The sequence below is a fragment of the Protopterus annectens genome, chromosome 7.part0 (genome assembly GCF_019279795.1).
Source record: "Protopterus annectens isolate FY-2018-M chromosome 7.part0, PAN1.0, whole genome shotgun sequence".
In the NCBI taxonomy this organism is placed as follows: domain Eukaryota; kingdom Metazoa; phylum Chordata; order Ceratodontiformes; family Protopteridae; genus Protopterus; species Protopterus annectens.
This window is the reverse complement of record NC_056739.1, coordinates 1,924,190,124-1,924,262,212: the sequence shown is the minus strand read 5'-3', so window position 1 is coordinate 1,924,262,212 and position 72,089 is coordinate 1,924,190,124.

Sequence of the window (72,089 nt, the reverse complement as noted above, 5' to 3'; positions counted from 1 at the left end):
TACTCTCTTCTTCACCTCTCTTCCACACTCACCATTACTCTGAACTGTTGATCCCAAGTACTTAAACTCATTCACCTTCGCCAACTCTACTCCCTGCATCCTCACCATTCCTCTGTCCTCCCTCTCATTCACACACATATATTCTGTCTTAGTCCTGCTGACCTTCATTCCTCTTCTCTCTAGAGCATATCTCCACCTCTCCAGAGTCTCCTCCACCTGTTCCCTACTCTCATTACAGATCACAATGTCATCTACAACCATCATAGTCCACGGGGACTCCTGTCTGATCTCGTCTGTGAACCTGTACATCATCATTGCAAATAAGAAAGGGCTCAGAGCTGATGCTTGATGTAATCCCATCTCCACCTTAAACACATCCATCACTCCCACCTCAGACCTCACTGCTGTCACACTAGCCTCGTACATATCCTGTACCACTCTTACATACTTCTCTGACACTCCCAACTTCCTCATACAATACCACAACTCCTCTCTAGGCACCCTGTCATATGCTTTCTCTAAATCCACAAAGACACAATGCAACTCCATCTGACCTTGTCTGCACTTCTCCATCAACACTCTCAGAGCAAACATTGCATCTGTAGTGCTATATATAAAGCTAGTCAGTCAATCACCAAATACCAGGCATTTGAATGTAAGGAATATAATCCAACGACCAAATAAAACAACAAATTTATTAAAATTTGAGTGCTTTCGCGGATGTAACACTCCGCTTCTTCAGACAGTGTAAAATGCATTGAATTCAGTCACCTTAAATACACTTAATTGGAATCATTATTCAGTTAATGTTCAAATCAATTAATCCATTAAAACATTCCTTGTCAACTACAATTAAAGGTCTGAGTAGTCTAAATAAATACAGAGTATATTCTTACTATAAAAAACATGATGCCACAATATAGAGACAAGATGATCAGCTTTAACAATTGGCTTAATGTCTGGTGTCATTCAAAGGGGATCCAGTGTCTGTCTGCCTGGGATGACATGCTTGACAAGCCACGCTGCTTCGCAAGGGACGGCTTGCGCCTGTCACCCCTGGGATTCCGGATATTGGCTAAGGCTCTTGCCACCCCCATAGTGCCTTTTTTAGGCAAGGCTCAAATTCTAAACCTACCACCCTAGAAAACAAAAATGGGAAGAAACTGAGGGTAATGCTGCTCAATGCCAGAAGTCTAAATCTCAAAATGCACGCACTCGAGGCCCTTCTCAGTATGGAGAACATTGATGTCTGTGCTGTAACTGAAACCTGGTTCAAGGCTCCTGAGAGCACCCCGGCACTATTAGGTTTTACCTCATATCATGCGTTCCGCCCCCAAAACCCGGACCACACCACAAAGGGGGGGGGTGTATCCATATTCATAAAGGATACCCACACCTCCAGTTTGGTGGCAACGCACGAAGCTTCGGAAACCATCCAGGTGCAACTAACCATAGGCAAAACTGCTCTACAAATTGTAGCATGCTACAGGCCACCCTCTCAAACTCAGGAACCCCACACAGCCTTCCTGAAGACACTGGAGGGTATAAATGTATCTCCAAACACCATCATATTGGGTGACTTCAACTACCCGAATATAGACTGAGAACATTACTCAAGCCCTAACTTTCTAGCCCAACGGTTCCTGGAGTTCATAAATTCAAATGCCATGGAACAGCTAGTCACTGTTCCCATGAGAGGAGAAAATATACTAGATCTCATTATCACAAACATGGGGACAAAATGCTCCACACTGGAAGTATATCCCTCATTGGTGAGATCTGATCATAAACTAATCTCACTGGAAATCCACATCTCGCCCCCACCCCAAGCAAAAAAGACCACAGTGAAGAACTTCTCTAAAGCAAACTTCACACTACTCAAGACTGGTGTGGTATCCTTCAAGGCCCCTGAGCCAGTGGAAACCACAACCCAAGCTGGAAGCCCTTACAAATGCCTTCTATGAACACCTCCAGGACTGCATGGATCAGGCAATCCCAAATAAAACAAAGACTCTTTCCACAAAGGGCAAACGTCCAGTCTGGTGGACCCCAGCCATTAATAAACTTTACAATAAGAGGAGAAAGCTATTACATGATAGAACAAAATCCATAAAAGGGAAGTCACCCCTGATCATTATTAGTAAAAAAATACGAGCACTCATAAAATCAACTAAGGCCAATTTTGAGAGAAATATTGCCATGGATTCAAAGGACAATCATAAGGCCTTTTTCAGCTATGTTAGGAACCTGGGTGGAAACTCCCAGATATGCTCAGAATTAGTCCAAAATGATACAAAAATCACTGAACCCACAGACATTGCCAACATTCTGGCAGACAGGTTCAGTGCAAACTTCACCCCCCTCTCCCCCCCAAAGGAGAGATAACTATCCCAGCGGAGTGTAGCCTCCCAGACATCTCAAATGCGCAGGTGAAAGCTGCTCTCTCTAAAGCTAAAAACACAGCATCAATGGGACCAGATGGTGTCCCTGGCTGTGTGCTACACAAGCTAAATGAGGAATTAAACCCGCACATAAGGCAGCTGTTTAATCTCAGCCTTACCACAGGATACGTGCCCAAGGAGTGGCGTATGGCAACTGTGGTCCCACTCCACAAAGGCGGTGCCTCTATGGACCCTGGTAATTACCGCCCCATAAGCTTAACAAGTCTAGTCTGCAAAGCTATGGAGAGGATCATAATGGAGCTCATAAACAAAGATATAGGGGACGTGCAGACATTGGACCCGACCCAGTTTGGCTTCGTCAAGGGAAGATCATGCCTTTTGAACTTGGTTGACTTCTTCAAAACAGTCACCAAGGCCATTGATGAGGGAAAGGCAGTCCATACAGCCTACCTTGACCTTGCAAAGGCTTTCGACACAATACCCCAATCGGGTATTGTAGAAAAACTTACCAGTTTATTTGTAAACCCATATGTCACAGGATGGGTTGCAAACTGGCTTAAGGACAGAACCCACAGGCTTAGAGTTGCTGGCGCTATGTCAGACTCCAAGCCGGATACAAGTGGTGTCCCACAGGGCTCGGTCCTTGGCCCCCTATTGTTCGGCATCTACTTCTCAGAAGTACAGGCCAACATGGGAGGACTTTGGCTGACAAAGTTTGCAGACGACTGCAAACTGGGTGCCATAGTGGAAAGTGCATCGGACATGGATATCCTTCAGAAGGGACTCACGGAAACAGATAGCTGGTGCCAGAGCCATGGCCTGAAGTTAAACGCCAAAAAATGTATAGTCATACCCTTCGTGAAAAACAAGGTAACCCCAAGCTACCATATAGGTGGCAATCCACTAAGCACAGAAGAGGTTATCAGGGACCTGGGGACCCAGGTTGACAGTGACCTTTCTTTTGACACTCACATTGCTAAAGTGGTTAGAAAGACCTTCTACATTGCCCACCTGATCATGAAGGGATTCACATCCAGATCTAGTGAGGTCATTGTTCCCCTGTACTCTTCACTTATCAGCCCAATGATCAAGTACAATGCCCCATTTGGGATGTATCTCACCTAACATCTGCAGCAATTGGAGAGACCCCAAAAGTTCCTCACCAAAAGGATAAAGGGACTCCAAAATCTGTCATATGCTGCCAGATTGAAGAAACTCCAGCTCTATTCAGTCGCATACCATCTGCTCAGAGATGACATGTGCCTGACATACAAGGCCATGTCCAACCCGGAATTAATGGACATGCTCCACCTCAAAAAATCCAAATCCACCAAAACCACTAGAGCAAGTGACTTAAACCTTAGCACGGATATAAAAATGACGTGCTGGAGGGATAGATTTATCACTCAGAGACTCCCTATGCTGTGGAATAAAATCCCAGTCCATGTGAGGCAGAGCACCTCGCTGGCTCTGTTCAAGAGAAATCTTGACCTGTGGATGGGAGATCGTAGGTTTACCCCGGGAATCATCTCTGTGTCACTGCTGGACAGAGGCACAACAAACTAATGGGCACAGTATTTTTTCATATAAGGGGTGGCGTAAGCCACAAAAATTTGGGCTAGGCTTATAAATGCCTTAGGGCAGATAGCCTAGTATAAACCTATGAACCTATGAACCTATGAACCTATGTACATAAAGATGTAAAGATAGATAAATGATCAATGTTTAAGTTTTCTATTCTTTAGCACAGGCTTGAAAGAAACAGTTTCATTTAAGCCTCTACCCCTATGGGCGCCTAACCTAAGGATCCACTGTTGCTCTGACTTCTCTGTTTCAGTAGTGATGTCCCCTACTCTAATGTTCTACTGTTGAAGATGTAAAATTTGAAACAAAAATATGTGTTTCTCCCCCATATTTAAAGTATGCTTAGAAAGGGCACTATATTCATGACCCTTGTTGGTACAGTAAATGTGGTCTCTAATCCTCTCTCGCAACGACCTATTAGTCTTGCCCACATAGTAATTAAAACAAACTTGACAGTGGGCAACATAGACCACATTCCTAGTGTGGCAATCACCCATTGCTCTTAATGACCAAAGGTAACCAGTATCAGGATGCCTAAAAAAGCGGGATTCATCAATATAAGGACATTGGGCACAAGTGCCACATTTTTTCGTTCCCAAGCCTGTGACATCAATTGTACTATTCATAGCCCCAGGTGTACGATGACATAACTTTTGTTTCAACGTTTGTTTATTACTATATATAAATCTGGGGACTTCTCCCAAAAGATCTCTTGTATGCTCATCAACTAATAGTATATGCCAATTACTTAAAACAGCCTCTTCTACCCTATTGACATTCATCGAATAAGGAAGAACAGTGTTCAAATTATTGTGGCTTTGTTTTTTTTTTTCATCACACGTACAGGATTGTAATCTGCAGTAAAAAAGGGTTTGGCCCTGGTCGTTCGTAAAGCCATAGCTTGGGAACATGCTCTTTGTGTTTCATCCTTAGAATAGCCTCTTAAATTGAAGCCTTGTTGCAGGATATCTATTCTCCAAATAACGTCTGCTCTTCACAACACAGCCTAGATACACGCATAGCTTGTCCCTTAATAATGTTTTTAAAGATCTTATTGTTATGCATACTTTCCCTATGAAAGAAGGATTGCCTGTAGAATGGTTTCCTATAAATGTGCGTTTTCACTGTGTGTTAGTCAGAGTTATAGTAACATCCAAAAAATCTATTAATGTAAGTGACGGACTATGTGTAAATTTTAGGAAAGTACTGGAAGAATTAAGATATGTTAAGAATTGCACAAAATCACTTTCACTACGTTTCCATATAAGAAGGAGGTCATCCACAAACCTCCTGTAGAAAAGTACTTCCAGCTTACAGCATAGATGTTCCTGCTCCCAAACTACCATTACCAAATTGGCATACGTATTAGCACAACTAGTGCCCATTGCCACCCCCCTCTTTTGTTTAAATATCTTATCCATAAACATAAATGCATTATTTTCTAGTACTAATTCTAATAACAGACATAAGAGGTCCGCGTTAGTATGGCTTATTCCATTCTCAATTAAGAGTCGTTTCACCATAGATATCCCCTTATCATTGGGAATGCAGGTGAACAGGGATTGGGCGTCCAAGGTTATCAGTATTATGTTTTGTGTACTACCAAGATGTGATGTAAATGTATTTAAATCTCTCAAAAGTTGATCTGTATCCTTCAATACATAATTATAATTAGATTCTATCTAATTATAATTATGTATCCTTCAATACATAATTATAATTAGATAGAATCTTTTTCAGCTCAAAATCCAAGTATATGGAAATGGGTTCTGTTGCCCACCCTGCACCAGCCACAATGGGTCTAAATTTAGGCCGTAGAGGGTCTTTGTGTATTTTGGGTACGCCTTGTATTCTCGGTATCAGGGGAAACATCACTCTGAAGTACATTAATAAATCCTTGGTTATAATGCCCATGTGAAAACATTCTTCTAAGCTCAAATTAATATGTTTATGCATATCTGAAATCACATTTAAATCAATCATTTCATATTCATCAGTACGTAACATATCTAACATTGTAGACACATAATAATCAGTGTCTAATACGACTACAGGTCCCCCTTTATCTGAGGGTCATATTACTATCATTTCATTATTCTGGAAGCTTAGCATTGCTGTTCTTTCACCCATGGTTAAATTTGAATTTAAAATCCTTTCATTAGTCAACTGATTTTTGTAAAGAGTATTTTCAAATGCTCTCAAAAACACCTCCAAATGTGGAGGTAACTGTGGAGTAAAAACACTATTACTTTTAAACAATTCTTTACAGTCCAAGTCCAGGTCACCAAACAATAATTTCAAATTTAGATTCCATAGAAACAGTCTGATAGCTAAATTGGCCTCACCACAGTCCATATTTGCCAACAGAATAAAGGATAAGCCTTTATTCAACAAGTTATGTTCATCCATAGATAACATATGTCTGGATAAATTCCAGACTAAGTCCCCTGGTTCCACATCCTTTTGATTGTACGTACCTGCATTTGCTCGGGGCCATCTTTCCTTTTCTGACCCTTCGGCCCCTCTCGATCCAGGGATCTCTTTCTCCCCGGTCGTATCGGAAGCGGTACGACCGGAAAAGCCTGTGGTCGCAGCTTCTCTAGCTGTATTTTTCGCCGTACATCATTGTTACCACGTGTCGACTGCTGTCCACTGTTCACCTGTGGAATTACCAAAGGTAAATCCATAGGTGTCAAATATACAGATCCTGCTCCTCTTGGTGAAACAGCCACGTCATCAATAGATGCCCCTTGATCAATCTCATTATCAATGATGATTTCATCTCCTGTTCCAGTTTCTTTTCCGCTCGCAGCCTGACTTCTGGTTCACAATTCTGTGATGATTCTCGATGTGGCTGTCTACGTATGCCATCACATGTTTCCGATAACTCTTTATTCAACTTGGTATTAGCAGCATTATATTTAGGCCATATAAAAACATTTTGTTGCTCAAAATCAAAACCAAAAAAGAAAGCTAGTGCTTAGTCAAATCCCAGTTCAGCAAGAAGATAAATCAGCAAAGCAAAAAACGTCACTGGGAACTGCTGCTGTACGAATAGTATAAAATGTTTATTAAAACACACAAAATAAACCAAAGTGAGCGCTTTCGGGCTAAGCCCTTCCTCAGACAAAATGCTCTTACAAACATTACATTTTTAAAATAGGCATACACCAATCACTCTTCAGTGAATAATCCTGCCCTTCTCTGTGATTTTGCTTGAAGTTAACAAACCATAATTAAAAACACACTGTTACTACTCTATGCTCAATAAAAAGCACGCCTACTTTTAAGTGTTGGCTTCAAGGGTACCATGTCATTCAGCCCAGGTTTAATGTGGGCTGTTAGGTCTAAAATCCATTTCGATTCTATAGCTTCTGTCTTCAACCTAACATCACCCCTTCTCTTATTAACAAACACATTAGCAATCACCCTAAATTTAAATCTGTGTGTGGGATAATCCTTTACATGATTGTACAGTGCATTATGCTCATCACAGTTCCTGATTGACGAAATATGCTGTAATATCCTAATTTTAAGCATATTGTTGGTCTTACCAACATAATATCCTGAGCATGATGTACAATCAGCCAGATACACCACATTTGTAGTCCTGCAAGTGGCTCTCCCCCTGAAGTGAAAACTCTTCCCTGTGGAAGGATGTATAAACACTGTTTCCCTATTGATATATTTACAAGCCTTGCAGCTCCCACAAGGGACAGTACCCAGCGACCTAGGTAGGCACGTGGCATCATTATTACCCCTGTCATGACAGAGTATATCCTTTAAGTTCTTGTTTCTCTTATAGCTAAAGTGTGGGGAATCCCCCACTATATCATTCAAATTTCTGTCACTAGTAATGATGTTCCAATTCCTCCTAATGGCCTATACTTACCGTAGAACTTACACCTGAAGGTTTTAGTTCTAGACTATATCGAAAAGAGAGTTGGAAGAACTCGTTGCTCTCTTTTGACAGCATGCACCCTAGGTTCACTTTTTCCAATATAGTGGAAGGGCAGGTTGGTAGGATCTCTAGGGTGAGTCGAATGGATGACCAGTTTGAGAGAGAGATAGACAATTTGAAAGAATGTTTCCAAGAAAGAGGATATAGATGTGATTTAGTGGAAACAGCAGTAGCAAGAGGCAGTGGGAATAGACAGGGAAAGTATAGGCCATGGCTTGATATCACAACGAGGCCAGAGAATAACCACAGCAATCATAATAGTCACCAGAAAAAAGTCAGGAAGAAGGACACTAAACCCAGGGTGACGTTAACCTATGGTAGTAACATCAAAGGGGTATGTGACATCATTAGGAGGAATTGGACTACAAATGTGGTGTATCTGGCTGACTGTACATCATGCTCAGGATATTATGTTGGTAAGACCAACAATATGCTTAAAATTAGGATATTACAGCATACTTTGCCAATCAGGAACTGTGATGAGCATAATGCACTGTACAATCATGTAAAGGATTATCCCACACACAGATTTAAATTTAGGGTGATTGCTAATGTGTTTGTTAATAAGAGAGGGGGTGATGTTAGGTTGAAGACAGAAGCTATAGAATCGAAATGGATTTTAGACCTAACAGCCCACATTAAACCTGGGCTGAATGACATGGTACCCTTGAAGCCGACACTTAAAAGTAGGCGTGCTTTTTATTGAGCATAGAGTAGTAACAGTGTGTTTTTAATTATGGTTTGTTAGCTTCAAGCAAAATCACAGAGAAGGGCAGGATTATTCACTGAAGAGTGATTGGTGGATGCCTATTTTAAAAATGTAATGTTTGTAAGAGCACTTTGTCTGAGGAAGGGCTTAGCCCGAAAGCGCTCACTTTGGTTTATTTTGTGTGTTTTAATAAACATTTTATACTATTCGTACAGCAGCAGTTCCCAGTGACGTTTTTTGCTTTGTTGCTCAAAATCAGCTATGTCTCTCCATAATTTATTTTTCTTATAGTCCATCAATTTTGTTTCATACCTTAACACCCGATCAATAACCTCTTGAATAAATATTTCCGAAGAATTATCACCATAGGCACCCAAAAGTGCACTCTGTTGTTCAGTTAGTTTATTTTTCAAATCATATTCCAGAGGTTTAAAATAGTTAAGCAAAAGCTCTATATATGCTCGACTAGCCTTAAGGTTGATCTCTTGCCATTTTACAAGTAAATCAGGATACAAGTTCCCGTAGGTTGGCATATTAAGGATGTGTAAACCCCGTGGAACTACATTATGAGTTAGGCAAGCCTCAAGATGATGTCTCTGACATTGTAGCCTTTTAAATCTATAGGCATTATTCTCTAGATCTCTTTTCAAGTTTTTGACATGAAGTTCATCTGTTTTACTCACTGGTTCAGCTTCCACACCATCCAAGGAGCTTAAATCAATTAAAGGATTCTGAACATCACTTAAAAACTTCCTCATTTTCATATTTAAGTTCATTTCATTTGTTATATCCATCGAGCCAGATGCTGCTCCTTCCATTACCAAACAATCCCAAATGGTATGACAAAAAAGAAAAAGTTGAGAGACAATTATTCCTGATATCAAATAAAGTGTTAAAGTATGAAACAAAATTGATGGACTATAAGAAAAAGAAATTACGGAGAGACATAACTGATTTTGAGCAACAAAATGTTTTTATATGGCCTAAATATAATGCTTCTAATACCAAGTTGAATAAAGAGTTATCGGAAACATGTGATGGCATACATAGACAGCCACATCGAGAATCATCACAGAATTGTGAACCGGAAGTCAGGCTGCGAGCGGAAGAGAAACTGGGAACAGGAGATGAAATCATCATTGATAATGAGATTGATCAAGGGGCATCTATTGATGACGTGGCTGTTTCACCAAGAGGAGCAGGATCTGTATATTCGACACCTATGGATTTACCTTTGGTAATTCCACAGGTGAACAGTGAACAGCAGTCGACACGTGGTAACAATGATGTGCGGCACAAAATACAGCTAGAGAAGCTGCGACCACAGGCTTTTCCGGTCGTACCGCTTCCGATACGACCAGGGAGAAAGAGATCCCTGGATCGAGAGGGGCCGAAGGGTCAGAAAAGAAAAGATGGCCCCGAGCAAATTCAGGTACGTAAATCAAAAGGATGTGGAACCAGGGGACTTAGTCTGAAATTTATCCAGACATATGTTATCTATGGATGAACATAACTTGTTGAATAAAGGCTTATCCTTTATTCCGTCGGCAAATATGGACTGTGGTGAGGCCAATTTAGCTATCAGACTGTTCCTACACAATCTAGCTTTGAAATTATTGTTTGGTGACCGGGACTTGGACTGTAAAGAATTGTTTAAAAGTAATAGTGTTTTTACTCCACAGTTACCTCCACATTTGGAGGTGTTTTTGAGACCGTTTGAAAATACTCTTTACAAAAATCAGTTGACTAATGACAGGATTTTAAATTCAAATTTAACCATGGGTGAAAGAACAGCAAAGCTAAGCTTGCAGACTAATGAAATGATAGTAATACGACCCTCGGATAAAGGGGGACCTGTAGTCATATTAGACACTGATTATTATGTGTCTACAATGTTAGATATGTTACGTACTGATGAATATGAAATGATTGATTTAAATGTGATTTCAGATATGCATAAAGATATTAATTTGAGCTTAGAAGAATGTTTTCACATGGGCATTATAACCAAGGATTTATTAATGTACTTCAGAGTGATGTTTCCTCTGATACCGAGAATACAAGGCTTACCCAAAATACACAAAGACCCTCTACGGCCTAAATTTAGACCCATTGTGGCTAGTGCAGGGTGGGCAACAGAACCCATTTCCATATACTTGGATTTTGAGCTGAAAAAGATTCTATCTAATTATAATTATGTATTGAAGGATACAGAGCAACTTTTGAGAGATTTATATACATTTGCACCACATCTTGGTAGTACACAAAACATAATACTGATAATCATGGACGCCTAATCCCTGTTCATCTGCATTCCCAATGATAAGGGGATATCTCTGGTGAAACGACTGTTAATTGAGAATGGAATAAGCCATACTAACGCAGACCTCTTATGTCTGTTATTAGAATTAGTACTAGAAAATAATACATTTATGTTTATGGATAAGATATTTAAACAAAAGAAGGGGGTGGCGATGGGCACTAGTTGTGCTAATACGTATGCCAATTTGGTAATGGTAGCTTGGGAAAAGGAACATCTATGCTGTAAGCTGGAAGTACTTTTCTACAGGAGGTTTGTGGATGACCTCCTTCTTATATGGAAAGGTAGTGAAAGTGATTTTGTGCAATTCTTAACATATCTTAATTCTTCCAGTACTTTCCTAAAATTTACACATAGTCTATCACTTACATCAATAGATTTTTTGGATGTTACTATAACTCTGACTAACACACAGTGGAAAACGCACATTTATAGGAAACCATGCTACAGGCCATCCTTCCTTCATAGGGAAAGTATGCATAACAATAAGATCTTTAAAAACATTATTAAGGGACAAGCTATGCATGTATCTAGGCTGTGTTGTGAAGAGCAGACATTATTTGGAGAAATAGACATCCTGCAACAAGGCTTCAATTTAAGAGGCTATTCTAAGGATGAAACACAAAGGACATGTTCCCAAGCTATGGCCTTACGAATGACCAGGGCCAAACCCTTTTTTACTGCAGATTACAATCCTGCACGTGTGATGAAAAAGAAACAAAGCCACAATAATTTGAACATTGTTCTTCCTTATTCGATGAATGTTAATAGGGTAGAAGAGGCTGCTTTAAGTAATTGGCATATACTATTAGTTGATGAGCATACAAGAGATCTTTTGGGAGAAGTCCCCAGATTTATATATAGTAATAAACGAACGTTGAAACAAAAGTTATGTCATCGTACACCTGGGGCTATGAATAGTACAATTGATGTCACAGGCTGGGGAACGAAAAAATGTGGCACTTGTGCCCAGTGTCCTTATATTGATGAATCTCACTTTTTTAGGCATCCTAATACCGGTTACCTTTGGTCATTAAGAGCAATGGGTGATTGCCACACTAGGAATGTGGTCTATGTTGCCCACTGTCAAGTTTCTTACAATTACTATGTGGGCAAGACTAATAGGTCGTTGCGAGAGAGGATTAGAGACCACATTTACTATACCAATAAGGGTCATGAATATAGTGCCCTTGCTAAGCATACGTTAAATATGGGGGAGAAACACGCATTTTTGTTTCAAATTTTACATGTTCAGCAGGAGAACATTAGACTAGGGGACATCACTACCGAAACAGAGAAGTCAGAGCAACAGTGGATCCTTAGGTTAGGCGCTCCACGTGGGTTTACAGAGTGGTCCTAGCAGCAAGGAACTCGAAAAAGCGACTACCTTCTGGATTTAAGTATCTTTGCTTTTTTTTCACTGGAAATAGCTTCTGTTGCTTACTTTGAACTAGCCTGAACTGTTTTTTTACTGATTACTGCATTTCTTTTAAAATCTGCACTTAAAGTTACATTTAGTCGAATTTAATTGAAAGTTTGCTTGTTTGTTTGTTTAATTTAACTGTGGAGGCTGCCCAGTAAAGTGTGCTAGCCTGTGTAACTAATTTATCATGTTATCTGCATTTTCTGTGTGTTTCTACAAAAAAAACAAAAAAACAAAAAAATAATCCTTGTTTTCCCACCTTTCTCAACTAGTTTAGACCAGTATACAGGCATTGCTGTATTCTGGGCTGTGGTGTAGTTCCTGTGTTGTCCATTACCTTACTTGGATAGAAGGAAGTTTCTTTGCTCACCAGTGGGAGTGGGGAGCCTTGAGCAGCCTACCTGTCCTTGGGGGAAGTGACCTCAGCACAAGAAGCTGTAGTAATTGGTTGTTTGGGACCATTCCTAGCTCCTTTGTAGTTCACTGCTTAAAATCCGCCTCTGGGCATTTTTTTCTGGCTATACTGCTCAGACAAGCTCCACGTGGGTTTACAGAGTAGTCCTAGCAGCAAGGAACTCGAAAAAGCGACTACCTTCTGGATTTAAGTATCTTTGCTTTTTTTCACTGGAAATAGCTTCTGTTGCTTACTTTGAACTAGCCTGAACTGTTTTTTTACTGATTACTGCATTTATTTTAAAATCTGCACTTAAAGTTACATTTAGTCAAATTTAATTGAAAGTTTGCTTGTTTGTTTGTTTGTTTAATTTAACTGTGGAGGCTGCCCACTAAAGTGTGCTAGCCTGTGTAACTAATTTATCACTGTCTCTGCATTTTCTGTGTGTTTCTACAAAAAAACAAAAAAACAAAAAATAATCCTTGTTTTCCCGCCTTTCTCGACTAGTTTAGACCAGTATACAGGCATTGCTGTATTCTGGGCTGTGGTGTAGTTCCTGTGTTGTCCATTACCTTACTTGGATAGAAGGAAGTTTCTTTGCTCACCAGTGGGAGTGGGGAGCCTTGAGCAGCCTACCTGTCCTTGGGGGAAGTGACCTCAGCACAAGAAGCTGTAGTAATTGGTTGTTTGGGACCATTCCTAGCTCTTTTGTAGTTCACTGCTTAAAATCCACCTCTGGGCATTTTTTTCTGGCTATACTGCTCAGACAAGCTCCACGTGGGTTTACAGAGTGGTCCTAGCAGCAAGGAACTCGAAAAAGCGACTACCTTCTATATTTAAGTATTTTTTCTTTTTTCCACTGGAAATAGCTTCTGTTGCGTAATTTGAACTAGCCTGAACTGTTTTTTTTACTGATTATTGCATTTATTTTAAAATATGCACTTGAAGTTGCATTTAGTCGAATTTAATCGAAAGTTTGCTTGTTTGTTTGTTTAATTTAACTGTGGAGGCTGCCCACTAAAGTGTGCTAGCCCGTGTAACAAATTTATCACTGTCTCTGCATTTTCTGTGTGTTTCTACAAAAAAACAAAAAAATAATCCTTGTTTTCCCACCTTTCTCGACTAGTTTAGACCAGTATACAGGCATTGCTGTATTCTGGGCTGTGGTGTAGTTCCTGTGTTGTCAATTACCTTACTTGGATAGAAGGAAGTTTCTTTGCTCACCAGTGGGAGTGGGGAGCCTTGAGCAGCCTACCTGTCCTTGGGGGAAGTGACCTCAGCACAAGAAATTGTAGTAATTGGTTGTTTGGGACCATTCCTAGCTCTTTTGTAGTTCACTGCTTAAAATCCACGTTTGCACGGCTTTGTGCGGTCGTGCGCATAGCGCGACGCCGGTTAAACAAGGTTAAACTTGGTTAAACAAGGTTAAACTTTTTCTGGCTCCGCCAAGTCTGCTGTTCAATTTTTCCCTTAGAACTGTTCTACTTGCAATCTAAACAGCCTATGCTCTATCTGAAAAGCTCAGCAGTTGCTCCTAAAGCATTTTTATACAGGTAAAGCACTCTTAAACAAAAGAAAGTACTTCATTCACCTGAATTCTGTTCAGTACCCATTTCCCTATAGCTCCTTTCTGACTCAGTTACACAGCAATCTTTTTCACTATTTCTAGCATGTCGAAGGGTCAGTTGCTGGCGTCCTCTCCTGTTCAGCTGGTGAATCTGGGAATCTTGAGGCAATGTTACAATTGCCTAATGTACACAGACAACCCTCTCCTCCTCCCAACAAATACAAATATATGCGAGAGATGCAACTATATAGCCAAACTGGAGGCTGAGCTCTCTCAGTTCAGTACTGGCAAGACCAGTCAGGAGGAAAAGGTAACCACGCACACCACAAACCCAGTCTCACATAAAACTATCACAACTGCAAACCAAACACATAAACACACAAAAACATACTCGGAGGCACTGATTAAAAATCTCCCAAAACAACTGAGGCCTCCAAAGCAGACACCCAAGCAACCACCACCTCAAGACATAGCACATGCAACACATAGTTCACAAAGTCAGTGTGCTAAACAGTCTCAGCCCTTAAGGCCAAACAACATGCCAGACACACTTGTAATAGGTGACTCCATAGTCAGACACACTGACGTCCTGCTCACCAGATTGAACAAGGAAAAGGTCACAGTAAGCTGCCTATCAGGAGCTAGAATCCTCCACATAACACAAGCACTCAGGTCACTCCACAGCAAGTACAAATATGACTCAGTCATTGTACATGCCAGTGTGAACGACCTGAGACGTACCTCCCTGGACTACATGAAAAGAGACATAGAGGAGCTCTCTGATTATGTAGCCCAGGCCGGTATGACCCTGACCCTGAGCAGCATCTTACCCTCACCAAGAATGATGCCACAGTACAAAGACAGAATGATCAGTTTTAACAATTGGCTTAATTACTGGTGTCATTCTAAGGGGATCCAATGTCTGTCTCCTTGGGATGACATGCTTGACAAGCCACGCTGCTTCGCAAGGGATGGCTTGCACCTGTCACCCCTAGGCTTCCAGATATTGGCCAAGGCTCTTGCCACCCCCATAGTGCCTTTTTTAGGCAAGGCTCAAATGACAAACCTACCGCCCTAGAAAACACAAGTGGAAAAAAACTAAGGGTAATGCTGCTCAATGCCAGAAGTCTAAACCTCAAGATGCACGCCCTCAAAGCCCTCCTCAGTATGGAGAACATGAATGTCTGTGCAGTGACTGAAACCTGGTTCAAGGCTCCTGAGAGCACCCCAGCACTATCAGGTTTTACCTCATATCATGCTTTCCGGCCCCAAAACTTGGACTGAACCACAAAAGGAGGGGGAGTATCCATTTTCATCAAAGATACCCACACCTCCAGGTTAGTGGCAATGCACGAAGCATCGGAGACTATCCAGGTGCAACTAACCATAGGCAAAATTGCCTTACAGTTTGTAGCATGCTACAGACCACCCTCTCAAACTCAGGAACCCCACACAGCCTTCCTGAAGACACTGGAGAGTATGAATGTCTCTCCAAATACAATCATTTTGGGAGACTTCAACTGGGAACATTACTCAAGCCCCAACACCCTAGTCCAAAAGTTCCTAGAATTCATAAACTCAAATGCAATGGAACAACTAGTCACCATTCCCACAAGAGGAGACAATATACTAGACCTGATCATCACAAACATGGAGACAAAATGCTCCACACCGGAAGTATATCCCTCTTTGGTAAGATCAGACCATAAATTAATCTCACTGGAAATCCACATCCCGCCCCAACCCCCTGCACAAAAGACCACAGTGAAGAACTTCTCAAAAGCAAACCACACTTCTTAAGACTGAAGTGGTATCCTTCAAGGCCCCTGGGCCAGTGGAAACCACAACCCACACTGTTGAATCCTTTGCAAATGCCTTCTATGGGCACCTTCAAGAATGCATGGATCATGCAATCCCAAATAAAACCAAGACCCATTCCTCCAAAGGCAGGCGCCCGGTCTGGTGGACCCCAGCCATAAACAAACTTTACAACAGGAGGAGGAAGCTACTACATGACAGAGCAAAATCCCTAAAAGGGAAGGCATCTCTGATCAGTACTAGCAAAAAACTACGATCACTCATAAAATCATCCAAGGCAAACTTTGAGAGAAAAATCGCAAAAGACACAAAAGACAATCACAAGGCCTTCTTTAGCTATGTTAGAAACCTGGGTGAAAACTCCCAGATATGCTCAGAGTTAGTCCAAAATGACACAAAATACACTGCACCCACTGACATTGCCAACATTCTGGCAGACAGGTTCAGTGCAAATTTCTCCTCCCACTCCCCCCCAAAAGGAGAAATAACTATCCCAGCAGAGTGTAGCCTCCCTAACATCTCAGATGCCCAGGTGAGAGCCGCCCTCTCTAAAGCTAAAAACACAGCATCAATGGGACCGGATGGTGTCCCGGGCTGTGTGCTACATGAACTCCAAGAGGAACTAAACCCACACATAAGGCTGCTGTTTAATCTTAGCCTTACTACAGGATACGTACCCAAAGAGTGGCGTATGGCAACAGTCGTCCCACTTCACAAGGGCGGTGCTTCTACGGACCCTGGAAATTACCGCCCCATAAGCTTGCCGAGCCTGGTCTGCAAAGCTATGGAGAGGATCATTATGGAAATCATAAACAAAGACATTGGGAACCTACAGACGTTGGATCCTACCCAATTTGGCTTTGTCAAGGGCAGATCCTGCCTTTTGAACTTGGTCGACTTTTTTTGAACCAGTCACTAAGGCCATTGATGAGGGTAAGGCAGTTCACACAGCCTACCTTGACCTTGCAAAAGCCTTTGACACAATACCCCACTCGGGCATCATAGACAAACTCACCAGCTTAAATGTAAACCCATATGTCACAAGATGGGTTGCAAACTGGCTCAAGGACAGAACCCACAGGGTCAGAGTTGCTGGAACTATGTCAGACTCTAAGCCAGTCACAAGCGGTGTCCCACAGGGCTCAGTCCTGGGACCCCTCTTGTTCGGCATTTATTTTTCCGAGGTACAGGCAAACATAGGAGGATTGTGGCTGACAAAGTTTGCAGATGACTGCAAACTGGGCGCCATAATTGATATTCCAGTGGACACAAACATCCTTCAGAGAGGCCTCATAGAAACGGATAATTGGTGCCAGAGCCATGGCCTTCAGCTGAACGCCAAAAAATGTATAGTCATACCCTTTGGGAAAAACAAGGTACCGACATATTACCACATAGGTGGTAATTCTTTAAGTACGGAAGAGGTAATCAGGGACCTAGGGACCCAGGTTGACAGTACCCTCTCATTTAACACTCACATTGCCAAAGTGGTTAGGAAGACCTTCTATATTGCCCACCTTATCATGAAGGGTTTCACATCTAGACCAAGAGAGGTCATTGTGCCCCTGTACTCTTCTCTTATCAGGCCAATGATTGAGTACAATGCCCCATTTGGGATGTATCTCACCCGACACTGGCAGCAGTTGGAAAGACCCCAAAAGTTCCTCACCAAGAGGATAAAGGGTCTTAAACATATGTCATATGCTGCCCGACTGAAAAAACTCCAGCTCTATTCAGTCACATACCGCCTGCTCAGAGGTGATCTGTGCCTGACGTACAAGGCCATGTCCAATCCGGAATTAATGGACATGCTCCACCTCAGAAAATCCAAATCCATCAGAGCCATGAGAACAAGAGACTTAAACCTCAACACAGAAATAAATAGGACATGCTGGAGGGACAGATTCATAACCCAGAGGCTCCCTATACTCTGGAACAGAATCCCAGTCCATGTTAGGCAGAGCTCCTCACTGACTCTATTCAAGAGAAATCTCGACGAGTGGATGGGAGATCGTAGGTTTACCCCGGGGGTCATCTCTGTGTCACTACTAGACAGAGGCACAGTAAACTAAACCCTAAAAGGGCATAGTATTCTCATCCTAAGGGGTGGTGAAAGCCACACACACTCTGGCTAGGCTTATAAATGCCCTGGGGCAGATAGCCTAGTACAAACCTATGAACCTATGAACCTATGAACATTAACTGAATAATGATTCCAATTAAGTGTATTTAAGGTGACTGAATTCAATGCATTTTACACTGTCTGAAGAAGCGGAGTGTTACATCCATGAAAGTGCTCATATTTTAATAAATTTGTTGTTTTATTTGGTCGTTGGATTATATTCCTTACATTCAAGTGCCTGGTATTTGGTGATTGACTGACTTGCTTCTTGTCTGCTGTCTTCGAACTGGGTATTTTCTTTGATATCAGGAATAATTGTCTCTCAACTTTTTCTTTTTTGTCATACCATTTGGAATTGTTTGGCAATGGAAGGAGCAGCAGCTGGCTCGATGGATATAACAAATGAAATGAACTTAAATATGAGAATGAGGAACTTTTTAAGTGATGTTCAGAATCCTTTAATTGATTTAAGCTCCTTGGATGGCGTGGAAGCTGAACCAGTGAGTAAAATAGATGAACTTCATGTTAAAAACTTGAAAAGAGATCTAGAAAATAATGCCTATAGATTTAAAAGGCTATCATGTCAGAGACATCATCTTGAGGCTTGCCTCACTCATAATGTAGTTCCATTTGGTTTACGCATCCTTAATATGCCAACCTACGAGAACTTGTATCCTGATTTACTTGTAAAATGGCAAGAGATCAACCTTAAGGCTAGCCGAGCATATATAGAGCCTTTGCTTAACTATTTTAAACCTCTGGAATATGATTTGAAAAATTAACTAACTGAACAACAGAGTGCACTTTTGGGTGCCTATGGTGATAATTCTTCGGAAATATTTATTCAAGAGGTTATTGATCGGGTGTTAAGGTATGAAACAAAATTGATGGACTATAAGAAAAAGAAATTACGGAGAGACATAACTGATTTTGAGCAACAAAATGTTTTTATATGGCCTAAGTATAATGCTTCTAATACCAAGTTGAATAAAGAGTTATCGGAAACATGTGATGGCATACGTAGACAGCCACGCCGAGAATCATCACAGAATTGTGAACCGGAAGTCAGGCTGCGAGCGGAAGAGAAACTGGGAACAGGAGATGAAATCATCATTGATAATGAGATTGATCAAGGGGCATCTATTGATGACGTGGCTGTTTCACCAAGAGGAGCAGGATCTGTATATTCGACACCTATGGATTTACCTTTGGTAATTCCACAGGTGAACAGTGGACAGCAGTTGACACATGGTAACAATGATGTACGGTGAAAAATATAGCTAGAGAAGCTGCGACCACAGGCTTTTCCGGTCGTACCGCTTCCGATACGACCGGGGAGAAAGAGATCCCTGGATCGAGAGGGGCCGAAGGGTCAGAAAAGGAAAGATGGCCCCAAGCAAATGCAGGTACGTACAATCAAAAGGATGTGGAACCAGGGGACTTAGTCTGGAATTTATCCAGACATATGTTATCTATGGATGAACATAACTTGTTGAATAAAGGCTTATCCTTTATTCCGTCGGCAAATATGGACTGTGGTGAGGCCAATTTAGCTATCAGACTGTTCCTACGGAATCTAACTTTGAAATTATTGTTTGGTGACCGGGACTTGGACTGTAAAGAATTGTTTAAAAGTAATAGTGTTTTTACTCCACAGTTACCTCCGCATTTGGAGGTGTTTTTGAGAGCGTTTGAAAATACTCTTTACAAAAATCAGTTGACTAATGACAGGATTTTAAATTCAAATTTAACCATGGGTGAAAGAACAGCAATGCTAAGCTTGCAGAATAATGAAATGATAGTAATACGACCCTCGGATAAAGGGGGACCTGTAGTCGTATTAGACACTGATTATTATGTGTCTACAATGTTAGATATGTTATGTACTGATGAATATGAAATGATTGATTTAAATGTGATTTCAGATATGCATAAACATATTAATTTGAGCTTAGAAGAATGTTTTCACATGGGCATTATAACCAAGGATTTATTAATGTACTTCAGAGTGATGTTTCCCCTGATACTGAGAATACAAGGCTTACCCAAAATACACAAAGACCCTCTATGGCCTAAATTTAGACCCATTGTGGCTAGTGCAGGGTGGGCAGCAGAACCCATTTCCATATACTTGGATTTTGAGCTGAAAAAGATTCTATCTAATTATAATTATGTATTGAAGGATACAGAGCAACTTTTGAGAGATTTATATACATTTACATCACATCTTGGTAGTACACAAAACATAATACTGATAACCATGGATGCTCAATCCCTGTTCACTAGCATTCCCAATGATAGGGGGATATCTTTGGTAAAACGACTCCTAATTGAGAATGGGATAAGCCATACTAACGCGGACCTCTTATGTCTGTTATTAGAATTAGTACTAGAAAATAATGCATTTATGTTTATGGATAAGATATTTAAACAAAAGAAGGGGGTGGCGATGGGCACTAGTTGTGCTAATATGTATGCCAATTTGGTAATGGTAGCTTGGGAACAGGAACATCTATGCTGTAAGCTGGAAGTACTTTTCTACAGGAGGTTTGTGGATGACCTCCTTCTTATATGGAAACGTAGTGAAAGTGATCTTGTGCAATTCTTAACATATCTTAATTCTTCCAGTACTTTCCTAAAATTTACACATAGTCTATCACTTACATCAATAGATTTTTTGGATGTTACTATAACTCTGACTAACACACAGTGGAAAACGTACATTTATAGGAAACCATGCTACAGGCCATCCTTCCTTCATAGGGAAAGTATGCATAACAATAAGATCTTTAAAAACATTATTAAGGGACAAGCTATGCGTGTATCTAGGCTGTGTTGTGAAGAGCAGGCATTATTTGGAGAAATAGACATCCTGCAACAAGGCTTCAATTTAAGAGGCTATTCTAAGGATGAAACACAAAGAGCATGTTCCCAAGCTATGGCTTTACGAACGACCAGGGCCAAACCCTTTTTTACTGCAGATTACAATCCTGCATGTGTGATGAAAAAGAAACAAAGCCACAATAATTTGAACATTGTTCTTCCTTATTTGATGAATGTTAATAGGGTAGAAGAGGCTGTTTTAAGTAATTGGCATATACTATTAGTTGATGAGCATACAAGAGATCTTTTGGGAGAAGTCCCCAGATTTATATATAGTAATAAACAAATGTTGAAACAAAAGTTATGTCATTGTACATCTGGGGCTATGAATAGTACAATTGATGTCACAGGCTTGGGAACAAAAAAATGTGGCACTTGTGCCCAATGTCCTTATATTGATGAATCCCGCTTTTTTAGGCATCCTGATACCGGTTACCTTTGGTCATTAAGAGCAATGGGTGATTGCCACACTAGGAATGAGGTCTATGTTGCCCACTGTCAAGTTTCTTACAATTACTATGTGGGCAAGACTAATAGGTCATTGTGAGAGAGAATTAGAGACCACATTTACTGTACCAACAAGGGTCATGAATATAGTGCTCTTGCTAAGCATACGTTAAATATGAGGGAGAAACACGTATTTTTGTTTCAAATTTTACACGTTCAGCAGGAGAACATTAGACTAGGGGACATCACAACTGAAACAGAGAAGTCAGAGCAACAGTGGATCCTTAGGTTAGGTGCCCATAGGGGTAGAGGCTTAAATGAAACTGTTTCTTTGAAGCCTGTGCTAAAGAATAGAAAACTTAAACATTGATCATTTATCTATATTTACATCTTTGTTATGTACATGTTTTTTATAGTAAGAATATACTCTGTATTTATTTAGACTACTGAGACCTTTAATTGCAGTTGACAAGGAATGTTTTAATGGATTAATTGATTTGAACATTAACTGAATAATGATTCCAATTAAGTGTATTTAAGGTGACTGAATTCAATGCATTTTACACTGTCTGAAGAAGCGGAGTGTTACATCCGCAAAAGCGCTCACATTTTAATAAATTTGTTGTTTTATTTGGTCATTGGATTATATTTCTTACATTCAAGTGCCTGGTATTTGGTGATTGACTGACTTGCTTCTTGTCTGCTGTCTTCGAACTGATATAGATATATATATATATATATATATATATATATATATATATATATATATATATATATATATATATATGGGGTACATTCAGACATCAGGTCCACAATCTCTAACTCTCTGTCCTGTACAACTGCACTGTTCTGCCTTGCTGCAATACAGACAGGTGCCACATATAGACACAGCGTAACATTAGGGGGGGTATATATAGGGACATATTGCAGGTAAGCCTATTACACACCTATGGCATTTCAGCATGCTACATTACATGTCAACTTGCATGTCCTGCAAGTGGTGGGCTCTGGAACCCATGTGTCTGTCATTATGGCATTACTTCCACCACCAGCTATTGGCCAGAGTAATATACATGTTTTCTATTACACAACATACACTATGATGGCTTATATCTTGTCAGTCAGTGCTGCTCTGCACAGGTGACAGGTATGGCCCACTCCCCACAGGGACAGACTCTATTGTCCATAGCAGTTGTTCAGCTAAACATCATTACAACAACAACACCTGATGGCACATATAAATCATCCACATCATCTATCCCATTATTATGGACCAAGTACTACAGTCAGTTACATGCATATATACTTCACATACCTGTTGTGGGAATGATGTCTGTTCTGGATAGTTTCCTTGTAAGTTTTTTTTCTCCTTTGCCTTGACGTTTAGCCTGCTTTCTTTTGTCTTAGTTTGTTTGTTTATTTGTTTGTTTGTTTGTTTTTTTCTCTCTCTCTCTCTCTCTCCAGTAAATGGATTGAGCTGCTTTGAATAGATTGCAGCACAGATTTTGTAGGTCATGCACATAATCAGGTGATGGTCTCTGCACCAATCAGTGTCCTCCACTTGCTACCTGCATGCAGCATGCTGTGTAGTACTTCCAATTAATACTGTCATGAAAACCCACTGCTATAATCCCTACATCATGAGGTTGTGGTCCCTTTACCTTTCTTGTATGGTGGACATCCTTCCTGTGTGTGAGCAGCAGTGTTACTGACATCAGGTAGCAATACCTCTTACAACAGGACTTGCAGACTTAGGCCAGCTACATATATGTATAAGGTTCCAGAACTACAGACAAAGTATGAGTAGTGTTGTCATATGCATTGTATAGTACCGGTTTTACAGGGTTTGTGTGTACATATTAGTTTAACATGGAATGGAGTCTGTCTTAATAGCTCTCAACTGTGGGCCTATTCACATGATGGCCAGAGGTGTGCCTGTTATGTTTTGTCTGTCCACCATACAGGTCTTATGTCAGATATATCACAGGCAGTGTGTGTGCTGAGTGCTATCAGTACAAGACTACATCCATTTGTGTTTCTGACTTCATATTCCTGACTAAGGGTATGTTGCAGACTATCCTGTAACATCAGCAACATGCTCAGTGTATGACAACACTATTTCACATTTGGGCCTGTGTTCTGGCCTCTGTCCTCCACCTATATAACAGGCTTTGTCCATATAACATGCATTAAGGGGTTGTTGTGTAGTGGCCTGTGATTATGTCATGCTGCCATTTCTGCCATCATTCCAGTGCTGTTGTGGCCTCCACACATATTGTGGGGTAATGTCCATATATATGTGGGCTTCATCTGAACAAAACATATGTGCCCCTCTGCAGTCCAGAGGTCAGTGTATGTAACAGTGTTATATGCCCCTGTAAGTCAGTCTTGGGGGGGTTATGCATCATAAATAACCTATGCTTTTAAACCATGTGAGGGATAACAGTAGTAAGCTGCCTTAAGGTGTATGGATGTACACTACCACACATTTCACCTTGGGAACATTGCTGGCTTACTGCTTACTGCCATACAGACTGTTCTGTTTGTCAGTGTTATTGTGATGTTTTCAGTTATGGATTGCTATGTAACAAATACAGCCCATTGTGTCAGCTTAAGTCTTTTCCCCAAGGGATTGAGTACAGAGTATAGTTATAGGCTGCTGGGCTATACATCTGCATTACTTACTGTTGACTGATTGTTATCCTGTGGCCCTGTCTGTCTTTACTGTTGTATTACTTGAAGGCTTTGGCCTGGACAGCAACATATGTTATGCTTTCAGATTACTGTATTAAATTATCTGTTTGAGAGTTGCATTAATCTGTATGTATGTATTTCAAAGGCTAAACAGCTATATTATATGGCATATAAAACTGTAACAGTACACAAATAAAACTTTCTTATGTCTGCAAACCTGTGTGTGGTGTTATATCCTTCGACTTCTCTGTGGGTATGAGTTTCAGGCAACAATTGTCTTTTGTATGGGTGATTTATATACTGTCCATTTGATAAGGTGGCAACTATAGGAATACTGGCTGCTAAGTATGGTGTGCACCCTCTAAATATGTATCTTCCTATACATATCTCGGTGTGTGTAGGTGTAGTTACATATATATCTATATCTATATCTATATATATATATATATATATATATATATATATATATATATATATATATATATATATATATATATATATATATATATATACATATGTGTGTGTGTGTGTATATATGTATCTTTGGATTGTTTATTGCTTCCACATTGTACATTCCCTATGGTAGCCAGACTGTACTGCATGATATGTTATTGATAACAGCCTGACGTCATACAGGTGGGATGGATTACTGTTAACATCTTGTGCCTATGTTGTGTTGGGTACTTGGTATGGGACTTGCAACTGTTGGTATTGTATTGCAGGGCAGATCTGTTTTGTTGTGGGGGAGGGGTGATATCAATACTTGTAAGACATATTTAGCTTTGGCCTCCTCGCCCCTATTAATGGTGCCTTTGGTCATATATGTATTTGTTATGTTCTCTTTTATATCTATAGATTATATATCTGTATATATATATATATATATATATATATATATATATATATATATATATATATATATATATATATATATATATATATGCAGACATATATATCTATAGATGTATGCATATGTGTGTGTGTGTGTGTATATATATATATATATATATATATATATATATATATATATATATATATATATATATATATATATATATATATATGCACACACACACATCTACATATATAAATAAATTTGCTGTACTGCTGGATGACATGTTTGTGAAAACATCAGGGTTATGTATATCTGACATGGCTTAGTGGTAAATCACTTTGGCTAGAATGTGCAAGGTCCTGAGTTCAATCCTTGCAGAGGCTGTTTATTTGGTTGCTGGGCAGAACAAGGGCCATTGGATACAGAGTGATTAAGGCACTTTTAAGCAGTTGTTAGCAGGTTTGCACGGTGGTAAGCAGTGCTAACTTCTGGTTAGTTTCTTATACTGATTTTGCTTCTCAATTGCTTAATCTGTGTAGGCATTGCTTACCCCCGCGCAAGCAAGCTTCAACCCGCTTACTGCTGCTTAAAAGTGCTTACTCCAGCTTACCCCTATGCTAATTTCTTTAAAATAAATGAAAAATTGTTGATAGGAAAGTGGTGAAAAAGGGGCAGAAAGAGGGAATGACAGTCGGGAAAATAGCTAGGGATGTGCTGGACGGGTGTAGGGAAGGCCCATAGCTGTCCATTTCTTCTACAGCAACAGCTGTGCATATACACGAAATTTGAAGATAGATTTGGGCACTCAAACCCCTGAGAGAGGGGTGAGGACAACAATAATATGTTGTGAAACCAATTAGACCAGATTACATGTGTCCAGTGGACACGTGTGAGAAATGGACAGCTATGTATGGGGTGAAATTTTTTGGGGGTTGCCTGATTGCCCTTTTTTTCAGGTGAGAGTGGGATGTTGGGGAGGGATAGTAGGTATATTTGGGGAGGTAGGTTGGGTAGAATAACAGACAAGACAGACAGGACAGCATACAGGGGCAGTATATAACACACGTGGGGAGTAAACACCTTGATGTGGAGGGATGTTTGGAAATTGGAAGCCCATGAGTCCCCTAGTGGAAACAGTGGGAATGAGGTCCCCACCCATGGGCAGTCATCACTGCACCTTCACAGCCCCAAAGGTGGCTGTGTTGGGCGCTGAGTAGGATGGACAGGCTGACCCTCTAGTTGTGACATGCTGCCCTCAAGCTGGTGCAGCAGATCTCCAAAATCCCTGCGGTGCTCGTTATGCACCACACCCCAAACCTGGTGATGGGTGACAGTGTTCTGTCCATGTTCGCTCCCAGGGGGAGCAAGTCCCATCCCCTGAGGCAGTTCTACCCCAAGGTGGTGTAGGACCAGCAGATGAGGAGGTCCCAGGGTGGGCCCCAGACATGCTGGTGCCTGGTGCCACGGCCAGCTGAGGTGGGACAGGTGGGTCCGCCGGGACCAGCCTTCCCAAATGTGCTATGGTGTTTCAATTTTACAACATATGTGGGTTAGTAATAGTCAACACATTCCAGGATTAGGTATAACAGCATGCTTAGATATTCCTATTAACCCATAACACCAAATATGGAACAGTTGCATAGCAAACAGAACACATACATATATGGAACCACAGTGGCCATTACAACAGCATGCAGGTACATTGATCGCAGCATGTCACCAATGTGGGAGTATTTCAACATGGCACATGCATAGAAACAAATTTAAATATTTATTAAACAACAGGAAATATGTCCCAACAGTAGATTTAATTCAGCACATACTGACTGAGTTGTGTATTTAGTTTATTGTTGCAGATATGGTGGGGGGAGAGAAAGATTTCAATTAACAACTAGTATATTCCTGTAGTTCTCATTACTTTCCTAGTCAGTGTTGTGAACTGTACCTTACAAGTATTAGTACACTACCCTATGGCCTTAGTTTGGACAGTGGTATGGATGTAGACAACTATATACATGACCTAAGTTTTTCCTGCAGTATATATATCTTACCTGGTATACCTTTGGATGTGTTATTTGTTAACACTACCTATCTGTTTCTACATATATTCCCAGATTTCAGGTTGATGTTATGCACATACCTGTCCATCTCTTATTGCACACACTTTGGGCATGTCTTGACAACATGCAGGTGAACAGGGATATATTTTGACTATTGCCCTCTTAAATCTTTGGTGAATTGTACAATGACAGGATTGTTTTCATTGAAATTTTCCAAATATGTTCAGGCCTGACAGTCAGTTATATGACATGAAATGCTGCCTACATGTCAGAGATTAGCACACTGATATGCCAGGGGGACAGTGTAACAGCCGGCAGATATGGGCTGATTAACTGGACATTCTGGACAATTCTGTACACTTGTGAGGTATGATTCTGCATACAGCTTACTACCACTCCCAGGATTCGAACCATGGCTGAGTCTGCTAAAAATAAAACAGTGTCCATCACAGTTGTGTGTGCTATATAGATATTGCTGTGTATCTCTTGTATGATTTCTGTCTATAATTCTCCTGTGGTTTTACAATCTGACCTTGTAATTACAACACTGTTATACAGGATTTCTAGACAGCTTTATTATGTAGCACAGTGTGGATCACAGTGATGAGTAATACCTTTTTATTCAGAGCAACTTCAACACTAACAATGCCATACAATGCCAGAGTAAACAATACCAGTACAGGATATCAATCTTTTATTTCTAGGCACAGTTTTCGTACTTGACATACCTGTGGGGGCAATGTTTGTTAGCACTACCTGCATGTTGTCACGCATATTACCAGATTCCACATTAGTATTATGCACATACGTCTCCCTCTGTTACTGCACACACTCTGGTCACAGCTTGACAACATGGGGGTGGAGATGGGACATACTTGGCTTATTACTCTCATAAGATTTTGTGGAGTTGCTAGAGTGAAAAGATGAGCCAGCAAACTGTGAGACTGAAATAATGTTTATTCAATGAAAAAACAAACCAGTTTCAGCTGATATATACCACAGCCTTCCTCAGTGTAACTAAAATTCATTAAAAATTATCTTTTATAGATGTATTTTAATTAAGTCAAACCTGTGATTGGGTAATCAAAATTGTTCATTTAATCCAGGTGGGAATAAACCACCCAGTTTAACAATCCACTTATTTTCTTTTGTATCAAGAATGGAATGCCATCCTGCTTTGTTGGATTTATTCCCTTTTATAATGTCTATGACCATAAAACTGAACTTGGCAGATAAATGTTTTATGGAATGTTTCAATAAAGCACTACTTGTTTTTTTTATTCCTCAAGTCACTAGTGTGTTCAGAAATTCTCAGTCTAAGTGGCCGTGAAGTTTGTCCTATGTAGAAGGCGCCACAGCTGCATGTAGCAAAATAGATCAGCCATTCACTGCCGCAATTGGCAAAAAAGTTAATGTCGTAAACTGTGCCACAGTTCTTACTTGAAAATTGTTTGGACTTAAAAACTTTGTTGCGATCAGTGCAATGACCACATGGGTAGCATCCTGTGAGCACCTCACCCATGAGTGTAGTTTGTACTTCTTGAGAGGATGTTCTGGAATGTGAATGTTTATAATGGTTGAAGTGTGAAGCTAGATTTCTGCCCTTATGGAGTGAAAAATAGCATCTATCTGATAGAACATTAGTAGTATAATTGCCGTAGTGGTAATGAATTGGCTTCAATACGATGCGGAAGCAAAAAGACAACTTCAGGACAGGCGGTATTATCTTGAGATGCCCTTGGACCCCATCTTTAAGTTTAAAAAACAGATAGATGAATTTCTATTATTAGCTAAGGAAGAAGGTATCATTAGTGACAAAGTCAGGCAACATCTTACTGTTAAAGATCCCATGAGCCAGTATATTTATGTTTTGCCCAAAATACACAAGGATCCTGTTAAACCACCTGGGAGACCAATTGTGTCTGGGAGAGGCTCTTTTACTGAGCCATTGTCATTGTTTCTTACTAAACAACTTAAACCTTTATTGAAGTGGATCAGGTCACATATACAAGACACTACTGAATTTCTCAAAATCATCTGACACTCAACTTGAACCTGAATGGTTGATGTGTACTTTAGACGTCAGTGCCCTTTATACTAACATTCATCATGCTGCTGGCTTAGAGGCCCTTGAATACTGGTTAAATAAATCAGAATTGTATCAGCCAGGATTCAATACTTTTTTATTAGGCCTGACAGAGCATGTCCTAACCAACAATGTTTTTTCCTATCAGGACACTTGCTACTGGCAAATTAAGGGGACGGCTATTGGGGCATCTTTTGTCCCCATTTATGCTGACCCTTTTATGGTCTTTATTGAGGAACCGCTTATCTATGATGCAGGCCATAATTTGTACCTGACAGAGATGGACATATGGAGGCGTTATTTGGATGACTGCTGGATGGTATAGAGGTTGGATATGGAATATTTGTCTGAATTCATTTAATATTTAAATGGAAACAAATGATGTTTATACTTCACGGTTAACTTTGACATAAACACAAGCACCTTTCTTGATGTTTCTATTTCTAGGAAATCAGATCACACTTTATGTACTGAAGTTTTCCGGAAGTATCCCCAATATAACACCCTCCTCCATGTATCCAGCTTTCATCCACCTCATATAACAAAAAATATCCCCAAATCCCAGTACATTAGAATGAAATGTATTTGTTCGAGGGATTCCACTTTTCAGGAATACAGAAAGGATCTGACTCATAGAGTCAGGGATAGGGGCTATCAGATGGGACATGTCCTACAGGCCAGCAATTGGGCCAATACACTCAAAAGAGAAGACCTTTTGGAATATAAACAACATGAGCAGCACAGACTGTCACCTATTAAGTTAGTGACCACTTATGGTAGGAATTCAGTTTTGTTAATCAATAGTGTACAAAGACACTGAAATATTCTACAGAGTGATCACAACCTAACTAATGTTCTATCAGATAGATGCTATTTTTCATTCCATAAGGGCAGAAATCTAGCTTCACACTTCAACCATTATAAGCATTCACATTCCAGAATATCCTCTCAAGAAGTACAAACTACACTCATGGGTGAGGTGCTCACAGGATGCTACCCATGTGGTCATTGCACTGATTGCAACAAAGTTTTTAAGTCCAAACAATTTACAAGTAAGAACCGTGGCACAGTTTACGACATTAACTTTTTTGCCAATTGCAGCAGTGAATGGCTGATCTATTTAGCTACATGCAGCTGTGGCACCTTCTACATAGGCCAAACTTCACGGCTACTTAGACTGAGAATTTTTGAACACACTAGTGACTTGAGGAATAAAAAAAAATAAGTAGTGCTTTACTGAAACATTCCACAAAACATTTATATGCCAAATTCAGTTTCATGGTCATAGACATTATAAAAGGGAATAAATCCAACAAAGCAGGATGGCATTCTATTATTGATACAAAAGAAAATAAGTGGATTGTTAAACTGGGTGGTTTATTCCCACCTGGATTAAATGAACAATTTTGATTACCCAATCACAGGTTTGACTTAATTAAAATACATCTATAAAAGATCATTTTCAATGAATTTTAGTTACACTGAGGAAGGCTGTGGTATATATCAGACAAAACCGGTTTGTTTTTTCATTTAATAAACATTATTTCAGTCTCACAGTTTGCTGGCTCATCTTTTGGCTTTTGGATTTCATATTACTGGAGCCGTGCAATTGCCTTTCATACAGGGGGAATTCCTTTGAGTTGCTAGAGTGGCAGGTTTGTTCTTATAGATGTCTGACAATCAGTTGTATTTCTTATTTGCTGCCTAAACATCCCATTGATTTGCCAAAGGAGACAGGGTGACAGGCAACAGATATGGACCAATTTACTTGACGTTATGGACATATCTGTACAGTTGTGTGGTATGATTCTGCATACAGCCTACTACCACTCCCAGGATTCGAACCATGGCTGTATGTGTGCTAAAAATACAAGAGTTCACATGTCAGTTGAGTGTGCTATTTGGATTATGTTGTCTGCCTTTTCACTGTTTTCTAAGTCTCTTTCAGTTGTACTATATGACCTCTTGGGATTACAACAGTCATATACAGACATTCCTACACATTTTATTTATGTAGCACAGTCTGGGTAACAGTGCTTAATACAATAGTACTATTAAGAGATTGCAACTCTACATTACCATATGATACCAGAGTAAACACATGCCGTCCAGCAGTTAGACCTTTATTGTCAGGCTATTATGCTTTTATTTACATACAACGTATATGAGACTCTTCCTGCCATATTCTCGGGTGTATGCAGTGCATGCCTTAAACAATAAAGGTTTTATACAGGCAATTAACTTACTACTACTTTTAGATTTATTTCCTATGACAGTACATGTAAGAGTATTACTAACCTGCCTTGTGTTGCAACTGCTGCAATCTACAGTCATGGGCTACCTGGTTCACAGCCCACACATCTGCCACTGTGAAAGACATAAGAGGAATATTTAGCCATACCTATTCATAATATACATGAGCTGGCAATTATTAAACAGGTTGTGGACTGATACACACAGCTGGGACATCCCCTGTCCTCCTAGCCTCTTGGATCCACTGATGCAAGAAATGCCCCTTTCTCTGCTTCAGGTCAGAATAGTGATGCCTGACCTGCTCACCAGTTCGGGGTATGCCAGTGGCACTGGTGAGGTCACAGGTGAGATGGTCCCAGTCTTTCGCTTTGTATTGGGAATCCTGGTACTGGCCCTGCAGCAGTCTCTGGTCATGGTCTTTCACAAGGAGTTCTGCCATGACTCTGGACTCCTGGATGCCCCAACGCTGCACCCAAAAGTGCACACCCTCTCCCATACCAGTCATACTGCCTATGGGAGGAAGCTGCAACTAGTTATGAGATGTATTCCTGCCTGTCAGGTTTAAATAGGGCCAATTTCCCACATTTTGCCGTGATTGGACACTTTTGAAAATGCTAAGCTATGGGCAAACCTGCTTACCTGAGGTTGGCATTGCTTAAAGGAGTATACCAATGGGCAAAGTGATTTAGCTGGCCTGCACATTGCTTACACCTAGTAAGCTGGGCTGTGTAATGCTTACAGTTGCTTGATTTTTAATTTGCATACTATTTGCTTTTTGGCATTGATTTATTATTCATTACATGTTATATATTTGTTTGGTATCAACGATTCATATGTACGTACACTGTATGGGGTCCTTGTGTTTATTGGGGATTTCAACACTTTATTACAATGACACCTTACATCTGGGCTTAATGCAGTACTCCAGTTCACATATTTATATTATGTAGTAGGTTACACAACATAAAACTGTATATAGATTACTTTCACTTGTTCAGTTTGATTTTCCTATAGTGAGGATCTGTTTGGTGATACCTCAATCTTATATACTGCTGTGATGGCTTAGTGGTTAACTACTGTCACTGTAGTGTCCTGTAAAGGCTGTTTCTTTTGTTTCTGGCCAGAACAGCGGCTGTTGCACACAGAGTGATTAAGGCACTTTTAAGCAATTATAAGTGGGTTTGTGCGATGGTAAGCAATGCTAACCTCTGGTTAAATATGCTTACAGAGCATTAGCTTCAATATTGCCTAACCTGTGTGCGCATTGCTTATCCTCATGCAAACGAGTTTAAACCTTCTTACTACTGCTAAAATATGCTTACTTTTGCTTAATATTTCTTACTCCTGCTTACCCCCGCACTAATTTAGACAGTAATGTAAAATGGTTATTGGATAGGTGGTGGATTTGGAAACTCTATAGATTTATCATTCATTACACATTATACCTTCAATTTATATCCCTGATTCATGTGTACATATACTGTATGGGGCACTTGTGATTATCTGTGTATTTTACAACATTGCCAATGACACCTCACATCTGCATTTAATGTGGTACTCCAGTTCACAAATATATGTTATTTAGTAGGTTATACAACAAAACATATTGGTCATAAAGTGATTTGACATGGAGTATGGAATGTACTGGAGTGAGATTCAAACCAGGAATGACTGCTCATAAAGTGAATGCTCTGCCCACTACACTATTGGAGTAGTGCTTCATTTGCATATATCTTGATTTTTATCCTCTTGAGCCATTTAAGCTGCAATAAACATAGCTAAGCAATGGGCAAACCCACGCACCTACGGTTAAATTTTTATCTGTTAAATAAAAAAAAAAATAGCTTGTTTAGATTTCATACTTTAACTGTTGCTCTTATAAACTTGGGGGGATGTTGCTGTGGGTATGCGAACACCTATGAGTGGTCTCACTCATTCTTAGTCCTAAACTGCTGTTCTTGATTGCAGGGGCGTGTATATTCTCAGAGCTCTGCTCTCAGATACACCCCCTGCACTCGTACATGCTCTGTGTCCATTTAGGAGCTCAGGCAGTGCTCCTTCATTAATATGCTTGGCACGCTGCCATCCTGCTCCTAAACTGATGCTTCCATGCAGGACTAAGCTAGTCCTGCACAGAAGTATAGTGAATCTGGGGGATACTCTTTCACTTATTTTTATAGTGCATATTTGCCTTCACTGGCAAATTTATTATAGCAAGTCTCCATAAAAAAATCATGACATTCAACATTTGTTTACATCTTTCATTTCTCTCTCTTATAGCATTCATTTTCACTTACTCCAATTCTTTACATGAATACAAACAGAAACATTTCCCATTACATTTCTATATCATATTTTCCTAGTTTCTTCCTTCCAACTCTTCTATATTTAATCTCCACATATTTTTTTTTCCTTGGTAAGCATTAGTCTCATCATTCATATGATCTCTTACTCTTTTATTTTTTATCATACTCCATATTTTACTATGTTTACTTTTTAATATTTCCTTATTAGATTCTCATTTTTAACTCTTATCCACTTGAACATTTTATACAAATTCAAGGAAGCTGCATATAAAATTGGGTTTATTAAACCTAATCCACCATTTTCTTTATCTACATATCATACACTTCTCTTTACAGGATTTAGCGATCCCCAAATAATGAAAAACATAATACCAATAAACTATTTCTCATATATCACTATCATATTAAGCACACTGGCTAAAGAGGATACTTTTCTATTGCAATAGAGTTCAAAAGTTGCACTTCTTTTTCCTTATTGCAGGCCTGAATGTTTTCAAAACGTTACACATGTGTTTTATTTTTTTCTATTACATTTTACATTGCATAGCTGTAGTATCCTGGTACCCTAATATAATTCCTAAAACATCTATTTATTTATTTCTGAAATCTGTACCTTTTATTTTTCCATCATATCCCAATACTTTACTTTTCTCTTTTGTAATAAGTATAATATCATCAGCATGAGATAACATTATGGGTAAATAGTTCCTTCTTTTGTTTTCTAATTTACATTGCTAACCACCTCATTCAGAAAACCTGTTACTATATTCACAACTAGTATAAATTTTAAGTCACTCATAAGGCACCCTTGTTTTATCTCTCTCTTAATATTTATTTCTTTACTCAACCAGCCATTGATTAATACTTTTACTTTATTTTGTCTGCAAGCAGTTACACTTACATTCTGAATTTTATTGCTCATATTGTATGACCTAAATATATCACACAACATTCCATGTTGCATGGTGTCAAAATGTCCTAGTAATTCTTCCTGTCTAGTTAATACATCATCTACTAATTCTCTAACAACTGTTAATAATTCTTGACTTCCTCTACATTTGACACGATATATCTTGCCATGTGTAATACTCAAGATCTTTAATTACATTCTCTTTTGCATAATTTTCATCAAGGTTTTAAAATTTATGTCATTCAAACAATAGGCCTTTAATTCTTTATATCCTTCCTTTCACCTTTTTTTCAATACAAATTTGAATATTCCACTACACAGTTTTTTATATTTAGAACCCACATTCAATCACTCATTTAATATTTCTATAAATAATTTCTTCTGTTGTGGAGTCATATAGTTATGCGTTTGGTATTCCATCCAATCAGGTCCAGCTGCTGCATTCACATTTACTTGTCCTAATATCCTATATAATTCTTCTACTGCTGTTTTTTTCAACATCCATATTTATCTTAAGTATAAAATGTTTTCACTTTCAATACCCTTCTACCACTATTCTAATTATATTCTATTGATCTCTCTAAAGTATATCTTTTTTTTTTCCATCTGCTGTCTCATTATACAATCCTCTTTTATGATTTTGTTTAAATATGGCATAACATCTTCTTTTTTCTTGAAGAAAATATATTTGTTTAAATACCAAGTTTATAATTTTAACTTTATTTACTCCATATATTTCTTTCTCATTGATAAAATCTAAATCACCGAATGCTTCTCCACTTAATGTATCATGCACTTTTTACTTCTTTCCTCTTTTTACTTGCCAGACTAAATAACATTTTTATATTTTCTTTTGAATGGTATCCACCCTTCAGATCAGTCCTTAAATTTTCTCATATTAATATAATTTTCCTATAATTCTGACGATCTTAATTCACTCTCTCTTTTTCATTATTTCTGATTTAACCTTTTTAAAACTTTTCCTGTCTTAAAACATCTGTTTTATCACTAATCTCTATCTAAATAGCTCTATGATCTGAAAAAAAATCTATTTTTGTGTCCCTTCTTCCTTTGTCTGCAACCCTTCTGATATAAGAAAATAATCAGTCTCCCTCTTATGTATTCCTCTACTACATGTAAATTCAATGTTTTCCCAATTCTTAATTTACCACATTTTATAATTTTCATAATGTTTTTGACATCACTTCCTTTTTACCTTTCATTAAATCACAATTAAAATCTCCTACTATAATAATTTATATATTTCTAGCAACATAAGTCAAGATTTGATTAAACATGTTTTTTTTTCTCTTTCACATTTGTATAAAACATATTTATTCTGTATACCTTTTATTTCCATCTTAAATCTAAAATAGTTATCCTCCTCATTATTACTATGGTAACATCTAGAATTTTAACTGCCTTCTTTGTTAGAATTCCTAATCTTGAACATGTATTTTGTCCTAAATTCCAAACGTTATCATTCCCGCATAAATTCTTGGTTTGCAAACTCTGTTCTCCCATTAATAGTCTAGTATCTTTTAATATTAAAATGTTAAAATCTAAATTTTGCACCATTCTATAATACTTAACCTTCTGACAATACTTTTAAGATTGCTCACATTAATATCTAATATTCCACAATTATCATTTTTCTTATAACAAGGTGTCCTATTGGAAAAATATATGACACCATCCACCATTTACATTTATTTTTTTATTGTGGCATTCAACCCTATATATTTCTTTTTTATTTCTCATACTTTTTTACCAATAGATTTGTTCTGCTTTTAACCATTTCCATCTAATATCTTCTTCATCACTAATCTTCATATATTCCACTATAATTGATTCTTCTTTTTATGATGAGATTCTATCCTTATTCTCATTATTGACTATATTACCATGTCCTCATCTACTATCTTCTGCCCTGACTACACATGAATTATAATTTCAACTACTTATTCTATTAGTTCCTGCTCCTTTCTCTTATATTTACAGTTACATTGTTTTACTTATCTTTCCCTTCCTTACAATCTATTCACATGTACCCTATCTTATTACATTTATAACAGCATTTCAAATCACAGTTTTGCATAATTTTCTAATACACCACAGATATAACATTTTCTTTTCACTCAGTCAATAATCAGATAATCCAGCTTTCTAAAATAGGAACAAGTTCATGGCTGATCCTGATATTTAACAACCCCTTTTTAACCTTCTACATTTTTTATACTAGGACTATGCACAGTATTTTTCATTATCAATGTTTTGAATCACATTACAGTCCCAGCTCCCAGTCCATAGTCCACTGTTATCATAAGCCTAATTTATTTACAAACATTACTCACGTGTCTCTTTAAAGTCTCCTTTTCAACTTTAGTCCTAAACTGAGCATGTATTTTTGTCTTGGCTCCCTACAGAAGGTTTCAAACACATATGAGCTCCAAGGAACTTACCCCGGGATTCATGAAGCTTGTGCCAGGCGCAGGCATAGTGTAGGTGGTATAATGCCAAATATGGCCTCCGAGCGATTTAGGTACGATCCAATTCCACATGCACTACCAGCGTACGCCAGATCTGCGCAGCCCTCGGCTCAGGTATGCTAATCACCCCATGCGCAGTATTGCAGAATGCAAATGAAGGTACATAGCAATTCATGAAGTGGTGCAGGTGTAGCGTAAGCCTACAGGAATGTAAACCAAAAAAAAAAAACGGTTTACATTTTGCCAAACAGAACATCGGAGCTATGAAAGCAGACCAGACTCATGTATTACAAAGTTAACATATGCCGATGGCTAAATATACAGCCAATGGCATAAGAAAAGATGCACAACACCTAAAAAACATTTAATGTCATGTCCACAATAACGCAAAGTACAACCGCAAGGCATGTGTGCGCAAATGGGAACACAAAGAAAATATATACAAATGTCATAAAATCGCAATGTAATGCAAATCACGATTCCGCCATAATAGTCAATGGTATGCATGGTACACCGCAACCAAACTGCAAGGGTTGCTAAGGGTCTGTGACAGTGTTCGATGCGGTAACTATGAATTAGTAGTCAATGCTATGCAAATGAGGCAAGTAATAGTGAATCACAAACATCCCACCGGACTAAGGATGTACCATACGGTGCAGCGCTACAACACCGAGGAGTGGTTTGGAGGTATACATGACATCAGCAGTGGGGTGTGCCACCATAGCTGTAAGCACACTGGAGCAATGCAAATCCAGGCTGCCCATTGCTAAGCAAAACCACAGGATAGAGGTGGGGATGTAGGTATAGCATCATTTAGCTGAGAGCACACATGGTGCCAGAAAGCACATGTGTACGTGGATGAAAACATGCCCGAAACCCGGTAAGTGGACGCACATGCTGTGCACCACAGCTCAAACAGGAAGGTAAGGGGAAGAAAATAAGGAAATGCCACAGTAGGATAATTGGAGTACAGTTGAGCAATTAACACCTATTAACTCACAGTGGGCAATTGACAGCAGCTAACAAGTCTGCTCGCAGCAACCTGCAGAACAGGATAGGAGAGGTGTCAGACTGCAAAGAAAAGAGAACTGTCACCGCAGAGCAAAGCAAACCTGCAGTAGATCGGCCATAGAACACATTTTGCAAGATAGGCCAGGTTTTGGAAAGTACAAAAGAAAGCAGGCTGCTGGATCCATGCCAGAAAATGGGAGGGGAAACGTTAAGAAATGTTAAGGGAAGGGCAAGAGGTAATCCACGGCAGCTAAATGTAATTCAACACCAAAGGCACCACAATAGCAGTACCTGTGGTAAAACACATAAGATACCCTGCAGCTCCGATTGTACATACACACCCTATGACATCAGTGTTCAAAGCACAATAGTATAAAGTATGAAGGCACCTCACACACACCTGTGTATTCCCAAACACTGCACCATCGGTGTAAACAGATGGGGAACTTTCACAATGTACATGTTGGGAGCTGCCATAGTTGTGATTCATCATCATATGTTGGAGACTGAAGGTGTTGTGGAGAATGATGCTGACAACCACCCCAAGGCCCTGGAGGAGGAGAAGAGGGTTCAGACCAAGGGTAACCTACCAGGGGCTACATGATCTGGAGATAGTAGAGCGTTACAGGGTGGACAGAGACATCTTACAGCAAATAGTTGAGCTGTGCCGGCCATGCCTGAGATCCAGAAACAACAGAGGGGAACCCATCCCAGTGGACACGAAGGTATGTGTAAGCTTGAGAATACTAGCCACAGGTACCTTTCAAAGGCCAACTGGAGATATAATGGGGATCTCACAGGCATTAACATCCAGGGTACTCCACCAGTTCCTGGATGCCATGTTACCACATGCCAATGAGCATATATACTTCCCCCAAACTCAGGAAGAGTTGGCCAGCAATATGCGTCTCTTCCACCATGTGGCACACTACCCGGAGGTACTGGGTGCAATAGACTGCACGCACATACATATCAAGTTACCACCTGGTGAGCATGGTAGGTGCTACATAAGCTGCAAGGGATACCACTCCATCCACTGCCAGGTCGTGTGCAATGCCCAGGGCATTATCATGGATGTGTGTGCTGGCAGCCCTGGAAGCTACCATGACTCCCACATCTGGCATGCCTCACAGCTGTATCAGGTATTTGTCAGGGGGGGACATCCCATATGGCCACCTTGTGGGGGATGCTGGCTATGCACTGGAGCCGTGGATGATGACTCCCATCAGAAATGCACACACGCCCATGCAAGAACACCATAATGAGGCACACGCACAAACCAGAATCATCAGAGAGCATGTGTTTGGGATACTGAAATCACGGTTCTGTTGCTTGGACATATCTGGTGGAGTCTTGCAGTACTCTCCAGGCACGTGTGCCCACATTTTCATAGTATGTGCCATGCTACATAATATGATCCTGCAGAAACAGCTGCAGCAGGGACATAATGGTGAAGGCCCCCATAGCCCACCGCAATTGCCAAGGCCATCACAGGCACAGAGGGATTCAGACCACGAACACCCTGTGCCAGCTCTAGTAGGCAGACGGAGGTGTACCCAATATGCCCACGCCTTGGCAAAGAGGGAACATATAGCACATACACTGACAGTGTAGGCCCCTATGGACTGACACACCTCTCCACCTGCACACACAGTAAACTGGATGGCACACACACACAACCACCTGTAAATTGTAATGTATGGGTGGACCACTGTGTGAATCCTGCATAGGCAGCCCTCAACCATTGCACACACAACAGCTATTGGAACAAGGAAAGTCAACACCTGAACAGTACATGCACCTAACAGCATATGTTGATACTGTATGTATAGGTTCCCAGGTACATCGGTAGGTACATGCCCGATTGTCAGAGGCCATTCATCAGCCGAGGCAAACAGTGTCTGCTGTCGCCACCACATTGATTAACCAACTGTCCCTCAGTGGAGCAGACCCAATTGCGGGATCCATGTGTGTAACCACTGTTCCCCACACACTCTGCATGGATTCCCTGGTGTGTTAATGAGAGGCTCCATATAATGTAATCAGGGATGTAGTGCCAAAGCATGGGGAGTACCCATGACAGGTATCTGTCACCCCAGCATGCTCCACTTATGGTTGTGTGAAGGTGTAGCACATTATAGTGTGTGGCTCACTGTGACATAGATTCCCAATGCTGGAGCACATCCATTAAACATCACTTGGACATACCATTAATAGGTCTCATCCATATGTAAACTAACTGAGTTACACATTTGATTGCAGTATGGTGTAACAGCCATAGTACAGTCCACATACAAAACAAAATAACACGTGTACAAATCCCAGATGCCCAAGTGGTAAATGCACTGACTGTCATGCATGTTCCCGGTTCCATGTCCTGCAAGGGCCATTACGTAATCCCGAAGGCACGAATAATGGATGTTGGATGCAGGTCATCAGATCAGGTTTAGCACATGTTAGCGGGTTTATGCGTTGGCAAGTGCTGGTAAGCATTGTTTAAACATGACTATATGGATATGCCCGAAACAGGGCTAAGCTTTGCTGAATATCGCATTATTCACCCCTGTACTAATAGTGCCTGCTCTGAAAGGTAAAACAGCCACTGCCAGGAGTAGAACATGCAGTCATGTACACAATCACCTAACACTAAGCTACCTGAGATGTACCAATGGCAGGTGTGTATTGTGACAGGTTAAAACACAAACGTGCAGAGTTCAGGAAACAGTATACACCACCATGTACACAACGAAAGGTGTGTTCACTCTCCCTCTCTCTCTCTCTCTCTATATATATATATATATATATATATATATATATATATATATATATATATATATATGTATAACAGAGATAGAAAGGGTGATAGAGAGATATATGTCGATATATACGGATTCACCTATATCTGCAAATATATAGATAGGTTAACGACATGTACACAACCATGAAGGTATAAATAAATAGGATACTGCCAACTACTGAATGTTTTACATACCGACACGCATAATCATGAGACTTAAAGACTGAAAAACCACAGTACTGGAACACTAGAACCGCAAGTAATATTATCACAATGTTAAGGGACATTTAATTATCGCTGCCGGTGCTGCGGTCCAGGTAGGTACTGTGTTCAAGTGTGTTTGTGATTGCTGTCATCTGTGTAAGTGTGTGTTGAGGGTGCCGTGTGTGTTTCCTTGGGACTGTAATGTGTGTGTGTGTGTGTGTGTGTGTGTGTGTGTGTGTGTGTGTGTGTGTGTGTGTGTGTGTGTGTGTGTGTGTGTGTATGTGTGTTTGCATCGTGTGTCTGTTAGTGCTAACTCGGAGGTAGATCATTACGGTAGGTGTGGTCATAGCTGGCTGTAGGCATACGGTTACCACCTGTTCCACTTTGAGAGGGACAGCCCCTCCTTAGCCAGTTGTGTCCTGACAACAAATATTAAAAAGGGCAAATGTCCGAGATTGTAGGACATAATTATGTCCCATATATTATGTAATAGTTGCATTAAATAGTTATTCCTGTATCTAAAATATGTAAATGTTACAAGAAACATGATAAGTAGCTAAAGTGCTACAAGAATAAGGATGTATTTAGGATAAAAGTACGTTCTATCCTGTGTACTGACTGTGGGTATGTGTCGGCCTCTAAACACCAATGTGTGTCCTGCAAATGTCCCACTATGGCCATTTGAAAAAGTGGCAACCCAAGCCAAAGACGTTCAGTCACCAACACAACTGCAATGAGTGCAAATATCTGTGACAGAAATACACGAGACAGCTGTCATTTAGTAACATTCCCTTACATATCGATGTATTTCCAGAGGGATTAAAGTATCAAACTCACCTGCATGCTATATAGGAACCAATTAACAATGGCTCAATGTATAAGCCTGCAACAACCATAGTTTTAGTCTACTAAATGATAGGTCTTCAATTAGGGAAGGAGCCCACACACAGATATGGAATATGTATAAATGCAGTCCCCACAAACCTGTATATGCTATGTACACCCACCTAAATCTCCCCCACGCCCGAAATAATTGCAATACAGACTGCAATAACATCAGAAACATCCACTCACTCAATTACATCTGCAGAGGCATTAACATACCTTGTGAGAGACACACGTAATGGCGCCATGTGAAATCGTAGCTGTTGTATAATGGAACAGACGGCGATGTTACAGGTTTTGTTTGCAATAGTCCCGTATCAGATGGTTGAGATGACAGGTACACTCACATGTAGAACAACATACTCTAGCCGTCACACACAATCCACGGGGGACATGAATTCAAAATATCCGTGTCTCTCCAAATAGCAGTTGCAAGTCTCCCTCGAAGGTAGGGCAAAAGGCCAACGTCCAAGTGGAGTATTCAATTATACCCCACTGTTGCCGCGTAATTGGCGAATGGAGTAGCTGCACAGCTGACGTGCATGTAATAATTTACTCAGGAACACCAACTGGTGGCAGGATACCACATGTTACAGGTATCTACGTATAAAAGGATGGCTTGTCATACATTCCAACAGTATGCTCATACCATAGAACCGTTTAAATAGGAAAGGTGTAAGACAGATATCTACGAAGACTCGGAACGCTAACAAGATATGTAGAACACTCATTATGTTAGTTATGTAGTGCCTGTTCTGTATTAATTAAAGTGTACGCAATGCATAAATTGGGAAAAGGTATTATGTAGTGATGTCTTGTTGAGCATAGTAATGCTTGTAGAAATTGTGTGTCCTGTTGTGAGCCACAAGGTAAACATCTCATACACCACAAGGGATGCTACATAAGGGCTTTAAACTCAACAATTCCACACCACCTGTTGTCAGTGGTAGGGTTTGTCCAACAAGTACGTGCCATAACAGGGGATAGTATATGTTGATATACTGTCACAATAGGCATGTGTATAGGCATATAATGAGAATAACATGCCTAAGGTGGTCCTGCTGTGCAATTATGCTTTGCATTATGGGATAATGTTTAAAATATGTGCAATGTATAGTACTGTAGGTAGATATATCAGATATTTTACACAGCATAACTGTTATATCATGCAAACTAAAGGTATGTCTATTGGCATGTACAATACACAATAACAGGACACATATGGCTTGTAGTCACAGCACAGTGTAACAGCATGATAGCTAATTGAAATGGAAGAGCTACTCAACTACCCATGCACAAAGGACATGTAATAGCTTCACAGGTTCATAGTTAGGTACTATGCTGTCTGGCCAAGTCCATTTGTAAGCCCAACTACAGTGTTTTCACTGGCAGAACCTCCCTAAGGTAGTGTCATGTGCCTGTGAACAGCAGATCCATTTGTTACCTGCACCTGTGTACATTACAGCCACTGCAGTGATCCCTGGCGTACATGTCTGTCTCCCATCCACCCATCGAGGTATCTCATGAAGTGCTAGTGAGGGACCCTGCTTGATGTACATAGGAATCATGTTCCAAAGCATGGTGAGTGTCCGGTTTAGGAATGTATCCCTCAAGCACATTCCACTCATCATTGCATTTGTGTACATATCCCTGAGCATGTTGCTCTCAGTGGCTTTTGCTTATGTGGAGTATATCCATCAATATTGTTGTGGACATGGGCCTTGTATGTTCAGCAGAGGTCACCCCTGAGTATGCAGTATGCAAATGTGTACAGTTGTGGTGTCTGTAGTTGTGCTGTATACGTCATCCTTTGGAGGACATTAATCCTCATGGTGTGTTAATGTTGTGGTATTTAAAGCCATTGCTGTTCCGTAATGTACACCCCAAAAGGGGTGTTGTACCCTTGAACGTGTTTCATACATCAGGAGTATAGAGGTACAATGGGTTCCTTTGTTCCAGCTACAAACCCATTACAGATTAGGGTGGCCAAGTAGAAGGATATCCACGCCACATTGGCAATATGGTTATCAAAGGAGTGGGTGCTATATATGTGTGTACTAAGATCCCGTATAATGTCACATGTATGTAGGGGACTACCACCTATGTGATAGTCAGTGGGTGATTGGTGTAATCCAAAGGGGATGTCTATGCACCTTGTGTCATGCAGCTTGAGGCCATGTTATCGACACCAGGTATCCGTCACATTGACACCCTTATGGAGGGTGTCTGTATCAGCTGGTAGATCAATCTTGGCTCCTTGTTTGCAGTCGTTTGGAAACCTATTTAGGGAAAGTCCCTTTGTGCTAGCCTGTACTCAGGGAAGCATATACCGAACATGAGGGGCCCTATGACTGGGGACTGGGGTACGCCAAGTGTAACTGAATTACAGTAGGTACTATGGTATGCTACCCTCACTGTGTGGGTCCTGTCTGTGAGCCACTTTGCATAACATCTCGAGATGTAGGGGTCGATGTGCAGGTGGATGTGTATGTTGTCAATACCAGAATGGAGAACGGTGCTGAAAGCCAATGAGAGGACAAGGTAGGCTGTGTGGACCCCCTTACCATCATCAACTACCTTGGTAACTGTATCAAAGGAGTCCACCAGGTGTAGGAGCCATGGTCTGGCCCTAACAAATCCAACCTGGGTGGTATCAAAGGTCTGGAGCCCACCAATGTCTCTGTGAATGTCTTCCACGCTGAGAGAAGAAGGGAGCCACTTTTGAGATTTTAAGTATTTTTTCTCTGTTTATTTGCTAAGTTTTTCTGCATAGCTGCCTAGCTTGAGCATTTTCTGGCTTGTTAAACTTGATTTCTGTATTAGTAGCTGTATTTAGAGCACAACCAAAAGCTGTTTGCTGAATTTCCTGTTTGCACTTAATTTTAAATCGTTTTTTTCTTAAAACTTGCATATTTTCTGTCCTTGACCTAGCACTCTTGTGTGGGGTCATTTACTGCACTGTTATAACTTGATATTACTTGTGAACCTCTGCTATCTCTGTAAAAAAAAAAAAACAAAAAAAAATCTTGCTTTTTTTCCCACTTTTCTGAGAGTTAAAAAAGTTCAGTTACAGGCTTGCTGTTCCTGAACTGTTTGAAAGTTTCTGTGAGGCCATTTTTGCTTGGGCTGAAGGAGGGTCTCTGTGTTTATCAGTGGCAGTGACTAACATTGAGCAGCTTCCTGCCCCCGGAGAGGTGGTTACTGACTTGAAACTGTAGTTTTATTGGCCACTAGGCGTCATTTCCATAACTCCTTCATCTTCCTCTCTTAAAACATAGTTGCCTGTGGTTTGAGCGTCTTTTCAGGCTTGTTGGCTGTTGGTGAAGCACCTCCAAGAGGAAAAACGCTGAGAGAAGAAGGAGCCACTTTTGAGATTTTAAGTATTTTTTCTCTGTTTATTTGCTAAGTTTTTCTGCATAGCTGCCTAGCTTGAGCATTTTCTGGCTTGTTAAACTTGATTTCTGTATTAGTAGCTGTATTTAGAGCACAACCAAAAGCTGTTTGCTGAATTTCCTGTTTGCACTTAATTTTAAATCGTTTTTCTTAAAACTTGCATATTTTCTGTCCTTGACCTAGCACTCTTGTGTGGGGTCATTTACTGCACTGTTATAACTTGATATTACTTGTGAACCTCTGCTATCTCTGTAAAAACAAAAAAAAAAAAATCTTGCTTTTTCCCACTTTTCTGAGAGTTAAAAGTTCAGTTACAGGCTTGCTGTTCCTGAACTGTTTGAAAGTTTCTGTGAGGCCATTTTTGCTTGGGCTGAAGGAGGGTCTCTGTGTTTATCAGTGGCAGTGACTAACATTGAGCAGCTTCCTGCCCCGAGAGGTGGTTACTGACTTGAAACTGTAGTTTTATTGGCCACTAGGGGTCATTTCCATAACTCCTTCATTTGTCCTCAGAGGAGTGGTTTAGGGCAGTGACTTGTGGTTTGTTGGCCAATTTGGGTCATTTCCTGTCTTTTCCAGCCCCTGCTATAAAGCACGCTTTAGCGATTTAGCCGATTTAGCGGAGTTGCTACTGTTGCACACTAGGGCAGCGCCGGTTAAGCAGGTTTAAACTATTCGGCTACCTAAAGTCCACTCTTCAAATTTTCCTTAAAACTACCTTCCTCGAACTATACTACTGATCTAATCAGCGTATCCTATAATTAAAAGATCATCTCTACTTGACTCCAAGTAGACTATTCTCTATCTGTTAAACGTAGCACTTGCTCCTACAGTACTTATTACCTTGATACGGCACTCTTGTCATAGATAGTACCCCAAAAGGCAACCCCCATTTTGGTCACCCACGTCCCGAATCTTTTTAAAGTTTTTGTCTATTCCTTCTAGCATGTCGAGGGATCAGTTGCTAGTGTCCTCTCCTGCTCAGCTGGTGAACCTGGGAATATTGAGGCAATGTTACAATTGCCTCATGTACACAGACAACCCTCTCCTCCCACAAAACACAAATACATGCGAGAGATGCAACTATACTGCCAAACTGGAGGCTGAGCTCTTCAACATAGGACTGGCAAGACCAGTCAGGAGGAGAAGGTTACCACACACACTATAGACCCAGTCTCACATATTACCATTACAACCTCAAATCATACACATAAACACACAAAGACATACTCGGAGGCTCTGATCAAAATCTACCAAAACAGCAGAGGCCACCAAAGCAGACACCCAAACAACCACCACCTCAGAACACAACACCTGCAACACATAGACCTCCCAGTCAGAGTGTCAAACAGTCACAGCCCTTAAGGCCAAACACAATGCCAGACACACTAGTCATTGGTGACTCCATAGTCAGACACACTGACGTCCCGCTCACCAGACTGAGTAAGGAGAAGGTCACAGTAAGCTGCCTGTCGGGCGCTAGAATCCGCCACATAACGCAAGCACTCAGGTCTCTCAACAGCAGGTACAAATATGATTCAGTCATTGTCCACGCTGGTGTAAACGACCTGAGACGCACCTCCTGGACTACATGAAAAGAGACATTGAGGAGCTCTCTGATTATGTAGCCCAGACAGGTATGACCCTGACCTTGAGCAGTATCCTACCTTCACCAAGAATGATGCCACAATACAGAGATAAGATGATCAGCTTTAACAATTGGCTTAAACACTGGTGTCATTCAAAGGGGATCCAGTGTCTGTCTGCCTGGGATGACATGCTGGACAAGCCACGCTGCTTCGCAGGGACGGCTTTCACCTGTCACCCCTGGGATTCGGATATTGGCAAAGGCTCTTGCCACCCCATAGTGCCTTTTTAGGCAAGGCTCAAATTCTAAACCTACCACCCTAGAACACAAAAGGAAAAAACTAAGGGTAATGCTGCTCAATGCCAGAAGTCTAAATCTCAAAATGCACGCACTGATGCCCTTCTCAGTATGGAGAACATCGATGTCTGTGCTGTGACAGAAACCTGGTTCAAGGCTCCTGAGAGCACCCCAGCTATCAGGTTTTACCTCATATCATGCGTTCGCCCCAAAATCTGGACAATACCAAGAAAGGAGGGGGTATCCATATTCATCAAGGACACCCACACCTCAAGACTGGTGGCAACGCACGATGCATCGGAGACCATCCAGGTGCAATTAACCATAGGCAAGACTGCTCTGCAAATTGTAGCATGTTACAGGCCACCCTCACAAACTCAGGAACCTCACATGGCCTTCCTGAAAACACTAGAGGATAAATGTATCACTAAACACCATCATACTAGGTGACTTCAATTACCCTAATATAGACTGGGAACACTACTCAAGCCCAAACACCCTAGCCCAAAAGTTCCTGGAATTCATAAACTCAAATGCCATGGAACAACTAGTCACCATCCCCACAAGAGGAGATAACATACTTGATCTCATCATCATGAACATGGGAGCACAATGTTCAACACCGGAGGTGTACCCCTCACTGGTGAGATCAGACCACAAACTAATCTCGCTGGAGGTCCTCATCCCACCCCACCTGAAATAAAAAGACCACAGTAAAGAACTTCTCAAAAGCCGACTTCACACTTCTAAAGACTAGTGTGGTCTCCTTTAAGGCCCCGGAGCGGGCGGAAAACAGTACTCAAGCCGCTGAATCACTTACAAATGCCTTCTACCAGCACCTGCAGGACTGCATGGATAAGGCAATCCCAAGCAAAACAAAGACTCTTTGTACCAAAGGCAAGCGTCCAGTCTGGTGGACCCCAGCCATAAACAAACTCTACAACAAAAGGAGGAAGCTACTACAAGATAGAGCAAAATCCTTAAAAGGTAAGACACCCTTGATCACTATAAGTAAAAACTAAGAGCTCTCATAAAATCATCCAAAGCAAATTTCGAGAGAAAAATAGCTAAAGACTCAAAAGACAATCATAAGGCCTTCTTTAGCTATGTTAGAAACCTGGGAGGAAACTCCCAGATATGCTCAGAGCTAGTTCAAAATGATGTGAAGATTACTGATCCTACAGACATTGCCAACATACTGGCTGACAGGTTCAGTGCAAACTTCTCCCCTCCCCCAAAAGGAGAGATATCTATACCAAACGATTGCAGCCCCCAAACATCTCCAGCGCCCAAGTGAGAACTGCTCTCTCCAAAGCAAAAACACAGCATCCATGGGACCTGATGGTGTCCCCGGCTGTGTGCTCCATGAACTCAATGAGGAATTAAACCCACAGCTAGGACAGCTGTTTTATCAAAGTCTTACCTCTGGATACGCACCCAGGAGTGGCACTGCAACTGTGGTACCACTTCACAAAGGCGGTGCCTCCACCGACCCTGGAAATTACCGCCCATTAGCTTGACAAGCCTTATCTGCAAAGCCATGGAGAGGATCATAATGGACCTCATAAATAAAGACATAGGGAATTTGCAGACTTTGGATCCAACCCAGTTTGGCTTTGTCAAAGGCAGATCATGCCTTTTAAACTTGGTTGACTTTTTCAAACAGTCACCAAAGCCATTGATGAGGAAAGGCAGTCCATACAGCCTACCTCGATCTGGCTAAGGCCTTCGATACAATACCCCATTCGGGTATCATTGAAAAACTCATCAGCTTAAATGTCAACCCATACATCACAAGATGGGTTGCAAACTGGCTGAGTGACAGAACCCACAGGGTCAGAGCTGCTGGCGCCATGTCAGACTCAAAGCCTGTCACAAGTGGTGTCCCACAGGGCTCAGTCCTGGGCCCACTCTTGTTTGGCATCTACTTTTCCGAGTACAAGCAAACACAGGAGGGTTATGGCTGACAAAGTTTGCAGATGACTGCAAACTGGGCCATAGTAGAAAACACATCTGACACAGATATCCTTCAGAAGGGTCTCACAGAAACGGATAACTGGTGCCAGAGCCACGGCCTAAAGTTAAATGCCAAAAATGCATAGTCATACCCTTCGGAAAAACAAGGTTACCCCTAGCTACCAAATAGGTGGCAATCCACTGAGCACAGAAGAAGTTATCAGGGACCTGGGGACCCAGGTAGATAGTAGTCTGTCATTCGACACCCATGTAGCTAAAGTAGTTAGGAAGACCTTCTACATTGCCCACCTTATCATGAAGGGATTCTCATCTAGATCAAGGGAGGTCATAGTCTCCTTTACTCATCACTCATCAGACCAATGATTGAGTACAATGCCCCATTCGGAATGTATCTGACCCGACACTTGCAGCAGCTGGAGAGGCCACAAAAGTTCCTCACCAAAAGGATAAAGGGTCTCAAAATCTGTCTTATGCTGCCCGACTGAAAGAACTCCAGCTCTATTCAGTCGCCACCGCTTGCTCAGAGGTGACCTTTGCCTAACATACAAGGCCATGTCAAACCCAGATTTGATGAATATGCTTCACCTCAAAATCTAGATCCATCAGAGCCACAAGGGCGGAGACTTAAACCTTGACACGGCTATTAATAGGACGTGCTGGAGGGATAGATTCATCACCCAAAGACTCCCTATGCTGTGGAACAAAATCCCGGTACATGTGAGGCAGAGCACCTCGCTGGCCTTGTTCAAGAGAAATCTTGACCAATGGATGGGAGATCGCAGATATACCCCAGGGATTACCTCAGTGTCACTGCTCGACAGAGGCACAGCAAAATAATGGGTATAGTTCCCCATACTAAAGGGGTGGCGTAAGCCACAAAACGATGGGCTAGGCTTGTAAATGCCCTCGGGCAGATAGCCTAGTATGAACCTATGAACCTATGAACCTATGTGCCCCATAGCCTTGCAGAACAGTCCAGTCAGGTGTATAGGGCAATAGTCCCTCTGGTCCATTGTGGTGCCACCTGTGTCGAGTGTGATAACTGTTGCTGTGCACCATTCAGGGGCCACAATGCCTGATACAAGGCTATTAGTGAATCTGGTGGCCAAGTGAGGAGCCATGTCATCTGAGGTTTGTGTAAATCGCAGCCTGGGATGTTGGACAGTCACAAGGAGTCTGTGTTCCAGGCCTTAGAGAGTGCAGGTTGGAACTGTGTAGTTGTGACCGCAGGGACTCTGCATTGTTCCTGTATAGATTTGGGCCCTGTAGGGTGTGATAGGGGTGTAAAGTTAGCATTGATCCTATCTGCCAGGATGTTACCAATATCAGTTGGATCTGTAATGTTCCTGCCTAACCGTCGTATGTCAGAGTAGATGTGGGTAGTGCCATCGAATACTGACATACCTCCATAATGCTTTGTGGTAGTCCTTGGAATGTGTCACAGTAATGTTTACGTAGCTAGCTTTGAAGGATGTGATAAGGGGTCCCGGATTCCTACTGAGGCTGACCAGGGAGCTACCTCACCCATGGGATTGTACTCCACTTTGCAACAGCCTCTGCCTTTTGTTGTACATTATGCCCATGAAACTGGACCCCCTGAGTGGTGTCCGTTATCTGGTGGGTACCATCATGGCTCTGTTTGGGATAGCATGATCCATGCAGTCGTGTAAGTGCTAATGAAGTGCAGTTGTGTATGTTTCAGCATTTGTAACTACATTGTCCATCTGCACAGGTGTCATGACGTTTACTACCGCTGTCATAAGATGTCTGAAGTTAGCCTTGTAGAAATATTGTACTGTGTATTCCATGAAGGGTGTGGTGCCAGGATGTGGATAACAAGGATGATTAGCATACGTTCAGAAACTACCAACGAGGGGATAACCCCAGGTGTGGAACACCAGTCACATGTTGGTAATGTCCATTTCTAGGATATTGTTTGCCTTGGTGGTGGTGTGTATAGGTTGATCCAGCTGATTGGAGGTTATGAATCCCAGAAAGAGTTGGCCTAATGTGTCAGTACATGAGTAGGAATCCCAGTTAAGTGTGGGGTAGTGTCAGTCTCACATCAGTAGTTCCTGTCTGACCCCTAGTGTCCAGTACACCAAGAAATGAGGGCCGGTAACCATGGAGCATGGTGTGGAATCCATAGCACATTACAATGTGTATAGCAGTTCTGGCCACAGTTAGTTGCACTTGGATTACCTCTGATGCATTGTGCTAAGTAACCAGCCTGGAGGTGTGTACATCTTTGTGAAATATGGACACACCTCTGCCGTGGGTGTTCCGGTCCTGGTTACATGACTGAAAGGTGTGGTCTGCGTATAACCTGTCAGTGCAGGGGTGCTCTCCAGAGCCTAGAAGCAGGTCCCAGTCACTGCAGAGATATCAAAGTGGTCCATTATAAGGAGTGCCTCGCCTGAGTGCATTAGAGATGAAGATTTCAAGCATTGAGTAACATTACCCTCAGGTTTTGCTTGCCTGTTCCTGTTCTGGTGGTGAATATGTTATTGGAAACTGTCCAAGACAGGCAGTATAGGAGCAGCAAGAGCCTTACATATTATCCGTAATCCCAGGGCCGACAGGTGCAGGTCATCTGTGCCAAAGCATTGTGTTTTCTCAACCATGTCATTCTAAGCAGACAGATACTGGATGCCTGTGGAATGACAGCAGAAGCATAGGTAGGCAACTGTTGAAGTGAAACGTTCAGTCATTGTACAGTGGTATCAGTCTGGATGAATGCAGAATGCTTCTCAGGGCTTGGGCAATACATTCCTGGGCTACAAGACCGAAGAGCTATTGCATGTCTCTGTACATGTAGTCCAGGAAGTTATATCTCAGGGCATTCACACTAACATGGAGAATGACAGTCAAATTTTACCTGGTGAGGTGTGGCATGAGTGCATAGGTTATGTTGCAGATCCTGTTACCCGACAGCCAGATGTATGCGACTATCGCCTTGTGTAGCCTACTGAGTGGGACATCAGTGTGACCGCCTACAGAGTCACCTATGACTAGTGTGTTGGGTATGTTATAACAACCTATTGGCTGTAGTTGATGGGCACACATTAGTCTGTGGGCTATAAGTAATTGGTGTTGTGTTTGGTGATGGGGCTGCCTCTGTTGCCTACACAGAGAGTATGGAGTGGTTCCGCAAATGTCGTAGTCATACTATGTGTGGCCTGTGGTGGTGGAGATCTAGTGAGACTATGTGATGAGTGGGGTGTGTTGCAAATGTTTAACATCCCCACATGAATGTCAGGTTCAGTCTGGGTTGCAGAGAGCATTACCCCCAGCATGGCTACATATGTGCATCTCCTTCAGGCTCTAGTGTTGTATGTTGGGAGGTGATCATTGACTGTGTACATGAGACAATTGCTATATTGCCTCATGTTTGCCATATTCATCATATAGACAGGCAATAACACTGGTAATTGACACTTGGACATGCCTCTATATTCAACCATGTCTCACAAGATTTGTGAGGTACATTTGTACAACAGCTGTTGTACTGTAAGCAAGCTGGAAATCTAAGGACAAACAGTGTACTTGTAAGAAATGAGTTGGAATGGGTGCTATAGTAATTAGTAGCTCATGAAGTGCTTACATGTTCTGAACAAGTGCTGAGCATGAACATGCAACACAGATAGGGTGTTGGATAATGTAAACCCACTGCCCCCCCAACAGGTACACAATCACATATTCATGAACACTACAGAAACCCTGTAACCATGATTATGATAGTACAAGGTGCACTCAGGCTGCATGTGACCCGTCCACATCCCTGGTCGTATCATACACATATGGCAAAACAGTTTGCTCTACACATACACATCCATGTAAAACATAGGTTCATGTTAATCTGTGAAAACACTGAATGGAGCACAGCAACAGTCATCACAACCCACAAAGTGGAGACGCCAGTCATAATGGGAGACGCTGCACTATTACCCTGCTGAGTATGGTCTTCAAGTCCATGAACCTTAATCAACGTAGATGTTAGCAGTACAGATGTAGATGACAGTACGGATAATTTCACACTGCATAGCATACTTGTGACAGGTCATAGGGCATCATCACCCATACTGGGTTCCAGCTACACTGAGTATACTAGATGTACCTCCGTATGTCACAGGAGTGTTCTACCAGTGGCCTGTTGACAGAAGCAACACTACAAAAGGTGTCTGAGTGACATGTGCATATCACACCAGTGGCAGCTACAGTAAAACAGGGTTAATGTTTTGTACTCCCCCCTCATTGTAGCCCATACCACACAGACAAATGGGAGGCATCTGTGTATGTAAGGATGTGAATGGCCACGACCTAGGAGCAATAGCTGTCTCAGTGTTGTGGACAACATACAGAATGGGCTTTGTGGGTGAGGTGCGTGACATATGTGCACAATCTGACAGCTGCTTATTGCATTGTCACCGCTAGGTTAATAACCCTGTACCCATTAACTACCACCTAGGCAGCGGTCAACATTATGGACACTGTGTGTAAGGGATGGTGCTGTGCAGTTTACCTCCCTGAGCTGGTGATGTCACCAGGCCTATTAGGTAGTCATACGAGGCACCCAGGTCATGACAGGGTGCCATCCATGAGCATGGAGATCATTGGACAGCCATACTCAGCACTTGGGTGACCAATATTGGATCACATATCACCTTTAAGGGGTATTGGCCATGCGTGGATGGGTGACACCAACATTCACAATCCTCACCTCCACTATGCAGGATGCTGGCTACCCTGCATAAAGACATGTGCAACACTGTGATGTTGGACATGCTACATGTACATATCCTGATCTGAAAGACATACGTCATGGACAGCCACCTTCCTACTACAAGGATCGCCACATGCTGGACAGATCCCTGTGCCATACATGTTACATACTCCTGCCATACCATGCAACGCTGTCCATCAAAGCTGCACATGTTATCTCTGTCATACATGGTGCGATGACTGCATGGTAGATGTATCATTAACTGTCTGGATCAGTAATGTGGCACTGATGCACCTGGCAGTGGCAACATGGCTGTCAGATACAGCTAGAAAACCTCACATCCTTTGGCCATACATGGCCCAGGGCATACACACTACTGCATGACCTTGTCCGTACTTGCTATAGTTGATAACCATCCCTGTGAATAACATCCGGCTAGCCATTGTCCCATGTGTATCACATGTGCAACACAGGCGATACATGGCAGGATGTTGAATTGCTGTACAGTGCCGTGTAGATGTATATGGCAAAACACATGCATGTAAAGGTTTCCGTGCGCATGTCAGCATTGTCACTGCTCATGTCCGTTAAGGCAGTGTATGTGTTGATATGTGACATATACACAGCATCAAGGTCAACAGCATTACTGTGGACACATCCAGGCATGTGCTGAGGTAAGAACACCAGTACAGGCAAACAGACATGCCCACATCAAGACAGCATTCACATGGAATATGAGCAATGTAATGAGGTGACACACATATATGGTGATGATATCCAATGCACAACGGGTGTTACATGTGTGTGACACAAACATGTCAGTCGTGTCAGTGTCATGATGATTTGCAAAGATAACTGTTCATATGTACTAGATTTAATACACATGTATGTGCAGCTGTATCTCTTTGCATCTCTGAGATACTGTGGCCTGTCTCCATCATTATGTCTTCCAGATAAATCCTCGTTCACACCTGCCAGCATATAGCCGCTTGTAGGATGATGCCCTCATACCGTACCTCCATGATAACTTTGAGGTATTGTTCAGCCATGTGTCACAGCATGCCCAGCATCATGATGACCTGTGGCAGGAACTTCGAAGGAGGGTTAATGATGTGGGTGGCCATAACCACACCTACCAGCAGGTGTGCAGACACAGCACAGACCTGATACGACATGCCAAACAGTGTGCCAATGCAATCGCCAGGGAACAAGGTAGAACAGGTGTGGGCCACCAACCCAGCCCCCACTCACACCTACCGAGGAGGTACTGGCCAGCCTGGGGACCCCCTCAGAACAGCATCCACAAACACTAGCTGCCATCGTGGAGGTGAGTGTCTCCCAACCACTGAGCCTGGAGTTGCCTGGTAAGTCACTACTGCACATAAAACTATTATATCCCACTTAGTTGCATGTGTCACTGTACAATATGTAATGTAACATCATATGCAAGGTATGTTTACACACATGCCGCATACTATAGTATGCTACCCTGTGTATGCACACATGTGCATACTGTATACTATATGCTATTATACAGGCGAACGTGTTAACATGCACAGTGCACCCTGTAGCTGTCATACAGTCATGGATAATGATCAAACGTCTGTGTCACCCCTATACAGGTACCTCTGGTGTGCCGCACAGACAGAAGTCCATTGCAGGTGAGACAGTTATCAGTATCAGGCATGTTAATGCATAGATCTATTAGCCATATGGCCAGTTAACACATGTATACATAATGTATGGTCCAGTCACAATATACAGGTCGCATCTGTCATCAATCACACTGGCTACCCATGTGCAATATATACAAACTAAATGAAACAACAACATGAAACCACAGTATTTGTCATTGCTAGATGAGTGGACAGCTGTGCATACTACAGTGGAGGTGTTGTTCAATGTAGGAATATGTACTATACATTGGAACAACACATGTGTGGTACACATACAGTACCACACAGTGAGCTGGGATATGGGCAGCCCACAGGAGTCACCACTGTGGAATATGCCCCTGCAATGAGTGCACACATTGTGATGTGCCATCTGACATGCCCTAGACATGTAGTGTTCCAGCTGCAACATTGTCTCACTATCCCATAAAACATACCCCACACACCAAACATACAACCCTTTGTCTGCATAACCCTGTGGACAGTGACGTATCTGACATCTATGGCCGTATGTCATATGGGACAACACAGACATGTGAGATAGACAGCTATCACAAACATTTGGCCAACACATGTTCACACATGGCCATGGAGGATGGCCAGAGACATGTAGCAACACACAGTAGATGTGATGTGTATACACCCTGTTGCACATTGTCCACACATGGTCCAACTATAGCCTTTGTTGAATGGTTATATAGTTGATGTGGAACACTGGACATCCTAAAAGCCTGTGCACAGCTTGTGGAGGTGTCACTTATTTCGACCATATAAGATGTGTTGAACATCATGACTGTGTCACAGCATGACAGTAGTCACCTGTACAGCTTCCACAGACATAGACACCACATCAGGCCACAGATACCATACATTTCCCATGCTGCTGTTGGACATCACTGTCAGCCATGCACCTCGTGTGTGTGTGTGTGGTACATAAATGTCATGTGGGACATGGTGTATTGACAAGTCTGCCATGTGTGGACATGGTTGCCAGGCAGCTAAGACATTTTAGTAGTTGTGCAGGGGTGTCATCCATAAGTCTTCCAGTGGCCTGTCACATGACACAGCATGGTTTAGTGTGTATACACCTCAGCGACGTGGGCCACAATCCACAGTATTTATGTATTGTGTATGCACGCAGTCATGGCTATGCACTGTGTGTATTCCACTCTGTATAGCAATATAGACGCCTCATGATGCCATGCAATGGCACAGTGTCTGTACTTCACACTGTATAGCAATGTAGATGCCTCATACTACCCTTCAATACTCATGCACATCTGCTAAAAGTGCATTCTATCTGTAGGGCATACAGACAACACTGCAATGTGATACCCATTACACCGCTGTACATGTGTCAGGACACCATTGTGTCAAACATGTATGCATGTCAATGCACACATCAGCAAATTACATGTCATACTACATGTTAATGTCAAGGTCAGATCAGCCATGTGTACTGTTAACCTGTGCTGGTCCACATGGTGTATCACAGGGATGCATGCTTACTACCATGATTGTGTGAAATGCTTGGCTTCTGATATGACACCTGCTTGCTGTTGTGTGCAACCCAGGGATGAATGCTAACTACCACTATTAATGTCTGAGCTGCATGCCGTCTGCTGTATCACATGCATGCTGCATGCCTTCTGTCAAATCACATGCCTGGTCTGTCTCTCTATCTGTGTGTGTGCGTGTGTGTGTGTGTTTGTTGTCTGTCTGTGTGTGTGTCTGTGTGTCTGTCTCTGTGTGTGTCTGTGTTCGTGTATGTCTCTGTGTGTGTCTGTGTCTGTCTGTGTGTGTGTCTGTGTCTGTCTGTGTGTGTCTGTGTCTGTGTGTGTGTGTGTGTGTCTGTCTGTGTCTGTGTGTGTGTGTGTGTGTGTGTGTGTGTGTGTGTGTGTGTGTGTGTGTGTGTGTGTGTGTGTCTGTGTCTGTGTCTCTGTCTGTCTCTGTCTGTGTGTGTGTGTCTGTGTCTCTGTCTGTCTCTGTCTCTGTGTCTCTGTCTATCTGTGTCTCTGTCTGTTTCTGTCTCTGTGTGTGTCTGTCTGTGTCTCTGTCTGTCTGTGTCTGTGTGTGTGTCTGTCTCTGTCTGTTTCTGTCTCTGTCTGTGTGTGTGTGTCTGTGTCTCTGCCTGTTTCTGTCTCTGTGTGTGTCTGTGTCTCTGTCTGTCTGTGTCTCTGTCTGTCTCTGTGTGTCTGTGTCTCTGTCTGTCACTGTGTGTGTGTGTGTGTGTGTGTGTGTGTGTGTGTGTGTGTGTGTGTGTGTCTGTGTCTGTGTCACTATCTCTGTCTCTGTGTGTGTCCCTGTCTCTGTCCCTGTCTCTGTCTCTGTGCGTCTGTGTCTCTGTCTCTGTCTGTGTGTGTGTGTCTGTGTCTCTGTCTGTGTGTGTGTCTCTATTGTAATGTAGTCTTTGTTTGCATTCACAGGTGATGTAGGTACGTTACCCTCCTGCGATCCATCTGATGTTAGTGTCCCCACAGACTCTAGCAGTGATGAACATATGCTTGAGGTACAGGCAGGGTTGTCAGGGGCTGAATCTGTGCCAATGCTCACCATCCCAGCTATATCCCCCTCTTCCCCGCACACAGTTCTCATGCCAGCACATACCCCATCACCAGTGGCCATAGAGGAAGGACAGTCAGTATGTGTTAGCTTGGAACAGGAACGTGTGGTGGCTACAAAAGGTGTGTCTTCACACCATGGTGTCAGTGTAATGACTGCAGATGTGCCACACAGGCATGTGGGCAGTGCTGCTCGTAGGAGGACCTCTGGCAGATATGCACCTGCAGGACAGAGTGCAGCAGCTGGTGTCACCAGATGCATGTTTCAGACTGTAATGGCAGCACAGGCACATGCTGAGTGGCAGAACAGAGAAGGGCAGAGGCTTCAGAGGGCTGCTATCTGTTCTTTAAATGACAACATCTAGGCATTGGCAAATGCTCAACAGCAGATTACTGATGTTCTGGACAGGCGATTGGGTGACATGGTTGGAATCCTTGACTGTGGCATGGCAATCCGCGAGCATGAGCTGTCTGTGCTGGAACATCTGGTAGGAGTGAGGCATAGGCCATGTGGAAGTAGGCCAGCTGCACCACCTGGTGCAGGTCTACGTGAATGAGCTACCTCACATGCCCACTCCCATAGTGCCAGTAGCAGTAGCAATGCAGCTGGTGCTGCACTGTCCACACCAGGACACAGCAGGCCACATGGATGTGGCCCTGGAGGTTCCCAGCGGACATGTGTCATCGGACAGTAGCCAATCTGTACCTCTGCCTGGTAGTGCCCGTGCAACCCCTGGTAAGCACAGATCACGTGGCTGTGGCCAGACACAGTGAGCTGTACATCTCAGTCTGTACAATCTGCAGCTGTCAATAATACCCCTGTGTAGGCTGGACACATGGCAGAACTGTGTGCACACATACAAGCACACAGCAGAAACATCTGTAGGGCACCACAACACCCTCATGCATAACAACCACACATGTCCAATCAGATCACCGGCCCTAACCCACACACATGATGTCATCCACTGGTGCAGCCTACGACACTGGCAAACACTATCACCTTGTGCATATGATGATGCCTGTGCCGCATCCCTGTCATCCACACCATCGGTGCAGGGACATGCTCATATGGGCTGATGCACAGGGTCAACAGAATAGTGAGATAAGTGTATATTACATTTGTTGTGTACTGTTGACACGCAGCAGACATACCATGTAGTACAGGTTTAGAATGCATTGTTATATGTTCACAGTATGTGTCTTGGTCACATCAGTAACAGCATGTTGGTAATTATGCCCTGCCTCCCTCCTTAAGGTCTAATTGCATGTGCCACTACATAACAGTGTTTGCAGTTAGAATGCATTGTTGTATGTTCACAGTATTTGTTTTGATAACAACAGTAACAGCATGTTGGTAATGATGCCCTGCCTCCCTCCTTAAGGTCTAATTGCATGTGCCAATAAGTACCAGTGTTTGCAGTTTCCCATGTGTACATGTGGAGTACTCACAGGCATGTATGGCAATACCAGCATGCTATACATAGCCTCAACCTCACTGTTAGAAAGGCTAACATTCCACAGATGTCCACACATCTACTGATCCAGAAGCATGTGAGCTGTGTAATAGGCTACAGTGGCTAGAGACGTGACATCCATACCGGTCACATCACAGGTACAGTGACATGGTGCGGGGGGTTTACACAGTGGTCTGTCTGATGTCAAGGGTAGAGGCCAGTTGATAGCATGAGGCCTTACTGTGTAGCAGTAATACACTTTCACATTACAGGATGAGAACACGCACAGACATACACAGACACACACAGTAACATGCCCACACTCACGAGGTCAATGACACTATAATGCACACTTGATAGTGTTGAGGTGAGGACCCCTGCCTATGTGGTAATCACCTTCACAGTACTGTGCACCCACATGACGCGACACAGAGAATGAAAATGTACAGGTAGGCAGTAATGGCTGAGACCGACGTCATCAACAGGGTAGTAGATTGCATCACCATGAGGGGTTAGGCATCCTATCTGTTCTGTATGGTAGCATACACCCTCACTCCATGTACCAGACAGCCATACATACATACACACACACACACACACACACACACACACACACACACACACACACACACACACACTGTGGAGTCCACAAATATCATTCACATACAGATAGCTAACATGTGTGTGATACACACACCACCCCGGCCTATGTCTTGCTTTCTACACTGCAGTATGTACAGATCTCTACAACGGTGTACAGGGGTGTGTAACAATTGGGATGTATTCCTCACCATACGTGGCATATATGATCACATAAGCAAACACACATGGCAGTACTGTGAATCAAATACCTGCTTTTTGATGATACGTCTGACAGACATGCAGCAGTATTGCCCGCATTATGTGTACCGATGCTACCTTCGGCAATTGTGCTGCTATATGCACACAGGAGGACATAAGAGTTACAGGTGTCCAGTGATTTACAGTCAGTGACACCCTGACCGCTATGTAGGTTGTATGTCTTCACCTTCAAGTAACAGTAACATTGCATACTGTTTGCACATGTTATGGTAGGATGGCTTGTGACACACCTGTGAGCTGTCTTCAGCAAACATCCATCTGCAAAGGTGGACCACCACTTTATGTACACACATCCATCCATACCTGATGTACGTCCTACCGTACTGTCAGTATTTCACCATATAAAGGTGTCAATGATGGGGCTGCATTGCAACTGCATGTTGTAGTTAGACACAGATGAACTGCATACATCAGCTACTGCACATGCATGGTAGCTGAATGCACACCACTACATGTACATGTGTGTTGGTCCTACATTCCTGTCATGTAGCCATGTTTGTATGCATTGCAATTGGTGGACATGTGTGATGACATACATGACACATGGACTGTTGTATGATATGACAGTTGTCATGGGTAACTAGTACAGAGGGAATGTTACCTCAGTCAACATTGCTACCTTATGTACTGTTAGCATTCAACAGCCATGGACCTACCTTCCATGTGCATGCATGTGATTGCTGTAGCCACTTGTCTGCATGGAGGACAGCAAAAGCTATGCAATGTACATATGTGTTGTGTGTGTGTGTGGGCCATGTAGATATCCACGGCAATTACATGTATGTCATATCCAAACATTAATGTGTTTTTTGGTGTACAGCAACAGTTATCTGTCACAGCTGTATAAGACCCAGGGCCCCTGTTATGTGTAGAGCTGACCTGGTTATGAACAGTGGTATCATTGCATTGCATAACACATGATGGAACCCTGTCAGTACATGTGTAGTCTGCACAGTTGCTGTAGAGCTATGTACATTCCACTGGTCATGAGTAACATGGTGTTGTACTAATGTATGGATGTGTGTTGCTGGTCCAAGGACATGGTAATGTCTGAGGGCTACATAGTAGAATGCTGCATTTACCACTGTGATCTGCACCTGACACATCTGTGATGGCTCTTGAGTGTGTACTGGTCAGTACATGTGAGTGGCCTTCATGTACGTGGGGACACTTAACACCTGGACTGGTCCGTCACAGTCTTATGGCCCACATGTCTGTATCTGAGGTATATGGTGGTAATGCTATTGTGCACAACTGTGCCATATGCCAGGTGTTTCTTACTGCAGAGATGTCCGTATTCCCCATTGTTGTATCTGGATTGTCAGCTGTGATTACGAACTCTACACATCTAGCACTGAAGACCGGTGTCAGATATATGTAGTGCAGCGTTCGTGCTAACAATGTTCACTATCAACACACTGTGCCCTTCCGTGTTTAGAATCCGTGTGCATACAAGACAGCCCTTCGCTTCTACTAAGTGTGTGAGCATGCCCAGTACGCCATTGTGTAGATGGACACATAGTACATTCCAAACGGACGTGTGCTACTAAGTGTGTGAGCATGCCCAGTGACACCTTGTGTCGGTTATGTGCCTCTGTGTATGGGCATGACCATTGTAATCCTGTATAGCGATAGTGGTCATCCAGGCAACAGATGTCCATGGATTCCTACATTGAACACACTGGTTGACTGTCTTGAAAGGTGTACTGTCTGTGGCGCGTCTCATATCTATGTAGTGTTGTAATAGTGCTCCGTAGATAGGCAGTTGTCCTGCTCACACCACTGACGTGTGTTTGTCTCCGTCTGCCTTGGGACAGTAATATGCTTTTAGACTGCTCACACTCCATACAACCCCTATCAGCGTTTGTTCCATTCTTGATGATGTCATCCACCTAGATGTATGCCTGTGGGAGTGTTGTGTTCCAGTAATCTTGGTAGCGTGTTCTGTAACTGTGTAATGCTGTAGTGTGATAAGGTAGCTAGGTCTATGTTCGAATCCCAGTCCTGCCAAGTGTGTGTGTGTGTGTGTGTGTGTGTGTATGTGTTTCCAGCTGCCTGGAGACAGAGTAATGCTTTTAGACTGCTCACTCTCCATACATTCCCTATCGGTGTCTTTGCCTTTGCTGATGATGTCACCCACCTAGAAGTATGCCTCTGGGAGTGCTGTGGTCCAGTAATCTTGGTCGCATGTTTTGTAACTGCGTAATGCTGTAGTGTGATAAGGTAGTTAGGTGCATGTTCGAATCCCAGCCCTGCTAAGTGTGTGTGTGTGTGTGTGTGTTTCCAGCTGCCTGGGGACAGAGTAATGCTTTTAGACTGCTCACTTTCCATACATTCCCTATTGGCATCTTTGCCTTTCCTGATGATGTCAACCACCTAGAAGTATGCCTCTGGGAGTGCTGCACTCCAGTAATCTTGGTAGCGCATTCTGTAACTGCGTAATGCTGTAGTGTGATATGATAGTTAGGTGTATGTTCAAATCCCAGCCTTGCCAAGTGTGTGTGTGTTTCCAGCTGCCTGGGGACAGAGTAATGCTTTTAGACTGCTCACTCTCCATATATTCCCTATCAGCGTCTTTGCCTTTGCTGATGATGTCACCCACCTAGAAGTATGCTTCTGGGAGTACTGTGTTCCAGTAATCTTGGTAGCGTGTTCTGTAACTGTGTAATGCTGTAGTGTGATAGAGCACCCAGATAGGTGTTTGATTCCAAGTCATAGCAAGTGTGTGTGTTTGACAGACATTTCCTATGTGTTGGTGTCTGTGAGTGGCTAGCTCCAGGATGTGTTGAGTGTGTTTTGTTGCATTTCTATATAGTACCCACAAATGTCATAGTCGGCCAAGAGACTGGGCTGTCAACACATACACATACATGTGCCAGTAGGTCTGGTGGGTAAATGTCAGCAGCCCTACTCTTACCCTTACTACAATCTGACCTGTGTGATGCAACATAACACACGTGCCTTGATAGTAACACCACTACATAATGCAGGTGGCACATGTGGTTTCCCTTTCATTCTTGTCTAATGCTTTGGCATCATGTGGTCCGCTGTTGTGATATAAATTCAATATCTACGTCTGTGTGTCTATATGAGTGTGTGTGTGTGTGTGTGTGTGTGTGTGTGTGTGTGTGTGTGTGTGTGTGTGTGTGTGTGTATATATATATATATATATATATATATTTAAAAATGAATAGGGTTGGTTACAAAGAGTTAGGGGTAGAGGTTAAATCATTAATATGTCCAGGTCCACTCAGTACATTTTTAAATTTAACTACATTAAGAACAACCATATGTTAAATTTGCGGACAACTATTTTATTTTACAAGCTTTAGTCAACCATTAAGCTTTCTTAGGCACTTGCAAAAGATCAACAATATGAACAGCAAGTTTTTTCAACACAAGTTTTAAGTAATATAACTTTTTTTAGAATAGTTTATTATACAAATGTTTACAACAGTCAAAAGTGTTTTTAAAGTATGTACTTTTTACACAATGAGGTTTACAGGGTTAAAAAATTCTATTCAGCAATGAATTTAGTACTTGACAATTAACTGTGATGTATTAACTGAAGTTCAATTAAGGAAATGTGCTTTTAGTATAAAGTCTTGTCACTTTGTAATTGAGTTACACTTGAGAAAGCCTGGTATGACCAGGCGAAAGCGCTCGTGGTAATTCTTGTCCTTTGTTGGTCGTTGGAATAAAAACTTCTATACTGAATTCCGTGGAAAGTTTGCATTTTCATTTGAAGTATTTGTTTCAACTAGAACAGCATTTTATTCAACAGTACTGTGTGGCAGTTAACCAGTGTGCTTGGTACCGGACCATTTGGATCCTTCTCCGGTGCCTTTTTCTTTGCAACTGTGGTTCTTTCGGTTTTACTGGTATTAAAGAATGGCGGAGGGCCAACCGGATCCGGGGTTTGAGAGCACACCTCTTCTACTGCAGCAGGAGCCGGATGATGCGCCAGTCACTAGGCGCGAATTCAATCAGGTACTCACACTTTTGACACAACTAAACCAGTCGCTGCTAACCATAAACGGAGACAAAGACTCCATTCCATGTAACCAGCAACAAGCAATGGAGGTTCCTCATCAACGGGAACGGCAGAAGGAGCCGAAGGGCGTATCTGCAGTTAAAGAAAAAGGAACTACAAGCAACTTGGTGGGGTCGTTACGTACGAGCAGTTGCACTGATTTGAATGAACAAGACCGGAACAGTAACAATGGTGGATTCAATTTTAGGGCATGGGCTGAGCAGGAGCCGCAATTAAAAACAGGTACTGCTGATATTAATTTTGAACAGTTGGACAGTAAACTTGACGTGTTCAGAACTAAACTGTATGCGTACAGAAACACTCAAATGGAAATTAATTATTTAAAAGAATGCATCAGAGTGGAGAGAATCCCTAAAGGTTTGCGTTGTTACCGTTTTCCAAACAACGCACATAGGGGCTCTGAACTTTATCAAAGGCTTGTAGAATTGTTTAACAGAACGGGTCTGGAAATGTTACAAATGATGATTGATGATTATAAATGTAAATCTAATTGTATTTTGAATGAACTTACTAAACTGGATGAATTAATTACTGATAATGAAAAATTTATAGGATGTAAGAAAAAGTATGATGACACTTTTACTGAGGTTGACATGCACTGTTTTAAAGTATTGGATAGAAAGGCTAAAAAACTGGACAGGGACCTTAATGAATACAAGCAAGGTATGGCATATCCCACACCGTTCAAAGGGAGAGGTGTGGAGTCAGAACATCATGAACGGAGTGACCCTAACAATCGTAACAGTAATTTTAATAGTAATTTTAACAACAATTTTAACGTGCTCAATAATTATAACCAGGATGAAGAAATGAATATGTATGACCCCCCGAGAAGAAGTGAGCGTTTGGCAAGAAGGGAGGGATACAATCAGCAGCAGGGTTTTCAAGTGCCCCAGGGGAAACCAGGGGGAACTACGAGTCACCATCAACAACGGGCATGGGGGAGGGGGCGCAAATGAGTGATGTGTTCAACATTAATTCAAACACCCCCTGTCATATAGTAGAAGAAGAAAAGCATGGTTGTAGAATTTTCAACAAAGACAATTTTTACATCTACAATTACACTGACTTACCCATCTCTGTCAAGCATTTTGACTTATTTACCAAGGGTTTGCAGTTTGTTCCCAGCAAGCACAGCTACCTCCCCAATCTTTTGATAGAGCTCAAAACTTTTATTAGAAACCTTAATTTAAATTTATTTTTTAAAAATCAACCACATACAAATACTCCCTTGATGAGAAGTAGTACCTTTAATCCACCCACACATCCTTCGTTAAAAATATTTGAAGAAATGGTAGAAAGGATTTGGAGGGAAAGCTTCAGGGATCCCAAACGATTGTCTTCCACCAACTTCCCACATGTGTTTGAGGACACCATGAAGGACATCAGGATAAGGCACATAAGAGTAATGAAACCAGACAAGGGAGGGGGTATTGTACTTATGTTCCAGCATGACTATGAGAATTACTTACAAAGTTTGGTACAAAATGCTGAAATTTATGAACCAGTATCTCAAAATGAACTGAATACTTCGATTGATAATATAAAATATGGTCTATATGACCACTTAATGCAGGGTTGCATAAATGAAAAATTATACAACTACTTATTAGTACCTAAACCTAGAACCCCCTCCTTGTTTGGAATACCCAAGGTGCACAAAGGCCTGGACCCACTCAAATTCAGGCCTATAGTTGCCGGAGCAGGCAGCACAACAGAACCATTAAGTATATTCATTGATCAGCATCTGAAGGAATATACATCTTCTTTACCATATGTCTGCAGGGATTCATGGGAATTTTTAAGCAACATACCCTCTGACTTGGACAATTCTAACTATTTGATGGTAACGGTGGACATTGTTGAACTTTTCCCGAGTATTCCCCACCATCAGGGCATGGAATGGTTTTCGCAGATGATAGCTACTGAAACCAACTTAAGTAGTAGTATCATCAGCTTGATCATTGAATTTATGGACATTGTGCTAAACAACAATTTTTTGCTCTGCAACGGTGAATTTTTTAAACAAAAGAGCGGGGTGGCTATGGGTGCACCTTGTGCTACTGCTTATGCCAATATAGTATTACACAAATGGGAGGTTGAATACATACATTCAACAAGTTGGAAGAAATACATTAAGCACTACAGGAGGTTTTTGGACGACATTTGTATTTTTTGGGAAGGTTCTGAAAACCAGTTTAAGGAATTTATGCAGTATTTAAACAGCTCTACTGATTTTCTCTCATTCACATTTGACATTAGCAACACAGAATTGCATTATTTGGACATTAAACTACGCAAGAACTTGGAAGGAACTGGATTAATATCCAGTATTTTCCGTAAGCCCACTTATTCTAACAGTTTCCTGCATTTTGAGAGTGGGCACCCTTTAAAACAAAAAATGGGCATTATCAAGGGGCAACTCATAAGGGCATCAAGAATGTGCAGCACTAATCTGGCGTTTTCACAGGAAATTGATTTTTTAAAAAAATTATTCTTAGATAGAGGGTACCCCGAACAGCTATTTCAATCTATTGAAGAGGAAATAATGCAAAAAAGAGACCGTGAACATCCCCCATTATTATGTACAAGGGTTGAAATTTGCAAAAAGGAAACAGTTGGATTTACTAATTTTACAAAAAGTTTTGTATACACGTTCACTGAAGATGCATCAATAATAGAAGCCACTACAAGGAACCTTTGGCCAATGGTGACTATGCAGGAGGAAATTTCAGGACTTGTGCCTACCAAAATAGGATTTGTTAAAAAAGCCAATATTAACCTCAAAGGGTTATTTGAAAGGAATCTAACAACTGAGTTAAATTCCAAGAGCAATAGGGCAACTGTGCAGTATGGAACATTTCCATGTAGAAAATGTAAGCAATGTCAATATATTTTGCAAGGGGCGCAAGTGCATATTAAGGCAAGAAATACAACCCTATATGCCAAGGGGCATTTTACATGCAATACCACAGGTGTGGTTTACATTGGTCTATGCCAGGCTTGTCAGGCATTTTATGTCGGCAAAACTGACAGGGCTCTTAAACCCAGAATATATGAACACCAATATGACATTGTCAAAGGCAAAGAAACAAATGCCTTTTTCAGGCACTCGCTAACTTGCCCACAAATGGCCATAAGGTTTTTTGTTATTGACAAAATACAACAAGATCAAAGGGGGGGGACTGGGAAACCCTTTTAGCTATCAGGGAACTTATCTGGCAGTTGCAATTAAATGCAACAAAACATCCTGGTTTAAATGAGGCTACCAGCTTGGCTCCGCTGTTAAAAAAGAAAAGGAACACATTATAAAGCCATACAACTGGTTTTAGACTTGTATTTAATTATTTCTTTCTATTTTTTATTTTTACATTTACTTATTTTTTGCCATGCACTTTATTGTTCAAAAAGGTTTTTAAACAGTATTGGATTTTATCAACACGTACAATGAATTTTTAAAAATGAATAGGGTTGGTTACAAAGAGTTAGGGGTAGAGGTTAAATCATTAATATGTCCAGGTCCACTCAGTACATTTTTAAATTTAACTACATTAAGAACAACCATATGTTAAATTTGTGGACAACTATTTTATTTTACAAGCTTTAGTCAACCATTAAGCTTTCTTAGGCACTTGCAAAAGATCAACAATATGAACAGCAAGTTTTTTCAACACAAGTTTTAAGTAATATAACTTTTTTTAGAATAGTTTATTATACAAATGTTTACAACAGTCAAAAGTGTTTTTAAAGTATGTACTTTTTACACAATGAGATTTACAGGGTTAAAAAATTCTATTCAGCAATGAATTTAGTACTTGACAATTAGCTGTGATGTATTAACTGAAGTTCAATTAAGGAAATGTGCTTTTAGTATAAAGTCTTGTCACTTTGTAATTGAGTTACACTTGAGAAAGCCTGGTATGACCAGGCGAAAGCGCTCGTGGTAATTCTTGTCCTTTGTTGGTCGTTGGAATAAAAACTTCTATACTGAATTCCGTGGAAAGTTTGCATTTTCATTTGAAGTATTTGTTTCAACTAGAACAGCATTTTATTCAACAGTACTGTGTGGCAGTTAACCAGTGTGCTTGGTACCGGACCATTTGGATCCTTCTCCGGTGCCTTTTTCTTTGCAACTGTGGTTCTTTCGGTTTTACTTATATATATATATATATATATATATATATATATATATATATATATATATATATATATATTTATATAGATATATATATATATATATATAGATAGATAGATATATAGATAGATAGTTTTATATATATATATATTTAGCACTATTGAATGTCTGTGCTGGATGATTTGTATGTGATCACCTCAGATGTACATATATCTGCCATGGCTTAGTGGTAAAGTGCATTGTCTGTGGTGTACAGGGTCCTGGGTTCTCATCGTGTAGAGACCGATTATTTTGTTGATGGGAAGAACAAGGGACATCGAATATGGTGATAGTAAGTCACCTTTAGCCAGTTGTGTGTGGATCTGAGTGACAGTAAGCAGTGGTTATTAATTTGGAGGATCAGTATGTGTCATGTGACTATGCATTAGAAGACAATACTATGCAAATGAGGTTGACAATAGTGAATCCCGTTTATCCCCAGGGTGTGATGCAGACCCCAAGAGTGTATGTGTGGAGATAGCCGGGTACAGGATTGGAATATAGGTAAAGGCATGGGAGGGGTTTTAGGCATACTGTACGTAAATTGGAGCCCTGTGCCTCGGGATTGCTCCTGCCTCAGCACGCCTAAGCTAGGGGTGTGTCTACACCTGCCTGGTAAAATTGGGAGGAACAACAGCAGTAGTGGAGTAGTCAAGGTGAACAGGCTGCACAGACAGGTGATAATTAGCACAATCAGCAGATTACATGGCCAGCCCACCCATGAGCACTACGGTAAAGTGACCAAGCACCATACACAAAGGTTTCTCCCACACTCTACACCACCGGTGTATACATGCGGGGACATTTCTCGACACAATCCAACCAAATGAGAAGGGCTGCAGCAGGCAACATGGATCAACATGTGCAAGAGGCTCAGGGTGGTGAGGATGTGAATACTGCCGAACAACCCTTCGTGAGGTGACAGAACACTTTACAGACCCAGGGTAACCTACCAGGGGCTACATGGGCTGGAGATAATGGAGCGCTATGGGGTGGACAAAGACCTCTTACAGCAGCTTGGTGAACTGCGCCGGCCATGCCTGACACATCGAACAGGCCGAGGGAAACCCATCCCAGTGGATACCAAGGTATGTGTTGGCCTAGGTATACTAGCCACAGGTACCTCTCAATGCACAACTGGGGATATCATGGGGATCTCACAGGCATCTGCATCCAGAGTATTGCACCAGTTCACAGACGCCATGTCACCACATGCCAGTGAACACGTACATGTCCTCAACACACGTGCTTTGATGGCCAGCAATATTCGTCTCTCCCACCAAATGGCAGACTACCCTGGGGTACTGGGTGCTATAGCCTGCATGCACGTACAAATCAAAGCACAATCTGGTGAACAGGGTAGGGCCTACAGTCACTGCGGGGGCATACCCTCCAACAACTAGGCCGTATGCGATGTACAGGGCATTAAACTGAATGTGTGTGCTGTCTGCCCTGGAAGCTATGATGATTCAGATATATGGCATCAGATGCAGCTGTACCACACCTTTGGCAATATGAACATCCCCTACAGTCACATAGTGGGGAATGCTGGGTAACCACTGGAGTCGTGGCTGATGACACCCATCAGCAATGCACACACACCTAAACAACTACACCATTCTGAGGCACACGCACAGGCAAGACATAGAATTGAGCATGTGTTTGGGAGGCTGTGGTCACAGTTCTGGTGTCTGGACACATCCGATGGAGTCTTGCAGTATTCACCAGCTACATGCACACAAATTGTTATGGTATGTGCTATGCTACACAATCTGATCCTGCAGTAACTGTTGCAGCAGGAACAGCATGGGGCAGGGCCACACAGCCCCCCACCAATGCCAGGGCCTGTACAGGCACAGTGTGACTTGGAGGAGGAACTACCTGAGCTGGACCCAGTCGGCAAAAGGAGGCATGCACAGTATGACCTGCCCTTGGCAAGAAGGCAACACATGGCATATGTACTGGCACAGTAGGTACCCAGGGAATTTCACCCTCTCTGACTCACACAGACAGTACAAGGGATGCCAAACATGACACTACCTGTGCTCAGCCATGTACAGGAAGTGCACTGTGTGCATCCGACATAGGCAGCCCTCCAGCACCATCCTCAACTCTGGAACACCCCCAAGGTAAGTCAATCAACCTACCAATTGGCAGTTGTATTAAAATGTGTATTTACCTGTATCTATGGTATGGATGTGAGCATACAAGGGAATTTGGTGGCCGACTGTTAGGGCAGCAGACAGTGCACGTCCATAGTGGCACCATGACATCTGTATCACAAACTGGGGTCACAATAGTAGCCAGTAGTACACAGGGTGACCTAACCCACTGCAGGTTATGGGCTGAACATCATGTCTGTCCATACAGCCCACACAAGTCTCACACAGCTGGACAGGTGCATACCACTACAGGGAAATGCTGTACAATGGCCTCTGGATATGCCCAATGGATGACCCCAACCCCCACAAACACACACACAGACTACAGCAGGCCAGGCAGTTGGATGCAGGTTGTGAAGGCTAGGACGTCTGAAACCACTATGCTGGTAATTCAAGCTAGGATCTGATGTACACTGGTATGCCTCCAACCAGCAATTTAGGTAGGTACACACACTGAAATGGAGTACCTGGCATACCAGTACAGTAGTCGCAAATGTGTACAACTGTCAGCTGTGCCCCCCTTCCAATGTACACATGTGAGAGTCAGGTGCATCACCCCCGGTGCTGTGTAGGACTGTGGATGCAGTTGACTGACCCCCCCCATGCTGTGCAGAAATGTAGCAACAGTCAATGCCACATGACTGTTAGCTACCCTGCAGATACAGCATGTCACCTGTTGGTGTACAACGCAAGTGTCGGCAACACAGTAGTGACTATATGGACATGTGACACATGCGATCCAGTTGACCATACTGGGCATGCTCAAACACATGACGGTATGACGGTAATGTCAGTCGACAACATGCGTAACAGTCATACTGGGCATGCTCACACACTGAAACACAGAACGGCCAGGTCTACAAACACCAGTGGTCCGGACATATCTGCCAGTACCTTGCTGTATTGTTGGATGACTGTGCTGTATGGTATGTGTGTGGTACTGTCTATTGTCTGTATATATGCCATGGTGTATTGGCAATTCACATGAGCTGTGTGCGCAGGGTATTGCTAC